Raw genomic sequence first — 57,844 nt, forward strand, 5'->3', positions numbered from 1 at the left:
TACCATGACCCAACCATGGCACCCAAAACCCAACCAGGGCACAACCATGGCAACCAAAACCCAACCAGGGCACAACCATGGCACCCAAAACCCAACCATGGCAACCAAAACCCAACCAGGACCCAACCATGGCACCCAAAACCCAACCAGGGCACAACCATGGCAACCAAAACCCAACCAGGGCACAACCATGGCAACCAGGACCCAACCATGGCAAACAAAACCCAACCAGGACCCAACCATGGGGGTCAGGACCCAACCATGGCAACCAAAACCCAACCAGGACCCAACCATGGCACCCAAAACCCAACCAGGGCACAACCATGGCACCCAAAACCCAACCATGGCAACCAAAACCCAACCACGGCACCCAAAACCCAACCAGGGCACAACCATGGCAACCAAAACCCAACCATGGCACAACCATGGAACCCAAAACCCAACCATGGCACCCAAAACCCAACCATGGCACAACCATGGCACCCAAAACCCAACCACGGCACCCAAAACCCAACCAGGGCACAACCATGGAACCCAAAACCCAACCATGGCAACCAAAACCCAACCATGACCCAACCACGGCACCCAAAACCCAACCAGGACCCAACCATGGCACCCAAAACCCAACCATGGCACCCAAAACACAACCATGGGTGCCAGGACCCAACCATGACACCCAAAACCCAACCATGACCCAACCATGGCACCCAGAACCCAACCATGAGTGACAGGACCCAACCATGGGCACCACGACCCAACCATGGGCGCCACGACCCAACCATGTGCGCCACGACCCAACCATGGGCGCCACGACCCAACCATGGGCACCACGACCCAACCATGTTCTCCATGACCCAACCATGGGCGCCATGACCCAACCGTTGACACCACAACCCAATCAATGACACCAAAACCCAACCATGGGCTCCATGACCCAACCATGGGCACCACGACCCAACCATGGGCGCCATGACCCAGCCATGGGCGCCATGACCCAACCATGGGCGCCATGACCCAACCATGGGCACCACGACCCAACCATGGGCGCCATGACCCAGCCATGGGCGCCATGACCCAACCATGGGCGCCATGACCCAACCATGGGTGCCATGACCCAATCATGGGCGCCATGACCCAGCCATGGGCGCCATGACCCAACCATGGGCGCCATGACCCAACCATGGGCACCACGACCCAACCATGGGCACCATGACCCAACCGTGGGCCCCCAACCCCCCCCCAGGTACATCAGCCCCTCGATGCTGCAGCACCTCCTGCGCCGCCTGGTCTTCGACGTGCCCATCCTCAATGAGTTCTCCAAGATGCCGCTCAAGGTGAGGCGATGGAGAGGACATTATGGGGGTCGTCCGTCCCCCCCCCCCCCATAGCGATGCCCCCATTGGTCAATCGCCCTCCGTCCCGCCCAGCTGCTGACCAATCACTACGAGCGGTGTTGGAAGTACTACTGCCTGCCCAGCGGGTGGCCCAATCACGGCGTGAGCTCCGAGGAGGAGCTGCACCTCACCAGGAAGCTCTTCTGGGGCATCTTCCAGTCCCTGGCGCACAAGGTGGGGGGCACGGGGGGGAGATGGGGGGCACGGGGATGTGGGGTGAGGATGATGATGATGGGGATGATGATGATGATGGAGATGATGACGATGGGAATGATGATGATGGGGATGATGGGGATGGGATGATGATGATGATGATGGGGATGACGATGGGGATGACGATGGGGATGATGATGATGGGGATGATAATGATGGAGATGATGATGATGACAATGGGGATGATGATGATGGGGATGATGATGATGACAATGGGATGATGATGGGGATGATGATGATGATGGAGATGACGATGGGGATGATGATGATGGGGATGATGGGGATGGGATGATGATGACAATGATGGGGATGACGGGGATGACGATGGGGATGATGATGGGGATGATGATGATGGGGATGATGATGATGGAGATGATGATGATGACAATGGGATGATGATGGGGAGGATGATGGGGATGATGATGATGACAATAGGGATGGCTATGGGGAGATGGTAATGATGGGGATGATGAGGACGATGATGATGATGGGGATGATGAGGAGGAGGAGGATGGGATGGCGATGATGACAATGGGTTGATGATGACGATGACGACGGGGATGACGATGATGGCAATGATGACGACAACGATGACGACGACGATGATGATGATGATGATGACGTTGATGTCCATGATGATGACAACGATGACGATGACAATGATGACAACGATGATGACTATGACAATGACGACGACGATGACAATGACCATGATGCCGATGATGCCGATGATGATGCCGATGACGACGATGACAATGACGATGATGACGATGATGACGATGAGGATGATGACAACGATGACGGCGATGACAATGACGATGACAACGATGCTGATGCCGCCACCGATGATGCTGATGACGCCAACGATGACGATGATGACGATGATGATGATGATGATGATGATGACAATGATGACGGACGATGACGACGATGCGGATGCCGATGACAATGATGACAATGATGATGATGATGACAACGATGATGACGATGACAACGATGACGACGATGACAACGATGATGACGATGACAACGATGACGACGATGACGATGACAACGATGATGACGATGACAACGATGACGACGATGACGATGACAACGATGATGACGATGACAACGATGACGGCAATGACGATGACAACGATGATGACGACGACGATGACCATGACAACGATGATGACGATGACAACGATGACGATGACAACGATGACGGCGATGACGATGACAACGATGATGATGACGACGATGACAACGATGACGACGGTGACCATGACAACGATGACGACGATGACAACGATGACGACGATGACGATGACAACGATGATGACGACGACGATGACAACGATGACGACGATGACCATGACAACGATGACGATGATGACAACGATGACGACGATGACGATGACAACGATGATGACGATGACGATGACAACGATGATGACGATGACGATGACAACGATGATGACGATGACAACGATGATGACGATGACGATGACAACGATGACGACGATGACGATGACAAACGATGATGCCGATGACAACGATGATGACGATGACGATGACAACGATGATGACGATGACGATGACAACGATGACGACGATGACCATGACGTCGATGCCGATGCCGATGATGATGGGCGCGGGTGCCGGCAGCGCTTCGACGCCGAGCTCTCCCGCCTGGCCATGCCGTGCCTGTGCGCCATCGCCGGCGCCCTCCCGCCCGACTACGTCGACGCCAGCTACTCCTCGCGCACCGAGAAGAAGGCGGCCGTGGACGCCGAGGGCAACTTCGACCCCAAGCCCGTGGAGACCCTCAAGTGAGCCCAGGGCCCTCCTGCCCCACGGCGCTGCCCCACAGCCCTGCCCCATTGACCTGCCCCATAGACCTGCCCCATAGCCCTGCCCTATAGCCATGCCCCATAGACCTTCCCCATAGAGCTGCCCTATAGCCCTGCCCCATAGCCCTGCCCCATAGCCCTTGCCCCATAGCCCTGCCCTATAGCCCTGCCCCATAGCCCTGCCCTATAGCCATGCCCCATAGACCAGCCCCATAGACCTTACCCATAGACCTGCCCTATAACTTTGACGTATAACCCTGCTCCATAGCCCTGCCCCATAATCCTGCCCTATAAACCTGCCCCATAGCCCTGACTGACAGCCCTGCCCCATGGATTTGCCCCATAACCCTGCCACAGAACACTGCCCCCATAACCCAGCCCCAGAGCCCTGCCCCATAGCCAACACCATAGCCCAGTCCCATAGCCCTGCCCTATAACCCTGCCCAAAAAAATGCCCCATAGACCTGCCCCAGAGCCCTTCCCCATAGCCCAGCCCCATAACCCAGCCCCAGAGCCCAGCCCTGTAGCCCAACCCCGTAGCCCAACCCCATAGCCCTGCCCCAGAGCCCTGCCCATAGCTCAGCCCATAACCCAGCCGCCCATAGCCCTGCCCCATAACCCAGCCCCATAACCCAGCCCCATAACCCAGCCCCACTTGTCCCCTCTCTCCCCCAGTGTCATCATCCCCGAGAAGCTCGATGGCTTCATCAACAAGTACGCGGAGTTCACCCATGAGAAGTGGGCCTTCGACAAGGTGGGACCCCAACCCTGCGCCCCACAGCGCCCCACAGCGCCCCACTGATGTCCCAGCGCCCCACATGTCCCCCCCATGGCAGATCCAGAACAATTGGTCCTTCGGGGAGGCCGTGGATGAAGAGGCCAGACGCATCCGATGCTGCGCCCGTACAAGACCTTCTCCGAGAAGGTACCGGGGCCTCCGGGCCCCACAGCCCCTATGGGGAGAACCCCGAGGCCATTGGGGTCCCCTGAACCCCATTGGGGACCCCTAACGCCATTCAACCCCATTGGGATGCCCTGAACCCCATTGGGGACCCCTAACCCCATCCAACCCCATTGAGTTCCTTCAACCCCATCCAACCCCATTGAGTTCCCCCAACCCCATTGAGTTCCTCCAACCCCATTGAGTTCCTCCAACCCCATCCAACCCCATCCAATCGCACTGAATTCCTCCAACCCCATCCAACCCCATCCAACCCCATTGAGTTCCTCCAACCCCATCCAACCCCATTGAGTTCCTCCAACCCCATCCAACCCCATTGAGTTCCTCCAACCCCATGAGTTCCCCCAACCCCATTGAGTTCCCCCAACCCCATTGAGTTCCTCCAACCCCATCCAACCCCACTGAGTTCCCCCAACCCCATTGAGTTCCCCCAACCCCATTGAGTTCCTCCAACCCCATTGAGTTCCCCCAACCCCATTGAGTTCTCCCAACCCCACTGAGTTCCTCCAACCCCATCCAACCCCATTTGAGTTCCTCCAACCCCATTGAGTTCCTCCAACCCCATCCAACCCCATTGAGTTCCTCCAACCCCATTGAGTTCCTCCAACCCCATCCAACCCCATTGAGTTCCTCCAACCCCATTGAGTTCTCCCAACCCCATCCAACCCCATTGAGTTCCTCCACCCCATTGAGTTCCTCCAACCCCATTGAGTTCCCCCGACCCCATTGAGTTCCCCCGACCCCATCCACCCCCACGGAGTTCCCCAGCCCCACTGCGCCCCCCTGCGCCCCCAGGACAAGGAGATCTACCGCTGGCCAATCAAGGAGTCCCTCAGGCGATGCTGGCCTGGGAGTGGACGGTGGAGAAGGCCCGCGAGGGGGAGGAGGACAAAGTGGAGAAGAAGAAGACCCGAAAGATCTCCCAATCGGCCCAGGTCTGCAGGCTGTGGGGTCCATGGGGTCCATGGGGTCCATGGGGTCTATGGGGTCCATAGAGTCTATAGGGGTCTATAGGGGTCCATGGGGGTCTATGGGGGCCATGGGGTCCATGGGGTCTATGGGGTCCATAGAGTCTATAGGGGTCTATAGGGGTCCATGGGGGTCCAGGGGGTCTATGGGGTCCATAGAGTCTATAGGGGTCTATAGGGGTCCATGGGGGTCCAGGGGGTTCATGGGGGTCCATGGGGTTCATGGGGGTCCATGGGGTCCATGGGGTCTATGGTGTCCATAGAGTCTATAGGGGTCTATAGGGGTCTGTAGGGGTCCATGGGGTTCATGTGGTCCATAGAGTCTATAGGGGTCCATGGGGGTCCATGGGGCTATGGGGGTCTATAGGGGTCCATGGGGTCCATGGGGGTCCATGCGGTCTATGGGGGTCTATAGGGGTCCATGGGGGTCCATGGGGTTCATGGGGGTCCATGGGGGTCTATGGAGTCCTTTGGGGTCCAGGGGGTCCATGGGGTCCAGGGGGTCCATGGGGGTCTATGCGGTCCATAGGGGTCCATTGGGGTCCATGGGGTCCATAGAGTCTATAGGGGTCTATAGGGGTCCATGGGGGTCCATGGGGGTCCAGGGGGTCCATGGGGTCCGTGGGGTCCATGAGGTCCATGGGGGTCTATAGGGGTCCATGGGGTCCATAGAGTCTATAGGGGTCTATAGAGGTCTCTAGGGGTCCATGGGGTCTATGGAGTCTATAGGGGTCCATGGGGGTCCATGGGGGTCCATGGGGTCTGTGGGGGTCTATAGGGGTCCATGGGGTCCATGGGGGTCCATGGGGTCTATGGGGGTCTATAGGGGTCCAGGGGGTCCATGGGGGTCCATGGGGTCTATGGGGGTCTATAGGGGTCCAGGGGGTCCATGGGGGTCCATGGGGTCTATGGGGGTCTATAGGGGTCCAGGGGGTCTATAGGGGTCCATGGGGGTCCATGGGGTCCATTGGGGTCCATAGGCTCCCTATGGGGGTCTGTGGGTCCATAGGCTCCCTATGGGGGTCTGTGGGTCCATAGGGGTCCATAGGTCCCTATGGGGGTCTGTGGGTCCATAGGCTCCCTATGGGGGTCTGTGGGTCCATAGGGGTCCATAGGCTCCCTATGGGGGTCTGTGGGTCCATAGGGGTCCATAGGTCCCTATGGGGGTCTGTGGGTCCATAGGCTCCTATGGGGGTCTGTGGCTCCATAGGGTTCCATAGGTCCCTATGGGGGTCTGTGGGTCCATAGGCTCCCTATGGGGGTCTGTGGGTCCATAGGGTTCCATAGGTCCCTATGGGGGTCTGTGGGTCCATAGGGTTCCATAGGTCCCTATGGGGGTCTGTGGGTCCATAGGCTCCCTATGGGGGTCTGTGGGTCCATAGGGGTCCATAGGCTCCCTATGGGGGTCTGTGGGTCCATAGGGGTCCATAGGTCCCTATGGGGGTCTGTGGGTCCATAGGCTCCCTATGGGGGTCTGTGGGTCCATAGGGGTCCATAGGCTCCCTATGGGGGTCTGTGGGTCCATAGGGGTCCATAGGTCCCTATGGGGGTCTGTGGGTCCATAGGGGTCCATAGGTCCCTATGGGGGTCTGTGGGTCCATAGGGGTCCATAGGCTCCCTATGGGGGTCTGTGGGTCCCTCTGCCCCACGGCGCCCTCCCGCTGCTCTGCCCCCCAAGGCCACCTACGACCCCAGCCACGGTTACAGCCCCCAGCCCGTGGACCTCTCGGGGGTCACCCTGTCCCGGGAGCTGCAGGTCAGGGCCTGAGCCCCACAGCGCGCAGCCCATAATAACCCCATAACATCCCATAGCACCCCATAGCACCCCATAGCACCACATAACATCCCATAGCACCCCATAGCACCCCATAGCACCCCATAGCACCCCATAGCACCCCATAACATCCCATAGCACCCCATAGCACCCCATAGCACCCCACATCCCATAGCACCCCATAGCACCCCACATCCCATAGCACCCCATAGCACCCCATAGCACCCCATAGCACCCCACATCCCATAGCACCCCATAGCACCCCATAGCACCCCATAGCACCCCACATCCCATAATACCCCACACCCCATAATACCCCATAGGACCCCATAGCACCCCATAGCACCCCACATCCCATAATACCCCACACCCCATAGCACCCCATAGCACTCCACATCCCATAATACCCCACACCCCATAGCACCCCATAGCACCCCACATCCCATAGCACCCCACATCCCATAGCACCCCATAGCACCCCACATCCCATAACACCCCACATCCCATAATACCCCACAGCACCCCACATCCCATAGCACCCCATAGCACCCCACATCCCATAATACCCCACATCCCATAGCACCCCATAGCACCCCACATCCCATAGCACCCCATAGTACCCCACATCCCATAGCACCCCACATCCCATGAGCACCCCACATCCCCCACACCCCCCACCCCACCCCACAACCCCCACCCCACATCCCCCCCATATTCCTCCCCACCCCCCACCCCCACCCCATATCCCCCCCATAATCCCCACCCCCACCCCCCAAGCCCCCCACCCCCACCCCCATATCCTCCCCCCACCCCACACCCACCCCCACGCCCCCCATATCCCCCCCATATCCCCCCATATCCCCACCCCACCCCGCACACCCCCACCCCATATCCCCCCCATAGCCCCCCCATATCCCCATGCCCCCCATATTCCCCCCATATCCCCCCACCCCCCACGCCCCCACCCCATATCCTCCCCCACCCCACCCCCCACACCCCCACCCCATATCCCCCCCATATCCCCCCATATCCACACCCCACACCCCACACCCTCACCCCATATCCCCCCACCCCCCACACCCCATACCCACACCCCATATCCCCCCCATACCCCCCTATATCCCCCCCATACCCCCCCCACGCCCACCCCCCACCCCCACCCCATATCCTCCCCCCACCCCACCCCCACCCCATATCCCCCCCATATCCACCCCCCAACCCCCCACCCCCACCCCCCACCCCACACCCCCACCCCATATCCCCCCATATCCACCCCCACCCCCACCCCATATCCCCCCCATATCCACCCCCCACCCCCACCCCCCACCCCACACCCCCACCCCATATCCCCCCCATATCCCCCCCCACCCCCACCCCCCACCCCCACCCCATATCCCCCCCACACCCCCCACCCCCCACTCCCCCCACCCCCACCCCATATCCCCCCATATCCCCCCCATATCCCCCCACCCCCACCCCCCACCCCCCACCCCCACCCCATATCCCCCCATATCCACCCCCATCCCCCCCAGGCCATGGCGGAGCAGCTGGCTGAGAACTACCACAACACGTGGGGCCGCAAGAAGAAGCTGGAGCTGGAGGCCAAGGGTGAGCCCCCCCTGCCCCATAGCACCCATGGGGGCTCCTCTGCCCCACAGCTCCGGGGGGGCCTCTCCTCCCTTCGCCCAGCCCAGTGCTCTGCACCCCATTGATGCTCTCTGCCCCATTGATGCTCTCTGCACCCCACTGATGCTCTCTGCACCCCATTGATGCTCTCTCTGCCCCATTGATGCTCTCTGCACCCATTGATGCTCTCTCTGCCCCATTGATGCTCTGCACCCCATTGATGCTCTGCACCCCATTGATGCTCTCTCTGCCCCATTGATGCTCTGCACCCCATTGATGCTCTCTCTGCCCCACTGATGCTCTGCACCCCATTGATGCTCTCTGCCCCATTGATGCTCTGCACCCCATTGATGCTCTCTGCACCCCATTGATGCTCTGCACCCCACTGATGCTCTGCACCCCATTGATGCTCTGCACCCCATTGATGCTCTCTGCACCCCATTGATGCTCTGCACCCCATTGATGCTCTGCACCCCACTGATGCTCTGCAACCCCATTGATGCTCTGCACCCCACTGATGCTCTGCCCCATTGATGCTCTGCACCCCACTGATGCTCTCTGCCCCACTGATGCTCTCTGCCCCATTGATGCTCTGCACCCCACTGATGCTCTCTGCACCCCATTGATGCTCTGCACCCCACTGATGCTCTCTGCACCCCACTGATGCTCTGCACCCCACTGATGCTCTGCACCCCATTGATGCTCTGCACCCCACTGATGCTCTCTGCCCCATTGATGCTCTGCACCCCATTGATGCTCTGCACCCCATTGATGCTCTCTGCCCCATTGATGCTCTGCACCCCATTGATGCTCTCTGCACCCCATTGATGCTCTGCACCCCATTGATGCTCTGCACCCCACTGATGCTCTCTGCCCCATTGATGCTCTGCACCCCACTGATGCTCTCTGCACCCCATTGATGCTCTGCACCCCACTGATGCTCTCTGCACCCCACTGATGCTCTGCACCCCACTGATGCTCTCTGCCCCATTGATGCTCTCTGCCCCACTGCTGTTCTCTGCCCCACTGCTGCTCTCTGCCCCATTGCCGCTCTCTGCCCCACTGCTGTTCTCTGCCCCACTGCTGCTCTCTGCCCCATTGCTGCTCTCTGCCCCACTGCTGCTCTCTGCCCCATTGCTGCTCTCTGACCCACTGATGCCCCATTGATCCCCCCTGCCCCACTGCCGCTCTCTGCCCCACTGCTGCCCCACTGCTGCTCTCTGCCCCACTGCTGCTCTCTGCCCCACTGCTGCCCCATTGCCGCTCTCTGCCCCACTGATGCTCTCTGCCCCACTGGATGCTCTCTGCCCCATTGCTGCTCTCTTCCCCATTGCTGCTCTCTGCCCCATTGACCCCCCTGCCCCACTGGATGCTCTCTGCCCCATTGGATGCTCTCTGCCCCATTGACCCCCCTGCCCCATTGCTGCTCTCTGCCCCATTGCTGCTCTCTGCCCCACTGATCCCCCTGCCCCATTGCTGCTCTCTGCCCCATTGCTGCTCTCTGCCCCACTGATCCCCCTGCCCCATTTGCTGCTCTCTGCCCCATTGCTGCTCTCTGCCCCACTGACCCCCCTGCCCCATTGCTGCTCTCTGCCCCATTGCTGCTCTCTGCCCCATTGCTGCTCTCTGCCCCACTGATCCCCCTGCCCCATTGCTGCTCTCTGCCCCATTGCTGCTCTCTGCCCCACTGATCCCCCTGCCCCATTGCTGCTCTCTGCCCCATTGCCGCTCTCTGCCCCACTGACCCCCCTGCCCCATTGCTGCTCTCTGCCCCATTGCTGCTCTCTGCCCCATTGCCGCTCTCTGCCCCATTGACCCCCCCTGCCCCATTGCTGCTCTCTGCCCCATTGCTGCTCTCTGCCCCATTGACCCCCCTGCCCCATTGCTGCTCTCTGCCCCATTGCCGCTCTCTGCCCCATTGACCCCCCTGCCCCATTGCTGCTCTCTGCCCCATTGCCGCTCTCTGCCCCACTGATCCCCCTGCCCCATTGCCGCTCTCTGCCCCACTGACCCCCCTGCCCCATTGCTGCTCTCTGCCCCATTGCCGCTCTCTGCCCCATTGACCCCCCTGCCCCATTGCTGCTCTCTGCCCCATTGCTGCTCTCTGCCCCATTGCCGCTCTCTGCCCCATTGACCCCCCTGCCCCCATTGCCGCTCTCTGCCCCATTGCCGCTCTCTGCCCCACTGCTGCCCCACTGCTGCTCTCTGCCCCCTTGCCGCTCTCTGCCCCATTGCCGCTCTCTGCCCCACTGCTGCCCCATTGCCGCTCTCTGCCCCACTGACCCCCTGCCCCATTGCTGCTCTCTGCCCCCATTGACCCCCTGCCCCATTGCCGCTCTCTCTGCCCCATTGCTGCTCTCTGCCCCACTGCCGCTCTCTGCCCCATTGCCGCTCTCTGCCCCATTGCCGCTCTCTGCCCCATTGACCCCCCTGCCCCATTGCCGCTCTCTGCCCCATTGCCGCTCTCTGCCCCATTGCCGCTCTCTGCCCCATTGACCCCCCTGCCCCATTGCCGCTCTCTGCCCCATTGGCCGCTCTCTGCCCCATTGCCGCTCTCTGCCCCATTTGCCGCTCTCTGCCCCATTGACCCCCCTGCCCCATTGCTGCTCTCTGCCCCATTGCCGCTCTCTGCCCCATTGACCCCCCTGCCCCATTGCTGCTCTCTGCCCCATTGCCGCTCTCTGCCCCATTGACCCCCCTGCCCCATTGCCGCTCTCTGCCCCATTGCCGCTCTCTGCCCCATTGCCGCTCTCTCTGCCCCACCGCGCCGTGGGTCGCAGGGGGGGGCTCGCACCCGCTGCTCGTGCCCTACGACACGCTGACGGCGCAGGAGAAGGCGCGGGACAGGGAGAAGGCGCAGGAGCTGCTCAAGTTCCTGCAGCTGCACGGCTACGCCGTCACCCGGTGAGGAGCGCGGCGCTATGGGTCTATGGGGCGCTATGGGGCTCTATGGGGCGCTGTGGGGTGCTATGGGTTCTATGGGGCACTGTGGGGTGCTATGGGGCGCTATGGGGCGCTATGGGGCGCTATGGGTTCTATGGGGCGCTGTGGGGTGCTATGGGTTCTATGGGGCGCTGTGGGGCGCTATGGGTTCTATGGGGCGCTGTGGGGTGCTATGGGTTCTATGGGTCTCTATGTGTCCCTATGTGTCTCTATGGCTCTCTATGTGTCTCTATGGCTCCCTATGGTCCCTATGTGTCCCTATGTGTCCCTATGGGTCCCTATGTTCCCTATGTTCCCTATGGGTCCCTATGTGTCTCTATGGGTCCCTATGGTCCCTATGTGTCCCTATGTGTCCCTATGGGTCCCTATGTTCCCTATGTGTCCCTATGTGTCTCTATGTGTCCCTATGTGTCCCTATGGGTCCCTATGTTCCCTATGTGTCCCTATGTGTCTCTATGTGTCCTCTATGTGTCTCTATGTGTCTCTATGTGTCTCTATGTGTCCCTATGTGTCTCTATGTGTCCCTATGTGTCTCTATGTGTCTCTATGTGTCTCTATGTGTCCCTATGTGTCCCTATGTGTCCCTATGTGTCTCTATGTGTCTCTATGTGTCTCTATGTGTCTCTATGTGTCCCTATGTGTCTCTATGTGTCCCTATGTGTCTCTATGTGTCTCTATGTGTCCCTATGTGTCCCTATGTGTCTCTATGTGTCTCTATGTGTCTCTATGTGTCCCTATGTGTCTCTATGTGTCTCTATGTGTTTTCTATGTGTCCCTATGTGTCTCTATGTGTCTCTATGTGTCTCTATGTGTCCCTATGTGTCTCTATGTGTCTCTATGTGTCCCTATGTGTCTCTATGTGTCCCTATGTGTCTCTATGTGTCTCTATGTGTCCTATGTGTCCCTATGTGTCTCTATGTGTCTCTATGTGTCCCTATGTGTCCCTATGTGTCTCTATGTGTCTCTATGTGTCCCTATGTGTCTCTATGTGTCTCTATGTGTCTCTATGTGTCTCTATGTGTCTCTATGTGTCTCTATGTGTCTCTATGGGTCCCTATGTGTCTCTATGTGTCCCTATGTGTCCCTATGTGTCCCTATGTGTCTCTATGTGTCTCTATGGGTCTCTATGTGTCTCTATGTGTCTCTATGTGTCCCTATGGTTCCCTATGGGTCCCTATGTTCCCTATGGTCCCTATGTTCCCTATGGTCCCTATGTTCCCCTATGTTCTCCGTGGCTCCCAGGGGGCTCAAGGACATGGAGCTCGACTCCTCGTCCATCGAGAAGCGTTTCGCTTCGGGTTCCTGCAGCAGCTCCTGCGCTGGATGGACACGGCCCAGGAGTTCATCGCGCACCTGGGTGCGGCCCCACGGGCGCTGTGGGGCGCTATGGGGCGCTATGGGGCGCTATGGGTTCTATGGGGTGCTGTGGGGCACTATGGGGCGCTATGGGTTCTATGGGGTGCTGTGGGGTGCTGTGGGGTGCTGTGGGTTCTATGGGGTGCTGTGGGGTGCTATGGGGTGCTATGGGGTGCTGTGGGGCGCTATGGGGCGCTGTGGGTTCTATGGGGTGCTGTGGGGTGCTATGGGCTCTATGGGGTGCTGTGGGGTTCTATGGGGTGCTGTGGGGCGCTGTGGGTTCTATGGGGTGCTGTGGGGTGCTATGGGGTGCTATGGGGTGCTGTGGGGCGCTATGGGTTCTATGGGGTGCTGTGGGGCGCTATGGGTGCTATGGGGTGCTGTGGGGCGCTATGGGTTCTATGGGGTGCTGTGGGGCGCTATGGGGCGCTATGGGTTCTATGGGGCGCTGTGGGGCGCTATGGGGCGCTATGGGGCGCTGTGGGGCGCTATGGGTTCTATGGGGCGCTGTGGGGCGCTATGGGTTCTATGGGGCGCTGTGGGGCGCTATGGGTTCTATGGGGTGCTATGGGGCGCTATGGGGCGCTATGGGTTCTATGGGGTGCTGGGGGCGCTGTGTGGCGCTATGAGTTCTATGGGGTGCTATGGGGCGCTATGGGGCGCTATGGGTTCTATGGGGTGCTGGGGGGCGCTGTGTGGCGCTATGAGTTCTATGGGTGCTGTGGGGTGCTGTGGGGCGCTATGGGTTCTATGGGGTGCTGGCAGGCGCTGTGTGGCGCTATGAGTTCTATGGGGTGCTGTGGGGCGCTGTGGGGCACTATGGGTTCTATGGGGCGCTGTGGGGCGCTATGGGGCGCTATGGGGCGCTGTGGGGCGCTATGGGTTCTATGGGGCTCTGTGGGGGCCTATGGGGCGCTATGGGTTCTATGGGGTGCTGGCGGGCGTTGTGTGGCACTATGAGTTCTATGGGGTGCTGTGGGGTGCTGTGGGGCACTATGGGTTCTATGGGGCTCTGTGGGGCGCTATGGGGCGCTATGGGTTCTATGGGTGCTGGCGGGCGCTATGGGGCGCTATGGGTTCTATGGGGCTCTGTGGGGCGCTATGGGGCGCTATGGGTTCTATGGGGTGCTGGCGGGCGCTGTGTGGCGCTATGAGTTCTATGGGGTGCTGTGGGGTGCTGTGGGGCACTATGGGTTCTATGGGGCTCTGTGGGGCGCTATGGGGCACTATGGGGCACTGTGGGGCACTGTGGGGAGCTGTGCAGCGCTATGGGGCACTGTGGGTTCTATGGGGCGCTATGGGCGCTGTGGGGCGCTGTGGGGCACTATGGGTTCTATGGGGCTCTGTGGGGCGCTATGGGGCACTATGGGGCACTGTGGGCACTGTGGGGAGCTGTGCAGCGCTATGGGGCACTGTGGGTTCTATGGGGCGCTATGGGGCGCTGTGGGGCGCTGTGGGGCACTATGGGTTCTATGGGGCGCTATGGGGTGCTACTGGGCGCTATGGGCACTATGGGTTCTATGGGTCTCTATGGGTCCCAATGCCCCCCCATGTTCTCTCTGTCGCCCCCCAGAGGCCGTGGTCAGCAGTGGCCGAGTGGAGAAATCCCCCCATGAGCAGGAGATCAAGTTCTTCGCCAAGGTCAGACGGGGTCCCTATGGGTCTCTATGGGTCTCTATGGGTCTCTATGGGTCCCTATGGGTCTCTATGGGTCTCTATGGGTCCCTATGGGTCTCTATGGTCTCTATGGGTCCCTGTGGGTCTCTATGTGTCTCTATGGGTCCCTATGGGTCCCTATGGTCCCTATGGTCCCTGTGGGTCCCTATGGGTCCCTATGGGTCCCTGTGGGTCTCTATGGGTCCCTATGGTCCCTATGGTCCCTGTGGGTCCCTATGGGTCCCTATGGGTCTCTATGGGTCCCTGTGGGTCCCTATGGGTCTCTATGTGTCCTATGTGTCCCTATGTGTCCCTATGGGTCCCTATGGGTCCCCATGGGTCCCTTTGGGTCTCTATGGTCCCTATGGGTCCCTATGGGTCCCTGTGGGTCTCTATGGGTCCCTATGGTCCCTATGGTCCCTGTGGGTCCCTATGGGTCTCTATGTGTCCCTATGGGTCCCTGTGGGTCTCTATGTGTCCCTATGGGTCCCTATGGGTCTCTATGGGTCTCTATGTGTCCCTATGGGTCCCTATGGGTCTCTATGGGTCCCTATGGGTCCCCATGGGTCCCCTATGGGTCTCTATGGGTCCCTATGGTCCCTATGGGTCCCTGTGGGTCTCTATGGGTCCCTATGGGTCCCTGTGGGTCTCTATGGGTCCCCATGGGTCCCTATGGGTCCGGTGCCCCCGTGGCAGGTGCTGCTGCCCCTCATCAACCGTTACTTCCACAACCACTGTGGGTATTTCCTGAGCACCCCGGCCCTGGCGCTGGGCACCGGCGGCCACGCCTCCAACAAGGAGAAGGAGATGGTGACCAGGTGGGACCCACGGCGCCCCATAGCGCCCCACGGCGACCCATGGCGCCCCATAGCACCCATAGCACCCCATAGCGCCCCATAGCATCCATAGCATCCATAGCATCCATAGTGCCCCATAGCATCCATAGCATCCATAGCATCCATAGTGCCCCATAGCATCCATAGCATCCATAGCATCCATAGCGCTCCCATAGCATCCATAGCATCCATAGCATCCATAGTGCCCCATAGCATCCATAGCATCCATAGCATCCATAGTGCCCCATAGCATCCATAGCATCCATAGCATCCATAGTGCCCCATAGCATCCATAGCATCCATAGCATCCATAGCGCCCCATAGCATCCATAGCATCCATAGCATCCATAGCATTCATAGTGCCCTATAGCATCCATAGCATCCATAGTGCCCCATAGCATCCATAGCATCCATAGCATCCATAGCGCCCCATAGCATCCAGAGCATCCATAGCATCCATAGTGCCCCATAGCATCCATAGCATCCATAGCATTCATAGCGCCCCATAGCATCCATAGCATCCATAGCATTCATAGCGCCCCATAGCATCCATAGCATCCATAGTGCCCCATAGCATCCATAGCATCCATAGCGCCCCATAGCATCCATAGCATCCATAGCATCCATAGCACCCCATAGCATCCATAGTGCCCCCATAGCATCCATAGTGCCCCATAGCATCCATAGCGCCCCATAGCGCCCCATAGCATCCATAGTGCCCCACAGCATCCATAGTGCCCCATAGCATCCATAGCATCCATAGTGCCCCATAGCATCCATAGTGTCCCATAGCATCCATAGCATCCATAGCATCCATAGCATCCATAGTGCCCCATAGCATCCATAGCACCCCATAGCACCCCATAGCGCCCCTTAGCATCGATAGCACCCCATAGCATCCATAGCGCCCCATAGCACCCCTTAGCATCAATAGCACCCCATAGCATCCATAGCGCCCCATAGCACCCATAGCACCCCATAGTACCCCATAGCACCCATAGTACCCCATAGCATCCATAGCGCCCCATAGTGCCCCATAGCATCCATAGCGCCCCATAGCATGCATAGCACCCCATAATGCCCCATAGCACCCATAGCATCCATAGCACCCATAGCATCCATAGCACCTATAGCGCCCTTAGACCAAATAGTCCCCATAGCCCCCCATAGCCCCCCATAGCCCCCATAGCCCCCATACCCCCATAGCCCCCCATAGCCCCCATAGCCCCCATACCCCCATAGCCCCCCATAGCCCCCATACCCCCATAGCCCCCCATAACCCCCATAGCCCCCATAACCCCCATACCCCCCATAGCCCCCATAGCCCCCATAGCCCCCCATAACCCCCATAGCCCCCATAGCCCCCCATAACCCCCATAGCCCCCATAACCCCCATACCCCCCATAGCCCCCATAGCCCCCATAGCCCCCATAACCCCCATAGCCCCCATACCCCCCATAGCCCCCATAGCCCCCATAGCCCTCCATAACCGCCATAGCCCCCATAGCCCCCCATAACCCCCCATAGCCCCCATAGCCCCCCATAACCCCCATACCCCCCATAACCCCCATAGCCCCCATAGTCCCCATAGCCCCCATAGCCCCCCATAACCCCCATACCCCCCATAACCCCCATAACCCCCATAGCCCCCATAGTCCCCATAGCCCCCATAGCCCCCCATAACCCCCATACCCCCCATACCCCCATACCCCCCAGAGCCCCCATAACCCCCATAGCCCCATACCCCCATAGCCCCCCATAGCCCCATAGCCCCATAGCCCCCATAGCCCCCCCCCCGACCCACATCCTCGTCATTGTCCCCCCCTTACAGCCTCTTCTGCAAGCTGGCGGCCCTGGTCCGGCACCGCATCTCGCTGTTCGGTGAGGACTCTATGGGGCATCTATGGGGCGGGGGGGTCTCTATGGGTCTCTATGGGTCTCTATGGTCTCTATGGGATCTCTATGGATCTCTATGGGTCCCTATGGGGCTCTATGGGTCCCTATGGGGTCTCTGTGGGTGTCTGGGGGGTCTCTATGGGGTCTCTATGGGTCTCTATGGGATCTCTATGGGTCCCTATGGGGTCTCTATGGGTCTGTATGGGGCTCTATGGGGTCTCTATGGGTCTCTATGGGTCCCTATGGGGTCTCTATGGGGTCTGTATGGGGCTCTATGGGGTCTCTATGGGGTCTCTATGGGTCTCTATGGGGTCTGTATGGGGTCTCTATGGGGCTCTATGGGTCTCTATGGGGCTCTATGGGTCCTATGGGTCTCTATGGGCTCTATGGTGTCTCTATAGGTCTCTATGGGGTCTTCATGGGTCTCTATGGCTTTCTATGGGTCTCTATGGGGGTGTTGGGGGTCTCTATGGGGGTCTCCATGGGATTTCTATGGGGTCTCTATGGGGTTTTGGGGGTGTCTATGGGGTATCTATGGGGTCTCTATGGGGTCTCGATGGGGGTGTTGAGGGTCTCTATGGGTCCCTATGAGCTCCCTATGGTTTCTCTATGGGGTCCCTGTTGTTCCCTATGGGTCCCTATGGTCCCTATGTGTCCCTATGGGTCCCTATGGGTCCCTGTGGGTCCCTGTGGGTCGCTATGGTCTCTGTGGGTCGCTATGGGTCGCTATGGGTCGCTATGGGTCCCTATGGTCCCTATGGGTCGCTGTGGGTCACTATGGGTCCCTATGGGTGGCTATGGGGTGCTATGGGGCGCTATGGGTCCCTATGGGTCGCTATGGGTGGCTATGGGCTGCTATGGGTCTCTGTGGGTCGCTATGGGTCACTATGGGTCTCTGTGGGTGGCTATGGGTCGCTATGGGTTGCTATGGGTGGCTATGGGTCGCTATGGGTCACTATGGGTGGCTATGGGTCGCTATGGGTCACTATAGGTCGCTATTGGTCGCTATGGGTCACTATGGGTCTCTGTGGGTGGCTATGGGTGGCTATGGGTCGCTATGGGTCGCTATGGGTCGCTATGGGTCACTATGGGTCGCTATGGGTCGCTATGGGTCACTATGGGTCTCTGTGGGTGGCTATGGGTCGCTATGGGTCGCTATGGGTCACTATGGGTCGCTATGGGTCGCTATGGGTCACTATGGGTCGCTATGGGTCGCTATGGGTCACTATGGGTCGCTATGGGTCGCTATGGGTCACTATGGGTCGCTATGGGTCACTATGGGTCACTATGGGTCGCTATGGGCACTATGGGTCACTATGGGGTCGCTATGGGTCGCTATGGGTCGCTATGGGTCACTATGGGTCTCTGTGGGTGGCTATGGGTCACTGTGGCTCGCTATGGGTCTCTATGGGTCGCTGGCTCACGGTGCCTGCCCACAGGGACGGACGCTCCGGCCGTGGTGAACTGCCTGCACATCCTGGCGCGCTCCCTGGATGCCAGGTCCGGCCCCACGGCTGCCCCACGGCTGCCCCATGCCTGCCCCATGCCTGCCCCATGGCTGCCCCACGCCTGCCCCATGCCTGCCCCATGCCTGCCCCATGCCTGCCCCCACGCCTGCCCCATGGCTGCCCCACGCCTGCCCCATGGCTGCCCCACGGCTGCCCCATGGCTGCCCCACGCCTGCCCCACGCCTGCCCCACGGCTGCCCCATGGCCCCCATGCCTGCCCCACAGCTGCCCCATGGCTGCCCCACGGCCCCATGGCTGCCCCATGGCTGCCCCACGGCTGCTCCATGCCTGCCCCATGGCTGCCCCACAGCTGCCCCATGGCTGCCCCATGGCTGCCCCAGGGCTGCCCCATGGCTGCCCCACGCCTGCCCCACAGCTGCCCCATGGCTGCCCCACGGCCCCATGGCTGCCCCATGGCTGCCCCACGGCTGCTCCATGCCTGCCCCATGGCTGCCCCACAGCTGCCCCATGGCTGCCCCATGGCTGCCCCACGCCTGCCCCACAGCTGCCCCATGGCTGCCCCAGGGCTGCCCCATGGCTGCCCCACGCCTGCCCCACGGCTGCCCCATGGCCCCATGCCTGCCCCATGGCTGCCCCATGGCTGCCCCACGGCTGCCCCATGGCTGCCCCATGCCTGCCCCACGCCTGCCCCACGCCTGCCCATGGCCCCATGCCTGCCCCATGGCTGCCCCATGGCTGCCCACGGCTGCCCCATGGCTGCCCCACGGCGCCACGGCTGCCCCATGGCTGCCCCACGGCTGCCCCACGGCTGCTCCACGGCTGCCCCATGGCCCCACGGCTGCCCCACGGCTGCTCCACGGCTGCCCCATGGCCCCACAGCTGCCCCATGGCTGCCCCCCGGCTCCACAGCTGCCCCTTGCCTGCCCCACAGCTGCCCCATGTCCCTATGTTGGTCCCTATGTCCCTATGGCTGCCCCATGTCTCCATGTCCCCATTGCTGTCCATCCCCATTGATGTCTCATTGCTGCCCCACTGATGTCCCATTGCTGCCCCACTGATGTCCCACTGACATCCCATTGACGTCCCATTGATGTGCTCGTTCCCCATGTCCATCCCCATTGCTGCCCCACAGCTGCCCCACTGCTGCCCCATTGCTGTCCATCCCCATTGCTGTCCATCCCCATTGCTGTCCATCCCCATTGCTGCCCCACATCCGCCCCACAGGACCGTGATGAAGTCGGGCCTGGAGATCGTCAAGGCCGGGCTGCGCTCGTTCCCCATTGCTGCCCCATTGCTCCCCATTGCTCCCCATTGCTGCCCCACATCCGCCCCATTGCTGCCCCATTGCTGCCCCACAGGACCGTGATGAAGTCGGGCCCGGAGATCGTCAAGGCCGGGCTGCGCTCGTTCCCATGGCCATCCCCATTGCTCCCCATTGCTGCCCCACATCCGCCCCATTGCTGCCCCATTGCTGCCCCACAGGACCGTGATGAAGTCGGGCCCGGAGATCGTCAAGGCCGGGCTGCGATCGTTCCCCATGGCCATCCCCATTGCTCCCCATTGCTGCCCCACATCCGCCCCATTGCTGCCCCACATCCGCCCCACATCTGCCCCATTGCTGCCCCACAGGACCGTGATGAAGTCGGGCCCGGAGATCGTCAAGGCCGGGCTGCGCTCGTTCCCCATTGCTCCCCATTGCTCCCCATTGCTCCCCATTGCTCCCCATTGCTGCCCCACATCCGCCCCATTGCTGCCCCACAGGACCCGTGATGAAGTCGGGCCCGGAGATCGTCAAGGCCGGGCTGCGCTCGTTCCCCATGGCCATCCCCATTGCTCCCCATTGCTCCCCATTGCTCCCATTGCTCCCCATTGCTGCCCCACATCCGCCCCACATCTGCCCCACATCTGCCCCACAGGACCGTGATGAAGTCGGGCCCGGAGATCGTCAAGGCCGGGCTGCGCTCGTTCCCCATGGCCATCCCATTGCTCCCCATTGCTCCCCATTGCTGCCCCACATCCGCCCCATTGCTGCCCCACATCCCCCCACATCTGCCCCATTGCTGCCCCACAGGACCGTGATGAAGTCGGGCCCGGAGATCGTCAAGGCCGGGCTGCGCTCGTTCTTCGAGGGCGCTGCCGAGGACCTGGAGAAGCTGGGGGAGAGCCTGCGGCTGGGGCAGGTGCCGGGGGGGCGGCGCGGCCCCAAGGGTGTGGGGCAGAAGCTGAGCTACGCCACGGCCGCGCTCCTGCCCCTGCTCAGCTCCCTATGGCAGCACCTGGGGCAGCTGAGGGCGGGGGATGACGTCATCCGTGAGACATGGGGGGAGGGGTGGGGGGGGGGGAGGGGATATGGGGTGGGGGGTGGGGGGTATGGGGGGGATTGGGTATGGGGGGGATATGGGGGGGGGGGGTGGGGAGATATGGGGGGATATGGGGTGGGGGGCGGGGAGTGGGGGGGGTGGGGTGTGGGGGGGATATGGGGGGGATGTGGGGTGGGGGGTGGGGGGGATGTGGGGTGCGGGGAGCTCTGTGGGGGATATGGGGTGGGGGGTGGGGTAGGGGTGGGGAGGGATATGGGGGGGATATGGGGGATGTGGGGTGTGGGGGGGATATGGTGTGGGGGGTGGGGGGGATGTGGGGTGCGGGGAGCTCTGCGGGGGATATGGGGTGGGGGGTGGGGTAGGGGTGGGGAGGGATATGGGGGGAGGGGATATGGGGTGGGGGTCGGGGGGGTATGGGGGGGTTGGGGGGGTATGGGGGGGTTGGGGGGATATGGGGGGGATATGGGGTGGGGGGGATGTGGGGTGCTGGGAGCTCTGGGGGGGATATGGGGTGGGGGGTGGGGTAGGGGTGGGGAGGGATATGGGGTGGGAAGTGGGGGGGGTATGGGGGGGATATGGGGTGGGGGGATGTGGGGTGCTGGGAGCTCTGGGGGGGATATGGGGTGGGGGTGGGGGGTGGATGGGGGGAGGGGATATGGGGTGGGAAGTGGGGGGGGTATGGGGTGGGGGGTGGGGGGGATGTGGGGTGCGGGGAGCTCTGTGGGGGATATGGGGTGGGGGGGTGGGGTGGGGGTGGGGAGGGATATGGGGGAGGGGATATGGGGTAGGGGGTGGGGGGGTATGGGGGGGTGGGGGGGTGGTGGGGGATATGGGGGGGATATGGGGTGGGGGTGGGGGGGTGGGGGGATATGGGGGGATATGGGGTGGGGGGTGGATGGGGGAGGGGATATGGGGTGGGAAGTGGGGGGGATATGGGGGGGATATGGGGTGGGGGGGATGTGGGGTGCGGGGAGCTCTGTGGGGGATATGGGGTGGGGGGTGGGGTGGGGGTGGGGGGTGGGGGGGGTATGGGGGATGTGGGGTGTGGGGGGGATATGGTGTGGGGGGTGGGGGGGATGTGGGGTGCGGGGAGCTCTGTGGGGGATATGGGGTGGGGGGGTGGGGGGGTTATGGAGGGGGTGGGGTGTGGGGGGGATATGAGGGGGATATGGGGTGGGGGTCGGGGGGGTATGGGGGGGTTGGGGGGGATATGGGGGGGATATGGGGTGGGGGGGTGGATGGGGTGGGGGGTTGTGGGGGGATATGGGGTGGTGTGAGGTGGATGGGGTCTGGGGGGGGATATGGGGTGTATGGGGTGGATGGGGTATAGGGCTATGGGCTATGGGATGTATGGGCTATGGGGTATAGGGGCTATGGGGTATAGGGGCTATGGGGTATAGGGCTATGGGGCTATGGGGTATAGGGGCTATGGGGTATAGGGGCTATGGGGTATAGGGGCTATGGGGTATAGGGGCTATGGGGCTATGGGGTATAGGGGCTATGGGGCTATGGGGTATAGGGGCTATGGGGTATAGGGGCTATGGGGTATAGGGGCTATGGGGCTATGGGGTATAGGGGCTATGGGGCTATGGGGTATAGGGGCTATGGGGCTCGCAGGGGCCGTTCCTGCCCCCTAACGTGGCGGGTGCCCCTGCCCCACAGTGGATGACGTCCAGGTCTCCTGCTACCGCATCCTCAGCAGCATCTACTCCCTGGGTACCACCAAGAACCCCTACATGGAGAGGTGACCTCCCATCTATGGGGCTGCGCTATGGGGCTGGGGGGGGTGTGGGGCTGTGGGGGCTATGGGGGCTGTGGGGCTGTGGGGGGTGTGGGGGATATGGGAGTTGTGGGGGCTGTGGGTGCTATGGGTGCTATGGGTTCTATGGGTGCCATGGTTGCTATGGGTGCTATGGATGCCATGGGTTCTATGGGTGCTATGGGTGCTATGGGCACTATGGGTGCTAGGGGTGCTATGGGTGCTATGGGTGCTATGGATGCTATGGGTGCTATGGTTCTATGGATGCTATGGGTGCTATGGGTGCCATGGTCGCTATGGGTGCTATGGATGCTATGGGTTCTATGGGTGCTATGGGTGCTATGGGCACTATGGGTGCTAGGGGTGCTATGGATGCTATGGGTGCTATGGGTGCTATGGATGCTATGGGTGCTATGGGTGCTATGGGTTCTATGGATGCTATGGGTGCTATGGGTGCCATGGTCGCTATGGATGCTATGGATGCTATGGGTTCTATGGGTGCTATGGGTGCTATGGATGCTATGGGTGCTATGGGTGCTATGGGTTCTATGGGTGCCATGGTCGCTATGGGTGCTATGGGTGCTATGGATGCTATGGGTGCTATAGGTGCTACGGGTGCTATGGGTTCTATGGGCACTATGGGTGCTATGGGTGCTATGGGTTCCATGGGCTCTATGGGCACTATGGGTGCTATGGGCGCTATGGGTGCTATGGGTGCTATGGGTTCTATGGGCACTGTGGGTGCTATGGGTGCTATGGGTGCTATGGGTGCTATGGGTTCTATGGGCTCTATGGGCACTATGGGTGCTATGGGCGCTATGGGGGCTATGGGTGCTATGGGTTCTATGGCCTCTATGGGCACTATGGGTGCTATGGGCGCTATGGGTGCTATGGGTGCTATGGGTTCTATGGGCACTATGGGTGCTATGGGTTCTATGGCCTCTATGGGCACTATGGTTGCTATGGGCACTATGGGTGCTATGGGTGCTATGGGTTCTATGGGCACTGTGGGTGCTATGGGTGCTATGGGCACTATGGGCTCTATGGAATCTATGGTCTCTATGTTCTCTATGGGGCTCTATGCGCACTATGGGTTCTATGGGTGCTATGGGTTCTATGGGCTCTATGTTCTCTATGGACTCTATGGGTCTCTATGGGCTCTATGGGGCTCTATGGGTCTCTATGGGTCCCTATGTGTCTCTATGTGTCGCTATGGGTCCCTATGTGTCTCTATGTGTCTCTATGTGTCTCTATGTGTCTCTATGTGTCCCTATGTGTCTCTATGTGTCCCTATGTGTCTCTATGTGTCCCTATGTGTCTCTATGTGTCCCTATGTGTCTCTATGTGTCCCTATGTGTCCCTATGTGTCCCTATGGGTCTCTATGTGTCTCTATGTGTCTCTATGTGTCTCTATGTGTCTCTATGTGTCCCTATGTGTCTCTATGTGTCCCTATGTGTCCCTATGTGTCTCTATGTGTCTCTATGTGTCCCTATGTGTCTCTATGTGTCTCTATGTGTCCCTATGTGTCTCTATGTGTCTCTATGTGTCCCTATGTGTCTCTATGGGTCTCTATGTGTCTCTATGTGTCTCTATGTGTCTCTATGTGTCTCTATGTGTCCCTATGTGTCTCTATGTGTCTCTATGTGTCTCTATGTGTCCCTATGTGTCTCTATGTGTCTCTATGTGTCTCTATGTGTCTCTATGTGTCTCTATGTGTCCCTATGTGTCTCTATGTGTCTCTATGTGTCTCTATGTGTCTCTATGTGTCCCTATGTGTCTCTATGTGTCTCCTATGTGTCTCTATGTGTCTCTATGTGTCCCTATGTGTCTCTATGTGTCTCTATGGGTCTCTATGTGTCTCTATGTGTCTCTATGTGTCTCTATGTGTCTCTATGTGTCCCTATGTGTCTCTATGTGTCCCTATGTGTCTCTATGTGTCCCTATGTGTCCCTATGTGTCTCTATGTGTCTCTATGTGTCTCTATGTGTTCCATGTGTGCCCCGGAGCCCCGTTGCCGTGGGGCGCTGTGGGTCTGAGCCCCGTGGGTCCCGCAGGCAGCGGCCGGCGCTGGGGGAGTGCCTGGCTCGGCTGGCGGCCGCCATGCCCGTGGCCTTCCTGGAGCCCCACCTCAACCACCTCAACCCCTGCTCCGTCTACAGCACCAAGTCCGCCCGCGAGCGCGCCGGTCAGCACCTGCCCCACACCTGCCCCACACCTGACCCACACCTGACCCACACCTGCCCCACACCTGCCCCACACCTGACCCACACCTGACCCACACCTGACCCACACCTGCCCCACACCTGCCCCACACCTGCCCCACACCTGACCCACACCTGCCCCACACCTGCCCCACACCTGACCCACACCTGACCCACACCTGCCCCACACCTGCCCCACACCTGCCCCACACCTGCCCCACACCTGCCCCACACCTGCCCCACACCTGACCCACACCTGCCCCACACCTGCCCCACACCTGCCCCACACCTGACCCACACCTGCCCCACACCTGACCCACACCTGACCCACACCTGACCCACACCTGACCCACACCTGCCCCACACCTGCCCCACACCTGCCCCACACCTGCCCCACACCTGACCCACACCTGCCCCACACCTGACCCACACCTGCCCCACACCTGCCCCACACCTGCCCCACACCTGACCCACACCTGCCCCACACCTGCCCCACACCTGACCCACACCTGACCCACACCTGCCCCACACCTGCCCCACACCTGCCCCACACCTGCCCCACACCTGACCCACACCTGACCCACACCTGCCCCACACCTGCCCCACACCTGACCCACACCTGACCCACACCTGCCCCACACCTGCCCCACACCTGACCCACACCTGACCCACACCTGACCCACACCTGCCCCACACCTGACCCACACCTGCCCCACACCTGACCCACACCTGCCCCACACCTGACCCACACCTGACCCACACCTGACCCACACCTGACCCACACCTGACCCACACCTGACCCACACCTGCCCCACAGCGCCTGCCCCACACCTGACCCACATCCATCCCCATGGCTCCCCCACATCCATCCCCATGGCTGCCCAACAGCGCCTGCCCCACACCTGACCCACACCTGCCCCACAGCGCCTGCCCCACACCTGACCCACATCCATCCCCATGGCTCCCCCACATCCATCCCCATGGCTGCCCAACAGCGCCTGCCCCACACCTGACCCACACCTGACCCACACCTGACCCACACCTGACCCACATCCATCCCCATGGCTCCCCCACATCCATCCCCATGCCTGCCCCACAGCACCAAGTCCGCCCGCGAGCACTGCCGGTCAGCGCCTGCCCCACACCTGACCCACACCTGCCCCACACCTGACCCACTCCTGCCCCACAGCGCCTGCCCCACACCTGACCCACACCTGACCCACACCTGACCCACTCCTGCCCCACAGCGCCTGCCCCACACCTGCCCCACACCTGACCCACACCTGCCCCACACCTGCCCCACACCTGACCCACATCCATCCCCACACCTGCCCCACACCTGCCCCACACCTGACCCACACCTGCCCCACACCTGACCCACACCTGACCCACACCTGCCCCACACCTGCCCCACACCTGACCCACACCTGACCCACACCTGACCCACCACCTGACCCACACCTGACCCACATCCATCCCCATGGCTCCCCCACATCCATCCCCATGGCTGCCCAACAGTGCCTGCCCCACACCTGCCCCACACCTGCCCCACACCTGACCCACACCTGACCCACACCTGACCCACACCTGCCCCACACCTGACCCACACCTGCCCCACACCTGCCCCACACCTGACCCACACCTGACCCACACCTGACCCACACCTGGCCCACTCCTGCCCCACACCTGACCCACACCTGACCCACACCTGCCCCACACCTGCCCCACACCTGCCCCACACCTGACCCACAGCGCCTGCCCCACACCTGACCCACACCTGACCCACACCTGCCCCACACCTGACCCACACCTGCCCCACACCTGCCCCACACCTGCCCCACTCCTGCCCCACACCTGACCCACACCTGACCCACATCCATCCCCATGGCTCCCCCACATCCATCCCCATGGCTGCCCAACAGCGCCTGCCCCACACCTGCCCCACACCTGCCCCACTCCTGCCCCACATCCATCCCCATGCCTGCCCCACATCCATCCCCACGCCTGCCCCACAGCGCCTGCCCCACACCTGCCCCACATCCATCCCATGCCTGCCCCACAGCACCTGCCCCACACCTGCCCTACACCTGCCCCACACCTGCCCCACTCCTGCCCCACAGCACCTGCCCCACACCTGCCCCACATCCATCCCCATGCCTGCCCCACATCTGTCCCTGCGGCTGCCCCACATCCATCCCCAGCGGCTGCCCCTTCATCATTGGGTACCCCCCATCACCATTGGGTGCTCGCTTCATCATTGGCTTCCCCCTTCCCCATTGGCTTCCCCCTTCCCCATTGGCTTCCCCCTTCATCGTTGAGTTCCCCCTTCCCCATTGGCTTCCCCCTTCCTATTGGCTTCCCCCTTCCCCATTGGCTTCCCCTTCCCCATTGGGCTCCCCCTTCCCCATTGGCTTCCCCCTTCCCATTGGCTTCCCCCCTTCCCATTGGGCTCCCCCTTCCCCATTGGCTTCCCCCTTCCCCATTGGGTTCCCCCTTCATCGTTGAGTTCCCCTTTCCCCATTGAGTTCCCCCTTCCCATTGGCTTCCCCCTTCCCATTGGCTTCCCCCTTCCCATTGGCTTCCCCTCTTTCCCCATTGGCTTCCCCCCTCCCCATTGGCTTCCCCCTTCATCGTTGAGTTCCCCCTTCCCATTGGCTTCCCCCTTTCCCCATTGGCTTCCCCCTTCCCCATTGGCTTCCCCCCTTCCCCATTGGCTTCCCCCTTCATCGTTGAGAACCCCTTTCCCATTGAGTTCCCCCTTCCCATTGAGTTCCCCCTTTCCCCATTGGCTTCCCCCCTTTCCCCATTGGCTTCCCCCCTTCCCCATTGGCTTCCCCCTTCATCGTTGAGAACCCCTTTCCCCATTGAGTTCCCCCTTCCCCATTGAGTTCCCCCTTTCCCCATTGGCTTCCCCCTTCCCCATTGGCTTCCCCCTACCCCACTGTGCTCCCCCCCTCTCACCGTGCCCCCCTCCCTGCCCCATTGCAGTGCTGGGCCTGCCGAGCCGGGTTCAGGACCTATGCCCGGACGTTCCGTCCCTCGAGGAGCTCATGGGCGCCATCGGGGCGCTGGCCGAGTCGGGGGCGCGCTACACGGAGATGCCCCACATCATCGAGGTGACGCTGCCCATGCTCTGCAGTTACCTGCCCCGCTGGTGGGAGCGCGGCGCCGAGGCGCGGCCCCAAGGGCCCTGCCCCACGGCCGTCACCAGCGCCCACCTCAACACCCTCCTGGGCAACATCCTGCGCATCGTGGTCAACAACCTGGGCATCGACGAGGCCGCCTGGATGAAGAGGCTGGCGGGTGAGGGATGGGGGGCGGAGTGCTGGGGGTCGGCTTCGATGGGGCTGGGGACCCTAAGTGCGTCTTGGGGTGGTGGTGGTTGACATTAATGGGTGTTGGGTTGATGGTGGTTGACCTTAATGGGTGTTGGGGTGATGGTGGTTGACCTTAATGGGTGTTGGGGTGATGGTGGCTGACCTTAATGGGTGGTGGGTGATGGTGGTTGACCTCAAAGGGTGTTGGGTTGATGGTGGTTGACCTTAATGCGTGTTGGGGTGATGGTGGTTGACCTCAAAGGGTGTTGGGTTGATGGTGGTTGACCTTAATGCGTGTTGGGGTGATGGTGGTTGACCTCAAAGGGTGTTGGGTTGATGGTGGTTGACCTTAATGGGTGTTGGGTTGATGGTGGTTGACCTCAAAGGGTGTTGGGGTGGTGGTGGTTGACCTTAATGGGTGTTGGGGTGATGGTGGTTGACCTTAATGGGTGTTGGGTTAATCGTGGTTGACCTTAATGGGTGTTGGGGTGATGGTGGTTGACCTTAATGGGTGTTGGGGTGATGGTGGTTGACCTTAATGGGTGTTGGGTTGATGGTGGTTGACCCTAATGGGTGTTGGGTTAATTGTGGTTGACCTTAATGGGTGTTGGGGTGGTGGTGGTTGACCTTATATGGTGGTTGACATTAATGGGTGTTGGGTTAATCGTGGTTGACCTTAATGGGTGTTGGGGTGATGGTGGTTGACCTCAAAGGGTGTTGGGGTGATGGTGGTTGACCTTAATGGGTGTTGGGGTGGTGGTGGTTGACCTTAATGGGTGTTGGGGTGATGGTGGTTGACATTAATGGGTGTTGGGTTAATCGTGGTTGACCTTAATGGGTGTTGGGGTGGTGGTGGTTGACCTTAATGGGTGTTGGGTTGATGGTGGTTGACCTTAATGGGTGTTGGGTTGATGGTGGTTGACCTTAATGGGTGTTGGGTTAATCGTGGTTGACCTTAATGGGTGTTGGGTTGATGGTGGTTGACCTCAAAGGGTGTTGGGGTGATGGTGGTTGACATTAATGGGTGTTGGGGTGATGGTGGTTGACATTAATGGGTGTTGGGGTGGTGGTGGTTGACCTTAATGGGTGTTGGGGTGATGGTGGCTGACCTTAATGGGTGGTGGGTGATGGTGGTTGACCTCAAAGGGTGTTGGGTTGATGGTGGTTGACCTTAATGCGTGTTGGGGTGATGGTGGTTGACCTCAAAGGGTGTTGGGTTGATGGTGGTTGACCTTAATGCGTGTTGGGGTGATGGTGGTTGACCTCAAAGGGTGTTGGGTTGATGGTGGTTGACCTTAATGGGTGTTGGGTTGATGGTGGTTGACCTCAAAGGGTGTTGGGGTGGTGGTGGTTGACCTTAATGGGTGTTGGGGTGATGGTGGTTGACCTTAATGGGTGTTGGGTTAATCGTGGTTGACCTTAATGGGTGTTGGGGTGATGGTGGTTGACCTTAATGGGTGTTGGGGTGATGGTGGTTGACCTTAATGGGTGTTGGGTTGATGGTGGTTGACCCTAATGGGTGTTGGGTTAATTGTGGTTGACCTTAATGGGTGTTGGGGTGGTGGTGGTTGACCTTAATGGGTGTTGGGTTGATGGTGGTTGACCTTAATGGGTGTTGGGTTAATCGTGGTTGACCTTAATGGGTGTTGGGGTGATGGTGGTTGACCTCAAAGGGTGTTGGGGTGATGGTGGTTGACCTTAATGGGTGTTGGGGTGGTGGTGGTTGACCTTAATGGGTGTTGGGGTGATGGTGGTTGACATTAATGGGTGTTGGGTTAATCGTGGTTGACCTTAATGGGTGTTGGGGTGGTGGTGGTTGACCTTAATGGGTGTTGGGTTGATGGTGGTTGACCTTAATGGGTGTTGGGTTGATGGTGGTTGACCTTAATGGGTGTTGGGTTAATCGTGGTTGACCTTAATGGGTGTTGGGTTGATGGTGGTTGACCTCAAAGGGTGTTGGGGTGATGGTGGTTGACATTAATGGGTGTTGGGGTGATGGTGGTTGACCTTAATGGGTGTTGGGTTGATGGTGGTTGACCTTAATGGGTGTTGGGGTTATGGTGGTTGACCTCAAAGGGTGTTGGGGTGATGGTGGTTGACCTCAAAGGGTGTTGGGGTGATGGTGGTTGACCTTAATGGGTGTTGGGGTGATGGTGGTTGACCTTAATGGGTGTTGGGTTGATGGTGGTTGACCTTAATGGGTGTTGGGGTGATGGTGGTTGACCTAAGAGGTTCTAGAGATGGTGCCGTTGGCCATGGGTCGATGCTGGGTTATGGATGATGCCGTTGGCCATTGGTTGATGGCGCCGTTGGCCATTGGTTGATGGTGCCGTTGGCCATGGGTCGATGCTGTGTTATGAATGATGCCGTTGGCCATTGGTCGATGGCGCCGTTGGCCATGAATTGATGATGCCATTGGCCATGGGTCGATGGTGTGTTATGAATGATGCCGTTGGCCATTGGTCGATGGTGCCGTTGGCCATTGGTCAATGGCGCCGTTGGCCATGGGTTGGTGCTGTTCATGGCCATGGGTCGATGCTGTGTTATGGATGGCGCCGTCGGCCATTGGTCGATGTCGCCATTGGCCATGGGTCGATGCTGTGTTATGGATGGCACCGTCGGCCATTGGTCAATGGCATCATCGGCCATGGGTCGATGCTGTGTTATGGACGGCGCCGTGGGCCATTGGTCGATGTCGCCGCCGTCCCCGCCCCGCAGTGTTCGCGCAGCCAATCGTGAGCAAGGCGAAGCCGGAGCTGCTGCGCTCCCACTTCATCCCCACCATGGAGAAGCTGAAGAAGAGGGCGGGGAAGGTGGTGGCCGAGGAGGAGCAGCTCCGCATGGAGGCCAAGGGCGAGGGCGAGGAGGCCGAGCTGCTCATCCGCGACGAGTTCGCCGTCCTCTGCCGGGACCTCTACGCGCTCTACCCGCTGCTCATCCGCTACGTGGACAACAGCCGGTGAGGGCCGAGGCCCGAGCGCCGGGGGGAGCCAATGGGGGGGTGGTCATGGGGAGGCAATGATGATGGGGACCCAATGATGATGGGGACCCAATGATGATGGCGACTCAATGGTGGTGTTGGCCATGGGAGCCAATGGTGGTGGTGGCCATGGGAGGCAATGGGGGTGGTGGTGGCCATGGGGAGCCAATGGTGGTGGTGATGTCCATGGGGAGCCAATGATGATGGGGACCCAATGATGATGGCGACTCAATGGTGGTGTTGGCCATGGGAGCCAATGGTGGTGGTGGCCATGGGGAGCCAATGGGGGTGGTGGCCATGGGGAGACAATGGGGAGGGTGGTGGCCATGGGGAGCCAATGGGGGTGGTGGTGGCCATGGGGAGGCAATGATGATGGGGACCCAATGATGATGGCGACTCAGTGGTGGTGTTGGCCATGGGAGCCAATGGTGGTGGTGGCCATGGGGAGGCAATGGTGGTGGGGACCCACTGATGATGGGGACCCAATGATGATGGCGACTCAATGGTGGTGTTGGCCATGGGAGCCAATGGTGGTGGTGGCCATGGGGAGGCAATGGTGGTGGGGACCCAATGATGATGGGGTCCCAATGACAATGATGGCCATGGGGAGCCAGTGGGGGTGGTGGTGGCCATGGGGAGGCAATGGGGGTGGTGGTGGCCATGGGGACCCAATGATGATGGGGACCCAATGATGATGGCGACTCAATGGTGATGTTGGCCATGGGAGCCAATGGTGGTGGTGGCCATGGGGACCCAATGATGATGGGGACCCAATGACGATGATGTCCATGGGGAGCCAATGGTGATGGGGACCCAATGGGGGTGGTGGCCATGGGGAGACAATGGGGAGGGTGGTGGCCATGGGGAGGCAATGGTGGTGGTGGTGGCCATGGGGAGCCAATGGGGGTGGTGATGGCCATGCGGACCCACTGATGATGGGGACCCGATGATGATGGGGACCCAATGACGATGATGTCCATGGGGACCCACTGATGCTGGGGACCCACTGATGGTAGGGACCCACTGATGATGGGGACCCAATGATGATGGGGACCCAATGACGATGATGTCCATGGGGACCCACTGATGCTGGGGACCCACTGCTGGTGTCCATGGGGACCCACTGATGGTAGGGACCCACTGATGATGGGGACCCAATGATGATGGGGACCCAATGATGATGGGGACCCAATGACGATGATGTCCATGGGGACCCACTGATGGTGTCCATGGGGACCCACTGATGCTGGGGACCCACTGCTGGTGTCCATGGGGACCCACTGTTGGTGTCCATGGGGACCCACTGATGCTGGGGACCCACTGTTGGTGTCCATGGGGACCCACTGCTGTTGCTGCCCCCCGGCAGGGCCCAGTGGCTGACGGAGCCCAACGCCGACGCGGAGGAGCTCTTCCGCATGGTGGGCGAGGTCTTCATCTACTGGTCCAAGTCCCACGTGAGTGGGGCCGGGGGGAGCCAATGGGGGGCAAAGGGGGGGGGGGACACACGGAGGTGGATGTGGGGGGAGCTGTGGGGCTCTGCCCCACACGTCCCCGTCAGGGTCCCTGCCCCACAGAACTTCAAGCGCGAGGAGCAGAACTTCGTGGTGCAGAACGAGATCAACAACATGTCCTTCCTGACGGCCGACAGCAAGAGCAAGATGGCCAAGGTGGGGCACCGGCCCCACGGCGGGCCCCGGCGCGCCCCATAACCAACCCAGCGCCCCCCAACCCATCCATCAGGGCCCCTGGTACCCCCAAACCGCCCCATAACCAACCCAGTGCCCCCCAACCCATCCCTCCCCATCCATCCCAATGGTCCCGGTACCCCCAACCCGCCCCATAACCAACCCAGCGCCCCCCAACCCATCCATCAGGGCCCCTGGTACCCCCAAACCGCCCCATAACCCCCCCAGTGCCCCCCAACCCATCCATCCCCATCCATCCCCATGGTCCCGGTACCCCCAAACTGCCCCACAACCAACCCAGTGCCCCCCAACCCATCCATCCCCATTCATCCCAATGGTCCTGGTACCCCCAAACCCCCCCATAACCCCCCCAAACTGCCCCATAACCAACCCATCCCCACCCCTCCTCATCCATCCCCATGGTCCTGGTACCCCCAAACCCCCCATAACCCCCGCAAAACCACCCCATAACCAACCCAGCGCCCCCCAACCCATCCCTCCCCATGCATCCCCATGGTCCTGGTACCCCCAAACCGCCCCATAACCAACCCAGCGCCCCCCAACCCATCCATCCCCATCCATCTGGTCCCGGTACCCCCAAACTGCCCCATAACCAACCCAGTGCTCCCCAACCCACCCCTCCCCATGCATCCCAATGGTTCTGGTACCCCCAAACCGCCCCATAACCCCCCCAGTGCCCCCCAACCCATCCATCCCCATCCATCCCAATGGTCCCGGTACCCCCAAACCGCCCCACAACCAACCCAGTGCCCCCCAACCCATCCATCCCCATTCATCCCAATGGTCCTGGTACCCCCAAACCCCCCCATAACCCCCCCAAACTGCCCCATAACCAACCCATCCCCACCCCTCTCCATCCATCCCAATGGTCCTGGTACCCCCAAACCGCCCCATAACCCCCCCAGTGCCCCCCAACCCATCCATCCCCATCCATCCCAATGGTCCCGGTACCCCCAAACCGCCCCACAACCAACCCAGTGCCCCCCAACCCATCCATCCCCATTCATCCCAATGGTCCTGGTACGCCCAAACCCCCCCATAACCAACCCAGTGCCCCCCAACCCATCCATCCCCATGCATCCCAATGGTCCTGGTACCCCCAAACCGCCCCATAACCCCCGCAAAACCACCCCATAACCAACCCAGTGCCCCCCAACCCATCCATCCCCATGCATCCCCATGGTCCTGGTACCCCCAAACCACCCCATAACCAACCCAGTGCCCCCCAACCCATCCATCCCCATGCATCCCCATGGTCCTGGTACCCCCAAACCACCCCATAACCAACCCAGTGCCCCCCAACCCATCCATCCCCATGCATCCCCATGGTCCTGGTACCCCCAAACCACCCCATAACCAACCCAGTGCCCCCCAACCCATCCATCCCCATGCATCCCAATGGTCCTGGTACCCCCAAACCGCCCCATAACCAACCCAGTGCCCCCCAACCCATCCATCCCCATCCATCCCAATGGTCCCGGTAACCCCAAACTGCCCCCATAACCAACCCATCCCCACCCCTCTCCATCCATCCCAATGGTCCTGGTACCCCCAAACCGCCCCATAACCAACCCAGCGCCCCCCAACCCATCCATCCCCATGCATCCCAATGGTCCTGGTACCCCCAAACCCCCCCATAACCCCCCCAAACCACCCCATAACCAACCCATCCCCACCCCTCTCCATCCATCCCAATGGTCCTGGTACCCCCAAACCACCCCATAACCAACCCAGTGCCCCCCAACCCACCCATCCCCATTCATCCCAATGGTCCCGGGACCCCCAAACCCCCCCATAACCCCCCCAAACCACCCCATAACCAACCCATCCCCACCCCTCTCCATCCATCCCAATGGTCCTGGTACCCCCAAAACCCCCCATAACCCCCCCAAACCGCCCCATAACCCCCCCCAAACCGCCCCATAACCCCCCCAAACCGCCCCATAACCAACCCCTCCCCATCCACCCCCATGGTCCCGGGACCCCCAAGCCCCCCATAACCCCCCAGGACCTAATCCTGTCTCTTCTCTCCTCCTGCCTGTGGGTGCTGACCCCCAGTCCGGAGATGGCCAGGTCAGTGGGGGGGGACCCCAGAGCCCTCCGGGGCACCCCCTCTATGGGGACATGGGGGGGTCCTGCCCCATAGGCTCACAGCTGGGGCTGGGGGCACCGGGGCTCCCATCGCTGCCTCGTCCCTCTGCTATGGGGCTCCCATCCCTTTGCTATGGGGCTCCCATCGCTTTGCTATGGGGCTCCCATCCCTTTGCTATGGGGCTCCCATCCCTTTGCTATGGGGCTCCCATCGCTGCTTCATCCCTTTGCTATGGGGCTCCCATCCCTTTGCTATGGGGCTCCCATCCCTTTGCTATGGGGCTCCCATCCCTTTGCTATGGGGCCCCCATCGCTGCTCCCATCCCTTTGCTATGGGGCTCCCATCCCTTTGCTATGGGGCTCCCATCGCTGCCTCATCCCTCTGCTATGGGGCTCCCATCGCTTTGCTATGGGGCTCCCATCGCTGCCTCGTCCCTTTGCTATGGGGCTCCCATTGCTGCTCCCATCCCTTTGCTGTGGGGCTCCCATCCCTTTGCTATGGGTCCCGCCTCCCTCCGCTATGGGTCCCAGTCACTGCCCCCACCCTTTTGCTATGGGTCCCCCATCACTCTCTATGGGTCCCCCATGGTTCTCTCTGGGTCCTGCCCCCCAGGGCCCCCCTGAGCGCCGCGCGGGCGCCCCCCGGCGTGGGGACCGGTACTCGGTGCGCACCTCGCTCATCGTGGCCACGCTCCCCATCCCTTCGCTATGGGTCCCAATCCCTGCCCCATGGCTCTCTATGGGTTCCCAATCCCTGCCCCATGGCTCTCTATGGGTCCCATTCACTGCTCCATCACTCTCTATGGGTCCCAAATCCCTGCCCCATGGCTCTCTATGGGTCCCAATCCCTGCCCCATGGCTCTCTATGGGTCCCAATCCCTGCCCCATGGCTCTCTATGGGTCCCAATCACTGCTCCATCACTCTCTATGGGTCCCAATCCCTGCCCCATGGCTCTCTATGGGTCCCAATCCCTGCTCCATCGCTCTCTATGGGTCCCAATCACTGCTCCATCACTCTCTATGGGTCCCAATCACTGCTCCATCACTCTCTATGGGTCCCAATCCCTGCCCCATGGCTCTCTATGGGTCCCAATCCCTGCTCCATCGCTCTCTATGGGTCCCAATCACTGCTCCATCACTCTCTATGGGTCCCAAATCACTGCCCCATGGCTCTCTATGGGTCCCAATCACTGCTCCATCGCTCTCTATGGGTCCCAATCACTGCTCCATGGCTCTCTATGTGTCCCAATCACTGCTCCATCACTCTCTATGGGTTCCAATCACTGCTCCATCACTCTCTATGGGTCCCAATCACTGCTCCATCACTCTCTATGGGTCCCAATCACTGCTCCATTGCTCTCTATGGGTCCCAATCACTGCTCCATCACTCTCTATGGGTCCCAATCACTGCTCCATCACTCTCTATGGGTCCCAATCACTGCTCCATCACTCTCTATGGGTCCCAATCCCTGCCCCATGGCTCTCTATGGGTCCCAATCCCTGCTCCATCGCTCTCTATGGGTCCCAATCACTGCTCCATCACTCTCTATGGGTCCCAATCACTGCTCCATCACTCTCTATGGGTCCCAATCCCTGCCCCATGGCTCTCTATGGGTCCCAATCCCTGCTCCATCGCTCTCTATGGGTCCCAATCACTGCTCCATCACTCTCTATGGGTCCCAATCACTGCCCCATGGCTCTCTATGGGTCCCAATCACTGCTCCATCGCTCTCTATGGGTCCCAATCCCTGCTCCATCACTCTCTATGGTTCCCAATCACTGCTCCATCACTCTCTATGGGTCCCAATCACTGCTCCATCACTCTCTATGGGTCCCAATCACTGCTCCATCACTCTCTATGGGTTCCCAATCACTGCTCCATCGCTCTCTATGGGTCCCAATCACTGCTCCATCACTCTCTATGGGTCCCAATCACTGCTCCATCACTCTCTATGGGTCCCAATCACTGCCCCATGGCTCTCTATGGGTCCCAATCCCTGCTCCATCGCTCTCTATGGGTCCCAATCACTGCTCCATCACTCTCTATGGTTCCCAATCACTGCTCCATCACTCTCTATGGGTCCCAATCACTGCTCCATCACTCTCTATGGGTCCCAATCACTGCTCCATCGCTCTCTATGGGTCCCAATCACTGCTCCATCACTCTCTATGGGTCCCAATCACTGCTCCATCACTCTCTATGGGTCCCAATCACTGCTCCATCACTCTCTATGGGTCCCAATCCCTGCTCCATCGCTCTCTATGGGTCCCAATCACTGCTCCATCACTCTCTATGGGTCCCAATCACTGCTCCATCACTCTCTATGGGTCCCAATCACTGCTCCATCGCTCTCTATGGGTCCCAATCACTGCTCCATCACTCTCTATGGGTCCCAATCACTGCTCCATCGCTCTCTATGGGTCCCAATCACTGCTCCATCACTCTCTATGGGTCCCAATCCCTGCTCCATCACTCTCTATGGGTCCCAATCACTGCTCCATCACTCTCTATGGGTCCCAATCCCTGCTCCATCACTCTCTATGGGTCCCCCATCACTCCCTATGGGTCCCCCATCACTCTCTATGGGTCCCCCATTGGTCTCTATGGGTCCCCCATCACTCTCTATGGGTCCCCCATCACTCTCTATGGGTCCCCCATTGCTCTCTATGGGTCCCCCATGGTTCTCTCTGGGTCCTGCCCCCCAGGGCCCCCCTGAGCGCCGCGCGGGCGCCCCCCGGCGTGGGGACCGGTACTCGGTGCGCACCTCGCTCATCGTGGCCACGCTCCCCATCCCTTCGCTATGGGTCCCAATCCCTGCCCCATGGCTCTCTATGGGTCCCAATCACTGCCCCATGGCTCTCTATGGGTCCCAGTCCCTGCTCCATGGCTCTCTATGGGTCCCAATCCCTGCTCCATCACTCTCTATGGGTCCCAATCACTGCTCCATCGCTCTCTATGGGTCCCAATCCCTGCCCCATGGCTCTCTATGGGTCCCAATCACTGCTCCATGGCTCTCTATGGGTCCCAATCCCTGCTCCATCACTCTCTATGGGTCCCAATCACTGCTCCATCACTCTCTATGGGTCCCAATCACTGCTCCATCACTCTCTATGGGTCCCAATCCCTGCTCCATCACTCTCTATGGGTCCCAATCACTGCTCCATCACTCTCTATGGGTCCCAATCCCTGCTCCATCACTCTCTATGGGTCCCAATCACTGCTCCATCACTCTCTATGGGTCCCCCATCACTCTCTATGGGTCCCCCATTGCTCTCTATGGGTCCCCCATGGTTCTGTGTGGGTCCTGCCCCCCAGGGCCCCCCTGAGCGCCGCGCGGGCGCCCCCCGGCGTGGGGACCGGTACTCGGTGCGCACCTCGCTCATCGTGACCACGCTCCCCATCCCTTCGCTATGGGTCCCAATCCCTGCCCCATGGCTCTCTATGGGTCCCAATCCCTGCCCCATGGCTCTCTATGGGTCCCAGTCCCTGCTCCATGGCTCTCTATGGGTCCCAATCCCTGCTCCATCACTCTCTATGGGTCCCAATCACTGCTCCATCGCTCTCTATGGGTCCCAATCCCTGCCCCATGGCTCTCTATGGGTCCCAATCACTGCTCCATGGCTCTCTATGGGTCCCAATCCCTGCTCCATCGCTCTCTATGGGTCCCAATCCCTGCTCCATCACTCTCTATGGGTCCCAATCACTGCTCCATCACTCTCTATGGGTCCCAATCCCTGCTCCATCACTCTCTACGGGTCCCAATCCCTGCTCCATCACTCTCTATGGGTCCCAATCACTGCTCCATCACTCTCTATGGGTCCCAATCACTGCTCCATCACTCTCTATGGGTCCCAATCCCTGCTCCATCGCTCTCTATGGGTCCCCCATTGCTCTCTATGGGTCCCCCATCACTCTCTATGGGTCCCCCATTGCTCTCTATGGGTCCCCCATCACTCTCTATGGGTCCCCCATCACTCTCTATGGGTCCCCCATCACTCTCTATGGGTCCCAATCACTGCTCCATCGCTCTCTATGGGTCCCAATCCCTGCCCCATGGCTCTCTATGGGTCCCAATCCCTGCCCCATGGCTCTCTATGGGTCCCAATCCCTGCCCCATGGCTCTCTATGGGTCCCAATCACTGCTCCATCACTCTCTATGGGTCCCAATCACTGCTCCATCACTCTCTATGGGTCCCAATCCCTGCTCCATCACTCTCTATGGGTCCCAATCACTGCTCCATGGCTCTCTATGGGTCCCAATCACTGCTCCATCACTCTCTATGGGTCCCAATCACTGCTCCATCACTCTCTATGGGTCCCAATCACTGCTCCATCGCTCTCTATGGGTCCCAATCACTGCTCCATCGCTCTCTATGGGTCCCAATCACTGCTCCATCACTCCCTATGGGTCCCCCATCACTCTCTATGGGTCCCCCATCACTCTCTATGGGTCCCCCATGGCTCTCTCTGGGTCCTGCCCCCCAGGGCCCCCCTGAGCGCCGCGCGGGCGCCCCCCGGCGTGGGGACCGGTACTCGGTGCGCACCTCGCTCATCGTGGCCACGCTCAAGAAGCTGCTCCCCATCGGCCTCAACCTCTGCTCCCCCGCGGACCAGGAGCTCATGGCCATGGCCAAGGGGCGCTACGCGATGGTGGGGGAGGGGAGCACCCATGGGGGGGAGGGGAGCACCCATGGTGGGGGAGGGGGGCACCTATGGGGGGGGGGGGGGCACCTATGGTGGGGGGGGGGCACCCATGGGGAGGGGAGCACCCATGGGGGGGGAGGGGAGCACCCATGGGGGGGAAGGGGAGCACCCATTGGGGGGGGAGGGGGGCACCCATGGTGGGGGAGGGGGGCACCTATGGGGGGGGAGGGGGCACCCATGGTGGGGGAGGGGGGCACCTATGGGGGGGAGGGGGGCACCTATGGGGTGGGGGGCACCCATGGGGAGGGGGGGGCACCTATGGGGGAGAGAGGGGGGCACCCATGAAGGGGAGGGGGGCACCCATGGTGGGGGAGGGGGGCACCTATGGGGGGGGAGGGGGGCACCCATGGTGGGGGAGGGGGGGCACCTATGGGGGGGGAGGGGAGCACCCATGGGGGGGGGGGGGGCACCTATGGGGGGGAGGGGGGCACCTATGGGGGGGGAGTGGGGCACCCATGGGGGGGAGGGGGGCACCCATGGTGGGGGAGGGGGGCACCCATGGGGGGGAGGGGGGCACCTATGGTGGGGGACCCATAGAGTTGGTGGGGGGTGGGATGGGGGAGCCATGGAGGGGGTGGGAAGGGATGAGGGGGGTTATGGGGTGATGGGGTTATGGGGGGATGGACTCATAGAGGGGGTTATGGGGTGATGGGAGAGGGGGGACGACCCATAGCAGGGTTATGGGGTGACGGGGTTGTGGGGTGGTTATGGGGGTGATGGGGTTATGGGGCTATGGGGGTGACGGGGTTGGGGGTCAGTTATGGGGTTGGGGGTCAGTTATGGGGTTGGGGGTCAGTTATGGGGCTATGGGGGTGACGGGGTTGGGGGTCAGTTATGGGGCTATGGGGCTGATGGGGTTGGGGGTCAGTTATGGGGTTGGGGGTCAGTTATGGGGCTATGGGGCTGATGGGGTTGGGGGTCAGTTATGGGGCTATGGGGCTGATGGGGTTGGGGGTCAGTTCTGGGGCTATGGGGCTGATGGTGTTGGGGGTCAGTTATGGGGTTGGGGGTCAGTTATGGGGTTGGGGTCAGTTATGGGGCTATGGGGCTGATGGGGTTGGGGGTCAGTTATGGGGTTGGGGTCAGTTATGGGGTTGGGGGTCAGTTATGGGGTTGGGGTCAGTTATGGGGTTGGGGTCAGTTATGGGGGTTGGGGGTCAGTTATGGGGTTGGGGTCAGTTATGGGGTTGGGGGTCAGTTATGGGGTTGGGGGTCAGTTATGGGGTTGGGGTCAGTTATGGGGTTGGGGGTCAGTTATGGGGCTATGGGGCTGATGGGGTTGGGGGTCAGTTATGGGGTTGGGGGTCAGTTATGGGGTTGGGGTCAGTTATGGGGTTGGGGGTCAGTTATGGGGTTGGGGGGTCAGTTATGGGGCTATGGGGCTGATGGGGTTGGGGGTCAGTTATGGGGTTGGGGGTCAGTTATGGGGTTGGGGTCAGTTATGGGGTTGGGGGTCAGTTATGGGGTTGGGGTCAGTTATGGGGTTGGGGTCAGTTATGGGGTTGGGGGTCAGTTATGGGGTTGGGGGTCAGTTATGGGGCTATGGGGCTGATGGGGTTGGGGGTCAGTTATGGGGTTGGGGGTCAGTTATGGGGTTGGGGTCAGTTATGGGGTTGGGGGTCAGTTATGGGGTTGGGGTCAGTTATGGGGTTGGGGTCAGTTATGGGCTATGGGGCTGATGGGGTTGGGGTCAGTTATGGGGTTGGGGGTCAGTTATGGGGTTGGGGTCAGTTATGGGGTTGGGGGTCAGTTATGGGGTTGGGGGTCAGTTATGGGGTTGGGGTCAGTTATGGGGTTGGGGTCAGTTATGGGGTTGGGGGTCAGTTATGGGGTTGGGGTCAGTTATGGGGTTGGGGGTCAGTTATGGGGTTGGGGTCAGTTATGGTGTTGGGGTCAGTTATGGGGTTGGGGTCAGTTATGGGGTTGGGGTCAGTTATGGGGTTGGGGTCAGTTATGGGGTTGGGGTCAGTTATGGGGTTGGGGTCAGTTATGGGGTTGGGGGTCAGTTATGGGGTTGGGGGTCAGTTATGGGGTTGGGGGTCAGTTATGGGGTTGGGGTCAGTTATGGGGTTGGGGGTCAGTTATGGGGTTGGGGTCAGTTATGGGGTTGGGGTCAGTTATGGGGTTGGGGGTCAGTTATGGGGCTTCACCCCCTTGAGGGCCCCTCCTGAGCCGGTTCCGCTCTGTGCCCCACAGAAGGACACGGACGAGGAGGTGCGGGAGTTCCTGAGCAACAACCTGCACCTGCAGAGCAAGGTCAGACCCCTCCAGCCCCACTGAGCCCCATTGAGCCCCACTGAGCCCCATTGAGCCCCATTGAACCCCATTGAGCCCCACTGATCACCATTGACCCCATTGAGCCCCATTGAGCCCCTTTGAGACCCATTGAGACCCATTGAGCCCCATTGAACCCCATTGAGCCCCACTGATCACCATTGACCCCATTGAACCCCATTGAGCCCCTTTGAGACCCACTGAGCCCCACTGAGCCCCATTGAGCCCCACTGATCACCATTGACCCCATTGAGCCCCATTGAGCCCCTTTGAGACCCATTGAGACCCACTGAGCCCCACTGAGCCCCATTGAACCCCATTGAACCCCATTGAGCCCCTCTGAGCCCCATTGATCACCATTGACCCCATTGAACCCCATTGAGACCCATTGCCCCCCATTAACCCCATTGCCTCATTGCCCCCATTGCCCCCCCATGACCCCCGTGTCCACCTTTGCCCCATTGCCCCCCATTGCCCCCCATTCCCCCTGTAGCCCCCATTGCCCCCCCTTGTTCCCATTGCCCCCATTGCCCCCCATGACCCCCATTCCCCCCATTGCCCCATTGCCCCCCATGTCCCCCTTTGCCCCCCCATTGCCCCCATTGCCCCCCATGCCCCCCATGACCCCCATGTCCCCATTCCCCCTATTGCCCCCATTGTCCCATTGCCCCCCATTGCCCCCATTGCCCCCATTGCCCCCCATGTCCCCCATTGCCCCCATTGCCCCCATGTCCCCATTGCCCCCCATTGCCCCCCATTGCCCCCCATTCCCCCCCATGTCCCCATTGCCCCATTGCCCCCCATTGCCCCCCATGTCCCCATTGCCCCCCATGCCCCATTGCCCCCCATTGCCCCCCATGTCCCCATTGCCCCCCATTGCCCCCCATGCCCCATTGCCCCCCATTGCCCCCCATGTCGCAGGTGGAGAACAGCTCCTCGCTGCGCTGGCAGCTGGATCTGTACCGGGAGCTCGCCGGGAAGGCGGCGGACGCCGAGAGCCCCGAGCGCGTCGTGCGCAGGGTGCAGGAGGTGGCGGCCGTGCTCTACCACCTCGAGCAGGTCTGCGCCCATTGGGTGCCATTGGGTGCCATTGGGTGTCATTGGGTGCCATTGGGTGCCATTGGGTAACATTGGGTGCCATTGGGTGCCATTGGGTGCCATTGGGTGCCATTGGGTGTCATTGGGTACCATTGGGTGTCGTTGGGTGTCATTGGGTGTCATTGGGTGCCATTGGGTGCCATTGGTGCCATTGGGTGCCGTTGGCTGTCGTTGAGGGCTGTTGGGTGCCGTTGGGTGCCATTGGGTGCCATTGAGTGCAGTTGGGTGTTATTGAGTGCCTTTGGGTGCCATTGGGTCATTGGGTGCCATTGGGTGTCATTGAGTGCCATTGGGTGCCGTTGGTTGCCATTGGGTGCCATTGGGCGCCATTGAGTGCCATTGGGTGCCATTGGGTGTCATTGAGTGACATTGGGTGCCATTGGGTGTCATTGGTGTCATTGAGTGCTGTTGGGTCATGGGGTCCCCATTGGGATCATGCGCAGGGTGCAGGAGGTGGCAGCCGTGCTCTACCACCTCGAGCAGGTCTGCGCCCATTGGGTGCCGTTGGGTGTCGTTGGGTGCCATTGGGTGTCGTTTGGGTGCCATTGGGTGCCATTGAGTGCCATTGGTGCCACGGGTGTCATTGGGTGTCATTGAGTGCAGTTGGGTGTCATTGAGTGCCATTGGGTGCCGTTGGGTGTTGTTGGGTGCCATTGGGTGTCATTGGTGTCATTGAGTGCTGTTGGGTCATGGGGTCCCCATTGGGATCGTGTGCAGGGTGCAGGAGGTGGCGGCCGTGCTCTACCACCTCGAGCAGGTCTGCGCCCATTGGGTGCCGTTGGGTGTCATTGAGTGCCATTGGGTGCCATTGGGTGCCATTGGGTGTCATTGGGTGCCATTGGGTGCCATTGGGTGCCATTGGGTGTCATTGGGTAACATTGGGTGCCATTGGGTGCCATTGGGTGTCATTGGGTGCCATTGGGTGTCGTTGGGTGTCGTTGGGTGTCATTGGGTGCCATTGGGTGTCGTTGGGTGTCGTTGGGTGTCATTGAGTGCCATTGAGTGCCATTGGGTACCATTGGGTGCCATTGGTGCCATTGGGTGCCATTGGTGCCATTGAGTGCCATTGGGTGTCATTGGGTACCATTGGGTGTCGTTGGGTGTCATTGGGTGTCATTGGGTGCCATTGGGTGCCGTTGGGTGTCATTGGGTGCCGTTGGGTGCTGTTGGGTGTCATTGGGTGCCATTGGGTGTCGTTGGGTGCCATTGGGTGCCATTGGTGTCATTGAGTGCCGTTGGGTGTCGTTGGGTGCCATTGGGTGTCATTGGTGTCATTGAGTGCTGTTGGGTGTCGTTGGGTGCCATTGGGTGTCACTGGTGTCATTGAGTGCTGTTGGGTCATGGGGTCCCCATTGGGATCATGCGCAGGGTGCAGGAGGTGGTGGCCGTGCTCTACCACCTCGAGCAGGTCTGCGCCCATTGGGTGCCGTTGGGTGTCGTTGGGTGCCATTGGGTGCCATTGGGTGCCATTGGGTGTCATTGGTGTCATTGAGTGCTGTTGGGTCATGGGGTCCCCATTGGGATCGTGTGCAGGGTGCAGGAGGTGGCGGCCGTGCTCTACCACCTCGAGCAGGTCTGCGCCCATTGGGTGCCGTTGGGTGTCATTGAGTGCCATTGGGTGCCATTGGGTGCCATTGGGTGTCATTGGGTGCCATTGGGTGCCATTGGGTGCCATTGGGTGTCATTGGGTAACATTGGGTGCCATTGGGTGCCATTGGGTGTCATTGGGTGCCATTGGGTGTCGTTGGGTGTCGTTGGGTGTCATTGAGTGCCATTGAGTGCCATTGGGTACCATTGGGTGCCATTGGTGCCATTGGGTGCCATTGGGTGCCATTGGTGCCATTGAGTGCCATTGGGTGTCATTGGGTACCATTGGGTGTCGTTGGGTGTCATTGGGTGTCATTGGGTGCCATTGGGTGCCGTTGGGTGTCATTGGGTGCCGTTGGGTGCTGTTGGGTGTCATTGGGTGCCATTGGGTGTCGTTGGGTGCCATTGGGTGCCATTGGTGTCATTGAGTGCCGTTGGGTGTCGTTGGGTGCCATTGGGTGTCATTGGTGTCATTGAGTGCTGTTGGGTGTCGTTGGGTGCCATTGGGTGTCACTGGTGTCATTGAGTGCTGTTGGGTCATGGGGTCCCCATTGGGATCATGCGCAGGGTGCAGGAGGTGGTGGCCGTGCTCTACCACCTCGAGCAGGTCTGCGCCCATTGGGTGCCGTTGGGTGTCGTTGGGTGCCGTTGGGTGTCGTTGAGTGCCATTGGGTGCCGTTGCTTGCTGTTGGGTGTCGTTGGGTGCCGTTGGGTGTCGTCGAGTGCCATTGGGTGCCGTTGGGTGCCGTTGGTGCCATTGGGTGCCATTGAGTGCAGTTGAGTGTCATTGAGTGCCATTGGGTGCCATTGGGTCATTGGGTGCCATTGGGTGTCATTGAGTGCCATTGGGTGTCATTGAGTGCCATTGGGTGCCATTGAGTGCCATTGGTGCCACGGGGTGTCATTGGGTGCCATTGAGTGCCATTGGTGCCACTGGGTGCCATTGGGTGTCATTGAGTGCAGTTGGGTGTCATTGAGTGCCATTGGGTGCCGTTGGGTGTCATTGGGTGTCGTTGGGTGCCATTGGGTACCGCTGGGTGCCGTTGGGTGCTGTTGTGTGCTGAGGGTCCCCACTGGGTGCCGAGGGTCCCCATTGGGTGCCGTTGGGTGCTGAGGGTCCCCATTGGGTGCCGTTGGGTGCTGAGGGTGCCCATTGGGTGCCGTTGGGTGCTGAGGGTCCCCATTGGGTGCTGAGGGTGCCCACTGGGTGCTGAGGGTGCCCATTGGGTGCTGAGGGTCCCCATTGGGTGCTGAGGGTGCCCACTGGGTGCTGAGGGTGCCCATTGGGTGCTGAGGGTGCCCATTGGGTGCTGAGGGTCCCCATTGGGTGCTGAGGGTCCCCATTGGGTGCCCATTGGGTGCTGAGGGTGCCCATTGGGTGCCCATTGGGTGCTGAGGGTGCCCATTGGGTGCCCATTGGGTGCTGAGGGTCCCCATTGGGTGCTGAGGGTGCCCATTGGGTGCTGAGGGTCCCCATTGGGTGCCGAGGGTCCCCATTGGGTGCCCATTGGGTGCTGAGGGTGCCCATTGGGTGCTGAGGGTGCCCATTGGGTGCCGAGGGTCCCCATTGGGTGCCGAGGGTCCCCATTGGGTGCTGAGGGTGCCCATTGGGTGCCCATTGGGTGCTGAGGGTGCCCATTGGGTGCTGAGGGTGCCCATTGGGTGCCCATTGGGTGCTGAGGGTCCCCATTGGGTGCTGAGGGTCCCCATTGGGTGCCGTTGGGTGCTGAGGGTCCCCATTGGGTGCCGAGGGTCCCCATTGGGTGCTGAGGGTGACCATTGGGTGCCCATTGGGTGCCCATTGGGTGCTGAGGGTGCCCATTGGGTGCCCATTGGGTGCTGAGGGTCCCCATTGGGTGCTGAGGGTGCCCATTGGGTGCTGAGGGTCCCCATTGGGTGCCGAGGGTGCCCATTGGGTGCTGAGGGTGCCCATTGGCTGCTGAGGGTCCCCATTGGGTGCTGAGGGTGCCCATTGGGTGCTGAGGGTGCCCATTGGGTGCCCATTGGGTGCTGAGGGTGCCCATTGGGTGCTGAGGGTGCCCATTGAGTGCTGAGGGTGCCCATTGGGTGCCGTTGGGTGCTGAGGGTCCCCATTGGGTGCTGAGGGTCCCCATTGGGTGTTGAGGGTCCCCATTGGGTGCTGAGGGTCCCCATTGGGTGCCGAGGGTCCCCATTGGGTGCTGAGGGTGCCCATTGGGTGCCCATTGGGTGCTGAGGGTGCCCATTGGGTGCTGAGGGTGCCCATTGGGTGCCCATTGGGTGCTGAGGGTCCCCATTGGGTGCTGAGGGTCCCCATTGGGTGCCGTTGGGTGCTGAGGGTCCCCATTGGGTGCCGAGGGTACCCATTGGGTGCTGAGGGTCCCCATTGGGTGCCCATTGGGTGCTGAGGGTGCCCATTGGGTGCCCATTGGGTGCTGAGGGTCCCCATTGGGTGCTGAGGGTGCCCATTGGGTGCTGAGGGTCCCCATTGGGTGCCGAGGGTGCCCATTGGGTGCGAGGGTCCCCATTGGGTGCTGAGGGTCCCCATTGGGTGTTGAGGGTCCCCATTGGGTGCTGAGGGTCCCCATTGGGTGCTGAGGGTGCCCATTGGGTGCCCATTGGGTGCTGAGGGTGCCCATTGGGTGCTGAGGGTGCCCACTGGGTGCTGAGGGTCCCCATTGGGTGCCCATTGGGTGCTGAGGGTGCCCATTGGGTGCTGAGGGTCCCCATTGGGTGCCGAGGGTCCCCATTGGGTGCCGTTGGGTGCTGAGGGTGCCCATTGGGTGCTGAGGGTGCCCATTGGGTGCTGAGGGTCTCCATTGGGTGCCCATTGGGTGCCCATTGAGTGCTGAGGGTGCCCATTGGGTGCTGTTGGGTGCTGAGGGTCCCCATTGGGTGCCGAGGGTCCCCATTGGGTGCTGAGGGTCCCTATTGGGTGCCAAGGGTCCCCATTGGGTGCCGAGGGTCCCCATTGGGTGCTGAGGGTCCCTATTGGGTGCCAAGGGTCCCCATTGGGTGCTGAGGGTGCCCATTGGGTGCTGAGGGTCCCCATTGGGTGCTGAGGGACCCCATTGGGTGCCGAGGGTCCCCATTGGGTGCTGAGGGTCCCCATTGGGTCCCCATTGGGTGCTGAGGGTGCCCATTGGGTGCTGAGGGTCTCCATTGGGTGCCCATTGGGTGCCCATTGGGTGCCGAGGGTCCCCATTGGGTGCCGTTGGGTGCTGAGGGTGCCCATTGGGTGCTGAGGGTGCCCATTGGGTGCTGAGGGTCCCCATTGGGTGCCCATTGGGTGCTGAGGGTGCCCATTGGGTGCCCATTGGGTGCTGAGGGTGCCCATTGGGTGCTGAGGGTCCCCATTGGGTGCCGTTGGGTGCTGAGGGTGCCCATTGGGTGCCCGTTGGGTGCCCATTGGGTGCTGAGGGTGCCCATTGGGTGCCCACTGGGTGCTGAGGGTGCCCACTGGGTGCTGAGGGTCCCCATTGGGTGCCGAGGGTCCCCATTGGGTGCCGTTGGGTGCTGAGGGTGCCCATTGGGTGCCCATTGGGTGCTGAGGGTGCCCATTGGGTGTTGAGGATCCCCATTGGGTGCTGAGGGTGCCCATTGGGTGCTGAGGGTCCCCATTGGGTGTTGAGGGTGCCCACTGGGTGCTGAGGGTGCCCACTGGGTGCTGAGGGTGCCCATTGGGTGCTGAGGGTCCCCATTGGGTGCTGAGGGTCCCCACTGGGTGCCGAGGGTCCCCATTGGGTGCTGAGGGTCCCCATTGGGTGCCCATTGGGTGCTGAGGGTGCCCATTGGGTGCCCATTGGGTGTTGAGGGTCCCCATTGGGTGCTGAGGGTGCCCATTGGGTGCTGAGGGTGCCCATTGAGTGCTGAGGGTGCCCATTGGGTGCCGTTGGGTGCTGAGGGTGCCCATTGGGTGCGAGGGTCCCCATTGGGTGCTGAGGGTCCCCATTGGGTGTTGAGGGTCCCCATTGGGTGCTGAGGGTCCCTATTGGGTGCCAAGGGTCCCCATTGGGTGCTGAGGGTGCCCATTGGGTGCCGTTGGGTGCTGAGGGTCCCCATTGGGTGCTGAGGGTGCCCATTGGGTGCCCATTGGGTGCTGAGGGTCCCCATTGGGTGCTGAGGGTGCCCATTGGGTGCTGAGGGTCCCCATTGGGTGCCGTTGGGTGCTGAGGGTGCCCATTGGGTGCTGAGGGTGCCCATTGGGTGCCCATTGGGTGCTGAGGGTGCCCATTGGGTGTTGAGGATCCCCATTGGGTGCTGAGGGTCCCCATTGGGTGCCGAGGGTCCCCATTGGGTGCCGTTGGGTGCTGAGGGTGCCCATTGGGTGCCCGTTGGGTGCCCATTGGGTGCTGAGGGTGCCCATTGGGTGCCCATTGGGTGCTGAGGGTCCCCATTGGGTGCTGAGGGTGCCCATTGGGTGCTGAGGGTCCCCATTGGGTGCCGTTGGGTGCTGAGGGTGCCCATTGGGTGCTGAGGGTGCCCATTGGGTGTTGAGGATCCCCATTGGGTGCTGAGGGTGCCCACTGGGTGCTGAGGGTGCCCATTGGGTGCTGAGGGTCCCCATTGGGTGCTGAGGGTGCCCATTGGGTGCTGAGGGTGCCCATTGGGTGCCCATTGGGTGCTGAGGGTCCCCATTGGGTGCTGAGGGTCCCCATTGGGTGCCGTTGGGTGCTGAGGGTCCCCATTGGGTGCCGAGGGTCCCCATTGGGTGCTGAGGGTCCCCATTGGGTGCCCATTGGGTGCCCATTGGGTGCTGAGGGTGCCCATTGGGTGCCCATTGGGTGCTGAGGGTCCCCATTGGGTGCTGAGGGTGCCCATTGGGTGCTGAGGGTCCCCATTGGGTGCCGAGGGTGCCCATTGGGTGCTGAGGGTGCCCATTGGGTGCCCATTGGGTGCTGAGGGTCCCCATTGGGTGCTGAGGGTGCCCATTGGGTGCTGAGGGTGCCCATTGGGTGCCCATTGGGTGCTGAGGGTGCCCATTGGGTGCTGAGGGTCCCCATTGGGTGCTGAGGGTGCCCATTGAGTGCTGAGGGTGCCCATTGGGTGCCGTTGGGTGCTGAGGGTCCCCATTGGGTGCTGAGGGTCCCCATTGGGTGTTGAGGGTCCCCATTGGGTGTTGAGGGTCCCCATTGGGTGTTGAGGGTCCCCATTGGGTGTTGAGGGTCCCCATTGGGTGCTGAGGGTGCCCATTGGTTGCCGGCAGACGGAGCACGCCTTCCGCTCCAAGAGGGCCGTGTGGCACAAGCTCCTCTCCAAGCAGCGGCGCCGCGCCGTGGTCGCCTGCTTCCGCATGGCCCCGCTCTACAACCTGCCCAGGTGCGCGCCGCCGGGAGCCAATGGGAGCCAGCGGGGGGGACTGGGAGCCAATGGGATCCAACGGGAGACAACGGGAGCCAATGGGAGACAACGGGAGCCAATGGGAGACAACGGGAGCCAATGGGAGACAACGGGAGCCAATGGGAGACAACGGGAGCCAATGGGGGCCAATGGGAGGCAGCGGGAGCCAGCGGGGGGGACTGGGAGCCAATGGGATCCAACGGGAGCCAATGGGAGACAACGGGGGGGACTGGGAGCCAATGGGAGACAACGGGAGCCAATGGGAGGCAGCGGGAGCCAATGGGAGACAACGGGAGCCAATGGGAGCCAACGGGAGCCAACGGGAGCCAACGGGAGCCAATGGGGGCCAATGGGAGGCAATGGGGGCCAATGGGAGGCAGCGGGGGCCAACGGGGGCCAATGGGAGACAGCGGGAGCCAGCGGGGGGGACTGGGAGCCAATGGGAGCCAACGGGAGCCAATGGGAGACAACGGGAGCCAATGGGAGGCAGCGGGGGCCAACGGGGGCCAATGGGAGACAACGGGAGCCAATGGGAGACAACGGGGGCCAACGGGGGCCAATGGGAGCCAGTGGGGGGGACTGGGAGCCAATGGGAGACAATGGGAGCCAATGGGGGCCAATGGGAGACAGCGGGGGCCAACGGGGGCCAATGGGAGCCAATGGGATGAGCTGGGTTTGAACTGGTTTGAACTGGGAGGCTCCGGTCCCGCAGGCACCGCGCCTGCAACCTCTTCCTGGAGGCCTACAGAGCGCAGTGGCTGCAGCCGCAGGAGCACCCCTTCGAGGACCGCATGATCGACGACCTGGCCGTGAGCAGCGCCCCATAGCGCTGACCCACAGCGCTGACCCATAGCGCCCCATAGCGCTGACCCATAGCGCTGACCCATAGCGCCCCATAGCGCTGACCCATAGCGCTGACCCATAGCGCCCCATAGCGCTGACCCATAGCGCTGACCCATAGCGCCCCATAGCGCCCATAGCGCTGACCCACAGCGCCCCATAGCACTGACCCATAGCGCCCCATAGCGCCCATAGTGCTGACCCATAGCGCTGACCCATAGCGCCCCATAGCACCCCATAGCGCTGACCCATAGCGCCCCATAGCGCCCCATAGCACTGACCCATAGCGCCCCATAGCGCTGACCCACAGTGCCCCATAGCACCCCATAGTGCTGACCCATAGCGCCCCATAGCGCCCCATAGCGCTGACCCATAGCGCCCCATAGCGCTGACCCATAGTGCTGACCCATAGCGCTGACCCATAGGCCCCATAGCGCTGACCCATAGCGCCCCATAGCGCCCCATAGCGCTGACCCACAGCGCCCCATAGCACTGAACCCACAGCGCCCCATAGCGCCCCATAGTGCTGACCCATAGCGCTGACCCACAGCGCCCCATAGCGCCCCATAGCGCTGACCCACAGCGCCCCATAGCGCCCATAGCGCTGACCCATAGCACTGACCCACAGCGCCCCATAGCGCCCCATAGCGCTGACCCACAGCGCCCCATAGCCCCCCATAGCGCTGACCCATAGCACTGACCCACAGCGCCCCATAGCGCCCCATAGGCGCTGACCCATAGCACTGACCCACAGCGCCCCATAGCGCCCCATAGTGCTGACCCATAGTGCTGACCCATAGCGCTGACCCATAGCGCCCCATAGCGCTGACCCATAGCGCTGACCCATAGCGCTGACCCACAGCGCCCATAGCGCCCCATAGCACTGACCCATAGCGCTGACCCACAGCGCTGACCCACAGCGCCCCATAGCGCCCCATAGCGCTGACCCACAGCGCCCCATAGCGCCCCATAGCGCTGACCCATAGCGCTGACCCACAGCGCCCCATAGCGCTGACCCATAGCGCTGACCCACAGCGCCCCATAGCGCCCCATAGCGCTGACCCATAGCGCTGACCCATAGCGCTGACCCACAGCGCCCCACAGAGCCCCATAGCGCTGACCCACAGCACCCCACAGCACTGACCCACAGCGGTCACATAGCGTTGCCCCACAGCACCCCCATAGTGCTGCCCCAGATCACCCCATAGCGCTGCCCCACAGCGGCCCCATAGCGCTGACCCATATCAGCCCCATTGTGACCCCCATTGCATGCCCCATTGCATGCCCCATTGCGTGCCCCATTGCCTGCCCCATTGCGTGCCCCATTGTGAGCCCCATTGCACTCCCCCATTGTGACCCCTATTGTGAGCCCCATTGCGTGCCCCATTGTGTGCCCCATTGTGTGCCCCATTGCGAGCCCCATTGTGTGCCCCATTGCGAGCCCCATTGCGTGCCCCATTGCGAGCCCCATTGCGTGCCCCATTGCGTGCCCCATTGCGAGCCCCATTGTGACCCCCATTGCGTGCCCCATTGTGTGCCCCATTGTGTGCCCCATTGCGAGCCCCATTGCGTGCCCCATTGTGTGCCCCATTGCGAGCCCCATTGCGTGCCCCATTGTGAGCCCCATTGCGAGCCCCATTGCGAGCCCCATTGCGAGCCCCATTGCGTGCCCCATTGTGACCCCCATTGCGTGCCCCATTGCTGTGCCCCATTGCGTGCCCCATTGCGTGCCCCATTGCGTGCCCCATTGTGACCCCCATTGCGAGCCCCATTGTGACCCCCATTGCGTGCCCCATTGTGAGCCCCATTGCGAGCCCCATTGCGAGCTCCATTGCGAGCCCCATTGCGAGCCCCATTGTGACCCCCATTGCGTGCCCCATTGTGAGCCCCATTGTGAGCCCCATTGCGTGCCCCATTGCGTGCCCCATTGTGAGCCCCATTGCGTGCCCCATTGTGAGCCCCATTGTGAGCCCCATTGTGTGCCCCATTGCGTGCCCCATTGTGAGCCCCATTGTGTGCCCCATTGCTGTGCCCCATTGCGTGCCCCATTGCTGTGCCCCATTGCGTGCCCCATTGCGTGCCCCATTGTGAGCCCCTGCTTTGGGGTCGCAGCGCTCGGGGCAGGAGGAGGAGGAGGAGGAGGAGGAGGAGGAGAAGAAGCCGGACCCACTGCACCAGCTCGTGCTGCACTTCAGCCGCACGGCCCTGACCGAGGGCAGGTGGGGGGCAGTGGGGGGCAGTGGGGCATGGGGGGCAATGGGGTAATGGGGGGCAATGGGGGGCAATGGGGGGCAATGGGGCAATGGGGAGCAATGGGGCAATGGGGGCCAATGGGGGGGCAATGGGGGGCAATGGGGATGGGGGGGCAATGGGGGGAAATGGGGCAATGGGGGGCAGTGGGGGCAATGGGGGGCAGTGGGGCAATGGGGGGCAATGGGGCAATGGGGGGCAGTGGGGCAATGGGGGCAATGGGGCAATGGGGGGCAGTGGGGCAATGGGGGGCTATGGGGCAATGGGGGCAGTGGGCAATGGGGGCGCAATGGGGCAATGGGGGGGCAATGGGGGGCAATGGGGCAATGGGGGGCAGTGGGTCAATGGGGGGCAATGGGATGGGGGGCTCAATGGGGTGCTCCGAGGGGTGCCCCCCATCTGCCCCCCCCATGGTGGATGTGGGGTCCCCCCCCATTGCCTGCAGCAAACTGGAGAGCGACCACTTGTACATGGCCTACGCCGGCATCATGGCCAAGGTGGGGCCTGCCCCATAGCGCCCCATGGATCCCCCCCACCTCCAGCCCCACAAGTGTGGGGCAGGGCCCTGGTGCCCCCCCCCCCCCCGCTATGGGGTGCTGAGGCCTTGCCCCCCCCCCCCCCCAGAGCTGCCACATTGAGGAGGAGGAGGAGGAAGAGGAGGAGGAGAAGGGGGAGGAAGAAGAGGAGGATTCCTTTGAGGTGGGCACTTATGGGGCCTATGGGGCACTTATGGGGCCTATGGGGCACCCATGGGGCACTTATGGGTCCTATGGGGCACCCAATGAGCCCACGGGGCCTATGGGGCACACAGTGAGCCCATGGGACCTATAGGGCACTTATGGGGCCTATGGGGCACCCAATGAGCCCATGGGGCCTATGGGGCACACAGTGAGCCCATGGGACCTATGGGGCACTTATGGGGCCTATGGGGCACCCAGTGAGCCCATGGGACCTATGGGGGCACTTATGGGGCCTATGGGGCACCCAATGAGCCCATGGGGCCTATGGGGCACTTATGGGGCCTATGGGGCACCCAGGGAGCCCATGGGACCTATGGGGCACTTATGGGGCCTATGGGGCACCCAATGAGCCCACGGGGCCTATGGGGCACACAGTGAGCCCATGGGACCTATAGGGCACTTATGGGGCCTATGGGCACCCAATGAGCCCATGGGGCCTATGGGGCACACAGTGAGCCCATGGGACCTATGGGGCACTTATGGGGCCTATGGGGCACCCAGGGAGCCCATGGGGCCTATGGGGCACCCAGTGAGCCCATGGGACCTATGGGGCACTTATGGGGCCTATGGGGCACCCAATGAGCCCATGGGACCTATGGGGCACCCAGTGAGCCCATGGGGCCTATGGGGCACTTATGGGGCCTATGGGGCACCCAATGAGCCCATGGGGGCTGTGCGGGCTCAATGACTCCATATGGACCCTATGAGCTCATAGGAGCCCATATAGACCCACTGATCCCCGCTGGCCCCACTGATCCCCCCTGGCCCCACTGATCCCCCCTGGCCCCACTGATCCCCGCTGGCCCCACTGATCCCCCCTGGCCCCACTGATCCCCCCTGGCCCCACTGCCCCCCTCCAGCCCCACAGCCCCCCCACCCCACTGCCCCCACTGCCCGACTGCTCCCCCAGCCCCACTGCCCCGCCCCGCCCACAGCCCCCCCGCCCTGCTGACCCCCAGCCCCACTGACCATAGCCCCACTGCCCCCTCCAGCCCCACAGCCCCACTGACCCCCTTCAGCCCCACAGCCCCCCGCCCCACTGACCCGTAGCCCCACTGCCCCCAGCCCCACTGACCCCTCTCCGCCCCATTGACCCCCCTGCCCCGCTGACCCCATCCAGCCCCACAGCCCCTCCCCACCCTACTGCCCCCAGCCCCACAGCCCCCCCAGCCCCACTGACCCCTCCCAGCCCCACTGCCCCCCTCCAGCCCCACTGACCCATAGCCCCACTGCCCCCTGCCCCAGCCCCACTGCCCCCCCAGCCCCACTGCCCCCTCCAGCCCCACTGCTCCCCCAGCCCCCACTGACCCCTCCCACCCCCCAGCCCCACTGCCCCCTGCTGCCCCACTGCTCCCCCAGCCCCCCCCACCCCCCAGCCCCACTGCCCCCCCCAGCCCCACTGACCCCCAGCCCCACTGACCCCTCCCAGCCCCTCCCAGCCCCACAGCCCCCCCCAGCCCCACTGCCCCACTGACCCCTCCCAGCCCCACTGCTCCCCAAGCCCCACAGCCCCCCCACCCCCCACCCCCCCCAGCCCCACTGACCCCTCCCAGCCCCTCCCTGCCCCACAGCCCCCCCCACCCCCCCCCAGCCCCACTGACCCCTCCCAGCCCCCCCCAGCCCCAAACCCCCCAGCCCCACTGCCCCCTGCTGCCCCACTGCTCCCCCAGCCCCACAGCCCCCCCAGCCCCACAGCTCCCCCAGCCCCACTGACCCCCAGCCCCACTGACCCCTCCCAGCCCCTCCCTGCCCCACAGCCCCCCAGCCCCACTGCTCCCCCAGCCCCACAGCCCCCCGCCCCCCACCCCCCCCAGCCCCACTGACCCCTCCCAGCCCCCCCCAGCCCCAAACCCCCCCATCCCCACTGCCCCCTGCTGCCCCACTGCTCCCCCAGCCCCACAGCTCCCCCCATCCCCCCTGCCCCCCGCCCCCAGGAGAAGGAGATGGAGAAGCAGAAGCTGCGGTACCAGCAGGCGCGGCTGCACACGCGGGGGGCGGCAGAGATGGTTCTGCAAATGATCAGCGCCTGCAAGGGTGGGGCCGTGGGGCGGGGATCTGTGGGGCGGGGATCTGTGGGGCCCATGGGGGCTCTATGGGGCTGGGCTGGGCTCTGTGGGGCTGGGCTCTGTGGGGCTGGGCTCTGTGGGGTCTGTGGGGTGTGGGGGCTCTATGGGGCTGGACTCTGTGGGGTCTATGGGGGCTCTGTGGGGCTGGGCTGGGCTCTATGGGGCTGGGCTCTGTGGGCCCATGGGGCTCTATGGGGCTGGGCTCTGTGGGGTCTGTGGGGTGTGGGGGCTCTATGGGGCTGGACTCTGTGGGGCTGGGCTCTGTGGGGCTGGGCTGGGCTCTATGGGGCTGGGCTCTGTGGGGCCCATGGGGGCTCTATGGGGCTGGGCTCTGTGGGGTCTATGGGGCTGGGCTGGGCTCTATGGGGCTGGGCTCTGTGGGTCTGGGCTCTGTGGGGTCTATGGGGCCCATGGGGGCTCTATGGGGCTGGGCTCTGTGGGGCCCATGGGGGCTCTGTGGGGCTGGGCTCTATGGGGTCTATGGGGCTGGGTTCTGTGGGGCTGGGCTCTATGGGGCTGGGCTCTGTGGGGTGTGGGGGCTCTATGGGGCTGGACTCTGTGGGGCTGGGCTCTGTGGGGCTGGGCTCTATGGGGCTGGGCTCTGTGGGGCTGGGCTGGGCTCTGTGGGGCTGGGCTCTATGGGGCTGGGCTCTGTGGGGCTGGGCTCTATGGGGCTGGGCTCTGTGGGGTCTGTGGGGTGTGGGGGCTCTATGGGGCTGGACTCTGTGGGGTCTGTGGGGTCTATGGGGTCTATGGGGCTGGGCTCTGTGGGGCTGGGCTCTATGGGGCTGGGCTGGGCTCTGTGGGGTCTGTGGGGTCGATGGGGGCTCTGTGGGGCTGGGCTCTGTGGGGCCCATGGGGGCTCTATGGGGCTGGGCTGGGCTCTGTGGGGCTGGGCTCTGTGGGGCTGGGCTCTGTGGGGTCTATGGGGGCTCTATGGGGCTGGACTGGGCTCTGTGGGGTCTGTGGGGCCTATGGGGGCTCTATGGGGCTGGGCTCTGTGGGGCTGGGCTCTGTGGGGTCTATGGGCCCATGGAGGCTCTATGGGGCTGGTCTCTGTGGGGTCTATGGGGCCCGTGGGGTCTATGGGGCCTGTGGGGTCTGTGGGGCTGGGCTGGGGTCTATGGGGCCCATGGGGTCTGTGGGGTGTGGGGATCTATGGGGCTGGGGTGGGGTCTATGGGGCCATGGGGGCTCTATGGGGCTGGGCTCTGTGGGGCTGGGCTCTGTGGGGTCTGTGGGGCTGGGCTCTATGGGGCTGGGCTCTATGGGGTCTATGGGGCTGGGCTCTGTGGGGCTGGGCTGGGCTCTGTGGGGCTGGGCTCTGTGGTGTCTATGGGGCCCGTGGGGTCTATGGGGCCTGTGGGGTCTGTGGGGCTGGGCTGGGGTCTATGGGGCCCATGGGGTCTGTGGGGTGTGGGGGTCTATGGGGCTGGGGTGGGGTCTATGGGGCCCATGGGGGCTCTATGGGGCTGGGCTCTGTGGGGCCTATGGGGCCTGTGGGGTCTGTGGGGCTGGCGTGGGGTCTGTGGGGCCTATGGGGTCTGTGGGGCCCATGGGGTGTGGCGGGTGTGGGGCTGGGGTGGGCTCTGTGGGGCCTATGGGGCCTGTTGGGTGTGGGGGTCTATGGGGCTGGGGTGGGGTCTGTGGGGCCCATGGGGTA

General features: G+C 61.8%; 2 protein-coding genes across 2 annotated transcripts; both read left to right on the plus strand.

Annotated features, from left to right (window-relative positions):
• The first annotated feature begins 1,169 nt into the window (after nt 1–1,169).
• Nucleotides 1,170–8,857, plus strand: LOC133263057 (ryanodine receptor 1-like). The gene is made up of 9 exons (XM_061442684.1): nt 1,170–1,334; nt 1,428–1,568; nt 3,258–3,421; nt 4,118–4,196; nt 4,279–4,367; nt 5,116–5,338; nt 7,050–7,127; nt 8,678–8,753; nt 8,835–8,857. Exons 1-9 carry the CDS (start codon nt 1,170–1,172, stop codon nt 8,855–8,857), a joined length of 1,038 nt encoding a protein of 345 aa, XP_061298668.1.
• A 2,716-nt stretch (nt 8,858–11,573) lies between these two features.
• Nucleotides 11,574–56,173, plus strand: LOC133263056 (ryanodine receptor 1-like; the record flags this gene model as incomplete). The annotated part of the gene is made up of 26 exons (XM_061442683.1): nt 11,574–11,675; nt 12,957–13,071; nt 14,644–14,711; nt 15,423–15,544; nt 17,394–17,443; nt 18,898–18,958; nt 20,999–21,237; nt 22,911–22,992; nt 25,063–25,193; nt 28,198–28,512; nt 31,245–31,485; nt 32,873–32,960; nt 33,081–33,173; nt 35,271–35,344; nt 35,917–35,950; nt 38,010–38,060; nt 38,620–38,688; nt 39,790–39,954; nt 42,205–42,264; nt 43,204–43,341; nt 50,153–50,265; nt 50,999–51,095; nt 53,239–53,345; nt 53,822–53,873; nt 54,001–54,075; nt 56,051–56,173. Coding segments are annotated over exons 2-26 (2,682 nt in total), but the record flags the coding sequence as incomplete, so codon positions are not given.
• Between the last annotated feature and the right edge of the window lie 1,671 nt (nt 56,174–57,844).

This window comes from Pezoporus flaviventris, unplaced genomic scaffold (assembly GCF_033815535.1).
Source record: "Pezoporus flaviventris isolate CSIRO_AGI_PZ_B2104156 unplaced genomic scaffold, CSIRO_AGI_Pfla_v1 ptg000242l, whole genome shotgun sequence".
Taxonomy (NCBI): Eukaryota; Metazoa; Chordata; class Aves; order Psittaciformes; family Psittacidae; genus Pezoporus; species Pezoporus flaviventris.

Coding starts and splice junctions, on each gene's coding strand:
- LOC133263057 (XM_061442684.1), top strand. CDS start 1,170: ATGACCCAACCATGGGCACCACGACCCAACCATGGGCACCATGACCCA. Junction 3,422..4,117: donor AAGCCCGTGGAGACCCTCAA/GTGAGCCCAGGG, acceptor TCTCTCCCCCAG/TGTCATCATCCCCGAGAAGC. Junction 7,128..8,677: donor CCCTGTCCCGGGAGCTGCAG/GTCAGGGCCTGA, acceptor CATCCCCCCCAG/GCCATGGCGGAGCAGCTGGC.